Raw genomic sequence first — 71,139 nt, forward strand, 5'->3', positions numbered from 1 at the left:
CATGGCACGTTCTCATCTCACTGGCAAAACACAAAGGGTTAAATTCATCTTCAGAGCTGCTTCAGCACATTGGCACCAAAAGTGGTCCAGGCTGTCTTCCACACTGCCTTCCACCACCATAGCTGGGTGAGAAAATGAGGTTCCTCAAAGCCTGTAGGTGAAGGGGGATATTCCAGCCCCACTTAGCGAAATACTTAAACTTGTGCTTAATTTTCAAGTTCTTGCTTAGGGGTTTTGCTTCACAGGGCCCTAAACTGGTTTGGCAACTGGTTTGGATGACTTCACTTCTCCAGGCTGTAACAGTTTGTGTCATCACTGAACATAATCACAGAGCCACAGGATGGTTTGGGTTGGAAGGGATCTTCAAGCTCATCCAGTTCCAGCCCCTGCCATGAGCAGGGACACCTTCCATAGGCCAAGCTGCTCCAAGCCTTGTCCAACCTGGCTTTGAGCAAACCTGATCCTTCCTCCCAAACACGACTCTTGGATCCAGAAGCAGCTTGTAGGTCACAGCTGCTGTTGCCAGGTGGCTGGAAAATAACAGTTTTTCCATGGATGACACCCTGCAAGCAGTTATTTCAGTCAGAGGCTGGCAGAGATCTTTTTTACATCTCCGTGTCTTTTCTACCTAGAAGTTGCTGTTCCTTTTGTCCCCTCCTCCAGAGGAAAGCTCTTTGCTTTTAGTCAGAGACCAGTATTTCCATGGCAGCAGCCTCAGACCTTTAGAAAGTTGGGGTCAGGGCAAGCCATGAAGCTCTCCAGGCTGGAGGAACATTGCCCTGTGAACAGACATTTATCCAGTGGTCCCAACAGAGCCAGGATCAGGCCCTGAGACCCTGATAACACTGGGTTATCCTGCTGCTCCTCAGGTGGAGAAAAAAAAATAGAGATAGGTCAGGATCAGAGCTGGGATGAAGCTCATGCAGAACACTCCCATCATGTTTTTCCAGTGGCTGAAATGATGCTCTTTTTTCTACCTCTCATCCTCAAGGCTGAATCAATCAAAGCAATGCTTGGAAAATCCCTGTGTCTCCAAAACAGGGAGCACATGAAAAGCAAATCTCTATCCTCCACACTATTAGCTTTATTTATTTATTTTCCCATCTTCTCACAGTTAAAAAAAAAAAAAAAACAAGAAGAGAACAAATAAACAAATAAATAAATAAATAAAGAGGGAAGCAAAGATAAAAAATACTGACCTAAATCCACTAGCAAAGCAAAAAAAAAAAAAAAACACCCAAAAGAAAGAGGGAGGGCACCACAAGATGCATCCTGGTTCTGTGCTCACGCTCACAACAAGGGTCCTGCTCACCTCCCTGCTGCTCAGCCAGGTCTGTCTGTGCTCCCACCTCTTCCTGGCCCAGGAAAAGCAGGTTTAAGGCTGGTTTAGGGCATTCCATAGCAGGCAGGATTTTCTCTCACAAAGGAATTTGCCAGCTAGGCCCCAGAACGTGACCCGGGTAATGAGCTTTGTCATCTGCGGTGTCGCGTGCGGGAGCTATTTTGGGAGCCAAACCAAAAGCCTTTGTGCACTGCTGAAATGCTTTGAACTCAGAGGGGCTGTCTCAGGGATGCCTCAGACAGTGAGAGCCATAACACCCACCCTGACATATCTAGCACAGTTAGTGGGGGAAGCTTTCCCAGGAAAGGCTGGGATTTTCCAAGGGAACATCGATCTTTGGGTAGGATGGGAGATTCAGGCTCTCCAGGGAAGTGCTCCAGGCACCAAGTGAGCCAGAGTTCAGGGAGGATTTGGACAATGCTCTCAGGCACAGGGATTCTTGGGGCTGTGCAGGGCCAGGAGTTGGATTTGATGCTCCTTGTGGGTCCCTCCCAGTCCAGGGTATTCGTGATTCTCTGATCCTGCCCGTCCGGAGGCAGAGATGCTGGAGATGGGGCTGCCCGTGCTCGGCTGCAGCCTGGTGGGAAACCCGAGCACGAAGATGCTCTGCAGGAGAAAGAGCCTGGATTGTCCCATGGGAGCAGCAACCCTGGGAGGCCCCATGGTGGCCCTGGGGAGTTGTACCAGCAAAACAAATGGTTCAAAGAGAAACATTCATGGTTTACCCAGGAGGAGATAGACACAAACGCCCTCCTGAGCCCTGCATATCCCAACACACAGAACAACCTGACACAATTTTGGAATCCCACTCCTTGCTCTTTGTCCATGTCCAGGCCCTGAAGCTGACTGTTTGTCCTTCCCAGCCCTGTAACGGGGTCAAGTCACAGAATCCCAGAATGCTTTTGGTTGGAAAGAACCTTCAAGATCATCCAGTTCCAGCCCCCTGCCATGGGCAGGGACACTTCCACTATCCTAGGTTGCTCCAAACCCCATCCAGCCTGGCCTGGAACACTTCCAGGAATGGGCTACCACAGCTTTCCTGGGCAACCTTTTCCAGAGCCTCCCAGTCTGAGTCTCACTGGATGCCAGTGGAAGTTTTACTTCCATGAGAGGGAAAAGCAGCCCTTATCAGCCCAGGATCAGCCCCTGCCAGGAGCAGCACACACGTGTTGATAGACAGGATGGATTTTCGTGTCACAAGAGTGGTTTTGCTTATCTTCCACTGCACACAGATGAGCTTATTAAAGCAAAGTAGGTCAGGCACATGATATAACAGTGTGATCTATGTGAAAGGCACTGGGAGGTGTTCATTGTGCTGAGACACTCCACTCCTGATGGATTTATTCCACTTCACACAAAAAGACTCGGCCAGAGCCAAATCCCCCCAACAAAGCCAGGAGCAAGCTCCCCACTAACTTCAGTGAGGCCAAGATTTCAGCATCAGTCCCTGGTTTCTGCAGAGAATATTTAAAGGACTCCACAAAAGGAATTACTACCTCTGGATTCTATGGAAAATAAAAAGAAGGCTAATAAAATTAAAAATAAATAAAAGAGCACAGTGCTGACTTCAGAAGGAGGATGGCTTTACTTCTCCAGGCTGTAACAGTTTGTGTCATCACTGAACATAATCACAGAGTCACAGGATGGTTTGGGTTGGAAGGGACCTTCAAGCTCACCCAGTTCCAGCCCCTGCCATGGGCAGGGACACCTTCCATAGCCCAGGCTGCCTCAAACCCTATCTAACCTGGCTTTGAACACTTCTACCACACTTGTAGCTCTGCAGGAACATGAACAGCCACATCTGTGCCTTCATCCAGCTGAAAATTAACCAGGTTTTATCCTCCCTCATTCCCAGTTTTCTCCTCTCCCTGACCTGGCTGGCCACAGCACAAATGCTGATACAGGCCTGAAGGTTGGACTTGGCCCAGGACTTCATTTCACCTCCTAGACAGAAGATTATTCTCATTTAGGCATTAGCAAGCCCTGACTTCTGACTGGTGAGCAGCTGGAAGTGGTACCTCCTCCAAGAGGTGTCAGATCCAGCAGAAGATGCCTGCCCTGGGCTGGCAGAGATAATCTCTCCCTCCCTGGTGACAGGCACCATCCAACGTTATCAAATCAAGCTCGTGGCTCGTGCTCAATCAGCAGCTTATTTAAAAAAGTCAGTTTGCTAATTGAGAAAAGTTTAATGAATTTTTGGTGTACAGGAAAAAAAAAAAAGATTACTTTATATTACCGATGTGTTCATTTGAAAAATTCATTACATTTATGTATTGTGTTTTCATGTAAATACCTCAGCCAAAATGTATTAGCAAAGAATACAATATTATGGTTCATGGTTCATGTGGTATCTGAAAGGAATAATTGTATAACTAATCAGTGAAAACAAAGTAAATGTTCCTCTTGAGCTTGTACAATAAAAAACTAAATTAAAACTATTCAGGCTCAAAAATGCAAATATGCCATGTTTCCCATCAGCAAGAAAATAAAAAAAAAATATTTAGAAACCCACCTGCAATACTGAGTTCAGGTCTGAGGCCCCCAGCTCGAGAAGGATGTGGAGATACTGGAGTGAATCCAGAGGAGGCCACAAACATTCTCCAAGGGCTGGAGCCCCTCTGCTCTGGAGCCAGGCTGGGAGAGCTGGGGGTGTTCAGCTGGAGAAGAGAAACCTCCAGGGAGAACTCAGAGCCCCTTCCAGAGCCTAAAGAGGCTCCAGGAGAGCTGGAGAGGGACTTGGGACAAAGACATGGAATGACAGGACAAGAGGAAATGGCTTCAAATTGACAGAGACAGGGTTAAATGGGATATTGGGAAGAAATTCTTCCCTGTGAAGGAGGTGAGGCCCTGGCACAGAGTGCCCAGAGAAGCTGTGGCTGCCCCTGGATCCCTGGAAGTGTTCAAGACCAGGCTGGACAGGGCTTGGAGCAACCTGGGATAGTGGAAGGTGTCTCTGCCCATGGCAGGGAGTTGGAACTTGATGGACTTTAAGGTCCCTTTCCAAACCAAATCATTCTGGGGTTCTGGAATTCGGGGATCCAGCGTCTCTGGGATTTTCTGACAGTCTCATCACAAGGTGTTTGTTCAAACCACTTCTCTGTCCTACAGTCCCACCAAACAGTTCAGGCCTGGACTTGGGTAGCTCGGTTTGGGGGTATTTTTTAAATGCAACTTTCTGAAATGATCCCTCCATTTAGGGCAGAATGGGAACAAGGTGATTAATACAGGGGAACAAGGTGATTAATACACAGGAACAAGGTGATTAATACACAGGAACAAGCCCAGGGTCTCTCAGAGAACAGCCTGCTGTTGAAGTATGTATGTGGATGCATCCAAAGCAGACAACTGATGCTGGCATTTGTAATTCCACTTCAGTCCCAGTGATTTCCCACCCATTTCTCTCTTTTCATGTACATATGTAGCTCAGACTGGCAGCATGAGATAGCTTTTCTCAGGGATGTCTCAGGGCTCCCTGTCCTTACACAGCCTGCTCTGAAACCCACAGATCAGAGCTACACCGAGATGATTTTTGGGAAGCAGAGGGTCTGGATGAGCAGCAGAGCCCACGGAGCTGGTACAGCAGGGCCACAGCCTCTGTGTTTCCCAGAGGGCAGGGATATGCTGCAAGCAGGTGAGAAGGAGGCAAAAAACCAAGGGGACTCCTCTTGACTCTGAGCACTCCCAAAAATAGGGGAAAAAGAGGTTTTGCCCAGACTACGAAGAACTCAGTGGGGTCACTGGTGCTGTGTTTCTGTTGGACCCCAGGACCTCAGACAATGCACAGTGAAGCCTCCTGAATGGGATCTGCATGTCCTGATAGCAAAGGAAAAAAATTTTTAAAAGGGAAGGGAAAGGGAAAAAATCCACTTTCAGCACCACTTGGTGACATGGTGATTTTCACAGCCAGTTGCCAACAGCTTTTTCTTCACTCAGTACAAGCAGGGCTGATGAGCTTTCACCTAGGCTGCCAGCAAGGAAGGGTTTTGCTGCTCCTTCAGCAAAACCCCAAAGAGCAGAGGCAGAGGAGATCCAGCACCTGCAGCAGAGGGTGGGAGATGGAGAGCATCCAAAGCTGCTCCCCTGAGCAGGATGAGGAGGCATTCCCAGGATAAGTAAGAACCTCTCCCCAGGATCAATAAAATCATATAGGATGCCCTTTGTGGGGTGACATGAATCCCATAACTCTTAATGGATTGGGGACCCCAAACCCCAGCCGCAGCCCAGCAGCTGGGGTGTCCCTTTTCCCAGAAGCAGGCTCATTCCCGAGGCACAGCGTTAATATCCGCAGCGCTAAATTATTCACTGCCTCAGGGCACACACCCTGCTCTGAGCCTGGATGAAAGCGCTCAGGCAGGCTCTTACAGCATCCTTGGCGGCTGCCACAGCATCCTGGACCATTGTGGCTGCAATGAAGGAGCCGGTGCCTTCTCGGCGGGGCAGGAGGAGCTGCCAAGTCGCCTGGGCTCCTGCGAGAGCAGAGCTGGCCCCGAGCAGCGTGCACTGGCTCTGTGCAGCCACAAGAGTGTGCCTGCACCACAGCTTTGGGAAAATGAGCTGCGGTGATGTTAAAAACTCTCCTCCTCTGCAAGAGAAGGGCTCTGGCTCTGCCCTCCTACCCGCACGGGATCCCCCTCTGTGGATATTCTCAGTTCAGTCAGAGAGAAAAAGAGAAAGATTTCTGCCAGGCTAAGCCCGGGAATAAGTCCAAGAGGAATGTAAACAATCTATTATCTTGCTTTCCGTTCATGTTGTTTATAGATATGTTCTACCACACTGACCTAAGTCCAGTGTAACAATCAGGTGAAATGTTTTTACTTTAAGACCAATGGAATTAATGTTCACGATGTTCTCTATAAAAGAGAGAAGTGCTTTTGAATAAACGCTCTTTTGCCTTCTGAAATCATGCGAGTCATTTCGCCTGTCACCCCTCTCCTTAAGGACCAGCCAGGACTCTTGGCTGGAGGCAAAGATTAGGATTTTGGAGCAGGCAGTCTGCTGGGTCTCACTGCTTTTTTTCTGCCTCTGTCAAGGTCGGGACTGAAGCGCTCAAGACGATGTTTTGTGTTCAGACTCAGATGTTTATTATTTCTTATCTATGTTAAGTGTCACAAGCAGTGAGTTCTGCAGGATTCCACTAACAAGGTACAAAATGGCTAACCATCTTTCTTTACACGGTCTTTTAAGGCTAAACTATCCAATTAAGAATTTACACCTGAAATATTTTCACTTTTAACCCAATAACCAATCACTCAAAATCCACAGTGCAGACTTTTCTGTCCAATTACAAAATATCACCCCAACCCATGGAGAAGAAGGAAGAAGAAGGTAAAGAAGGACCAGTCTCTGCCCTAAAACCTTCATCTTGCTTTATATTTATTACTATATTCTAAAACCTTAAACTCTAAGTTTTCCACCCTGTGAAATTACACACTTCTAATCAAACTACACACCCGTAATCCCAGTGCTATCAATCAATTTTGGAAGCCTTCCTCATGGCCTCAGTCAAATGTAGTGTTTTCTTGAGGGTCTGTGCCTGTCAGCAGAAAGTTTAAAATTCTCAGCATCCAGGGTTCCAACAGCAGTCTTTTGTTGCATGTCTGGGTAGGCACTGTCTGCCTCAAGGATGCTTTTGTTTTCAGGCTCCTTAAAGCTGTAAACTCCAGAGATGGGTCCCTGTATCTGCAGGGTGAGGTTCTTCTCCCAGATCTTTAAGAGGTGTCCTAAATTCATCCTTGGCAGTGCTGCATTAATTGTTGGACTTGATGACCTTAGAGGCCTTTTTCAGCTGTAATGATTCTATATTTCCATGTTCTGAGCTGGTTACTCAGGCTCTTTACTATGAATATTCATCCCTAGGGCAAGACCATCCAAACTTCACCCAGTGACTGCAGGATGAACACAGAACTCAGGATTAAAAAGTGTCTTTCAGTGCATGTAAAGGGAGCCAAGGGTGTTTATTCCAGCTCTAGGGGTTGGTGACTATAGACATTGTGTTTGGCCAGCCAAACTGATCTAAACATTCACTCCTGTTGTCTGAAACCTGCTTTCACAAAATCACAAAATCATTAAAGTTGGAAAAGACTTGTAAGATCATTGAGGCCAGCCTTTGACTGGTCACCACTTTGTCAACCAGACCAAAGCCCTCAGTGCCACATCCCATCATTTCTTGAACACCTCCAGGGATGGGGACCCCATCACTTCCCTGAACAACCCATTCCAATGCTTGACGACCCTTCTGTGAAGAAATTCCTCCTGATGACCAACATGAAGCTCCTTTGATGCAGCTTGAGGCCATTTCCTCTTGTCCTGCCTCTTATTACTGAGAGAACAGCCCGACCCCCCCGGCTGTCCCCTCCTGTCAAGGAATTGTGCAGAGCCACAAGGTCCCCCCTGAGCCTCCTTTTCTCCAGGCTGAGCCCCTTCCCAGCTCCCCCAGCCCCTCCTGGTGCTCCTGACCCTTCCTCAGCTCTTTTCCCTTCTCTGGACATACTCCAGCCCCACAATGTCCTTCTTGTCCTGAGGGGCCCAGAACTGGGCACAGCACTAGAGGTGTGGCCTCAGCAGCACCCAGCACAGGGGAACAGTCACTGCCCTGGTCCTGTGGCCACACTATTCCCAATTCAAGCCAGGTGCCATTGGCCTCTTGTCCACATGGACACATCTGGACTCATGTTCAGCTGCTGTCACCAGCAGCACTGGGTCCTTGCTTGCTGGGCAGCTTTCCAGCCACTCTGCCCCAGCCTGGAGCACTCCATGGGGCTGTTCTGACCCATGGGCAGGACCCAGCCCTTGGCCTTGTTGAACCTCACATGTTGGTCTTGGCCCATGGATCCAGCCCGTGCAGATCCCTCTCAGAACCCTCCTGCCCTCCAGCAGATCAGCTCGCTGAGGGTACAGGGAGTCCATGCAGTGATTCCATGAGTCCACACAGGACCAGGGACACCACCTACCCACCTGGGAATGACTGCTCTGAGCATGGTTTGATGTCACATCCCTTCAACATCAACCCCCACCCCTCACTGCAAGTGCTCTGTTCTGCCAGGGTCCTTTGAGTCTGCTTGTGCCGGTTTCTGCCAAAAGCAGGAGGTGGTGGAGCAGTGAGTCAGTGCTGATGGCTTCTCCCTCTGCACAGATGGGCAGCCTTCTGCAGCCAGCACCAGCTGCAAGGCTCAACACAGAGGGTTTTGTGTGCAGGGGCTTGGGAGCAAAGCTCTGATCCTTTAAATTCACATCCAGACCAATATCAGTGACTGCTGACCTCCACAGGGCTGGGAATTCCCACAGCACCCAGCTCCATCAGGAGGGCTCCCAGCGAGGAGTCGAGGTCTGGTTTGGAGCTGAGCACTCCCACATCCCTGGGAATTTGGACAGAGCAGTTTGGGAGCCACTGAAGGAATCGAGTCGAGCTGCCAGGTCTTGGGCTTGGTGTGAAGCTGATCTCCCTCCCCAGCAAAGGTGATGGGGAAGATGGGTCAGGGCTGGCAGCAGATCCCTGTCACCTTCCATTTGTGAATGAAGACCTTACTCTGCCGGCAGGTGCCATCTGCACCAGCTTGGACACAGCCATGGCTCTGCACGGCCTCCAGGAAAAACAGGACAGCCAAGACAAACACTTGGTTCCAAAAGTGCTCACAGCTGACATATTGCTCATCTGAAGGCCAAGGAACCTGCTGGCCGCTGCTGACTGCTCCAAAACGGGACCAGTGACCAGCCCTATCTCTCCATTGCTCTTGACATCACGTTTTCTTGCACAAATACATGAGAGGTTGGTCATGTGAATGTTCATGCTATGAGAATATGAAAGCAGAGAACATCTTGGAAGCTACCTGGCTACTTAAAGGCTATTAGTAATTCTGATGGTATTTAAAAAAAAAAAAATTATTAAGGCACATATTTTTCCCTTCTCTGCCTGGTGGTTTATTTATCTTCTTGCATTTTGCAGGGAATTAAATTCTTGTCTCCATGGAGTTATCAATACTCCCACCCAGATTTCTTTCCTGAGCAGGTAATACCCACCAGAGTCTATGATTACATATATACGGTTAATTACTCTTTCCCATGTTTATTATTTGGAACTTACCAAGAGAGAATTTCCCCGGAGTTCACCCTACAGTCACCAGGAGTGGGGGTCCATTCTCTTCCCTTGACACAAATATTTAGGTTAAACCATCCCACGTAATTGTGTGATACCAGCAAGCCGTGGCACCTCAGAAATCCCCTTCTTTTCTGGGCAGTTCCTGAAGAGCTTATCTAGACCTTTAGGGGATCCTGCTTGATAACCCCTCTGCAGTGAAAAATGACCATTGTTTCTGTATTTTCTCTCCTTTCTTTAAACAATTAGAAATCCCTGACAGGGCTTTCATCTTACACCATAATAAAATAATTTCTTTTAAAAATGATTGCAATAAAATTGCTAAAAATCTTTCTGCAGTAACTGATCTTCCAGAGTCTCCAGTATATCCAAGTATCCCAGGGCATCCCTGCTAGTATGCCTGCTACAGAAAGAAGAGCTCCCAGGCTGTGGTTTCCAGGGCACCTCCTGCCTCTCCCAGCTCCACAACCACACTGATCCAGACTCATCCAACCCACACTCGATTTTTGTCTTGCCTCCAGCACTGGCCAAAGTGAACATCTAGGAGAAGTACAGGAGCAGGATGAGCATGAAGTGATGTTTCCTCTGATACTCTCTCAGACTCCAATAATTTTCCTCTTGGGAACTTCCTGAGCCAAGTACTTGCAGATAGTTGGATACCTTCAGTTGCTGCTTCCCTCTGGTTCTCTTGAACACACATAAACAGTTGTCATTCCCAATTCCACCTAATCTACAGCCTTTTGCCACCCCCCTGTTTGTATATATGTACATATACCCGCTCCACATCCACAAAGGAACCAAAACTAGGGTACCCAAGAAGGATTTATGAGTTATGGATTTCCATCATGACACAACAGTGTTAAAATCTGGTGCCACATTTACCACTTTCCATTCCTCTGCTAAGCATCAACCACATCCAGGAGAATTCTTGGTTACACTTCTGATGCTTATTTTTTTCTCTTTAAAAGATTCAAATTCAAGCAGTTTGACATTTTCTACCCTGAACATTTCAGAGGATGCTGGAAAGCATCCAGTACTCATTTTATCACTTTACTTTTTGGCCAGATTTCAGTGTAGCCTTTTTACTTTTGCACAGAATTAAAAGATCACACAACAGGTTAGTTTTCCATATGTTTCATTGTTTTAAATTTTTAGCTTAATTTAGGCTCCTTTGGTGTTCTCCTTTCACAGACTTTGCAATCAACATGTTTACTAGCAAGCGAAGACATCATGAATGTATGTGTGTATTAGAGGGTAAATGCAGAAATTACATTCTGAATTCACTGACACGAGCAGTCACCCCTACAACACGGTTTTGAGAGTTTAATGAAGAAACAAAAACTTGTGAGCCCAAACAAAACATCTTGACTTTCTCATTTCAATTGCTAAACACTCACCCAGGCTGCATGTGAATGAATTACCGATCCCGAAATTATGTGCATAAATTATTTGGCAAACAAGTCTGAGTAATGAACAAATGTGGGTGAATTGCTGTGTTGGGGAAGAGAAAGTGAGGCATGATTCATTCAATCACCCACTCGTTATGGCTGAGTCCCCAGGCTCAAATTAGGCAATAATCAAGGATCCTTCAGTGCAGGGGCTGGAGCGAGCTCAGCTGGGCTGTCAGCCTGCAGGCACAGGATTTGGGAATTCTGTGTGCTGCGGCCAGTGTCTGCAGCATCCAACACTCATCCACAATGCTGAAGTGCCCAGCCAGTCCTGATGCAGCCACTTGGACACCCCTCATGCATCAGGAAATTGCAATTCTTGATCTCACTGCAAAATCACACGTCTCTGGGCCAAATAATGGTCAATCCACGGCCTAAGCCAGACTGACTGTTCTCATGTAGTGTAAACAGGGTTCACACTGGCAGAGAGTAAGATTAGACTGTATATTTGGAAAAAAATCTTGGCTGTGAGGGCGAGGAGGCCCTGGCACAGGTTGCCCAGAGAAGCTGTGGCTGCCCCATTCCTGGCAGTGTTCCAGGCCAGGTTGGAGGGGGTTTGGAGCAACCTGGGATAGTGGAAGGTGTCCCTGCCCTTTGCAGGGGATTGAAACTGGATGGGCTTTAAGGTCCCTTCCAACCCAGGCCACTCTATGGTTCACAGGTGAGAAAAGCTCACCTTGTGCCATCCCTGATTTTCAGTACTTACACTGGATGCCACTAACTGAAAGTGTGGAAATGATGCCCAGACTGAATTGGATCCCAGCCTGTACTCCCATTTGTAATTGTAGGAGAGGTTTGAGTTCTCTGCCTCTTGAATTAGGCTGGCTTCTGACCATTTCTTCTTTTCCATTCACACTTATTACTCCTCTGGGTTTCGAGGTTTGCATGGGATATTTGTAAACCTTGTTCTTGATGAAGGATCTGACAAACTTGTGCCCAGTGTGACCAATATCCAACAGCTGCTGTCCATCCAAGCATGCCCTCAGCCCCATCTCCTGCCCTCTGAGCCAACAAAACACACAAAGTTCAGCTTCCCAACCTCCCAGCTGTCCTTTGCCCTCACCAGGCTCGTGTTCCAGACCTCTGATGTTTTGGGCAGAAGCACTGCACTGCCTGTGCTAGATGGTCACTCTGTGCATGCACAGAGCAAAACCAACGTCCAGAGATTATCCAGGAACCAAGGATCAACAAAACATCCTCTGTCCTGAAGCTTTGTGGTTAAAACTTCACCAGTCAGACTTTTGAAAGAAAGAACAGAGTAAAAGCATTCAGAGGAAAAAGTGCCTTGTTATTTTTCTGTGCCTTTGCTGAGCATCAAAACAAGTGCAAAGGTGACATTCCTGGGGAACTTTTATTCCAACCATCCTCCTTCATCCACTCCTGATTTCCAGAGTATCAGTAGCAGGTGGTGCAGAAGACACTGCCAAGGCTCACTTGGAGGATATTTTTGAAAGCATAAAAAAAATTCCCTTGAACTATTCTGAGCACTGCAGGCAGCTCTTTTCTGCCTCAGAAGGGAGTGTGGAAACTTGGGTTTCCTCCCCAAAAGCAAAATACCTCTGCTTATCTCTGGCCCTGCATGGGCCAACTGAGCCTCAGTGTAGAATAGGCACTACGAGCTGGATTCCTCCCCTGGGGAAACCAGAGCTGAGTTATTGTTCAGTGGCATCAGGAATTGATTCAGTGTGAATGGGAGAATAAAAAATCCAGGCAAAACTATGAGATCCCAGCCAGCAATACACTTAAACCCACATCTAAGCTTAAGGTCATGAACAGTGCCATGTAAAATATCAGGACTGGATGTACTGGCCTTAAGTGCATAAAAATGGGCTTATGCATGCACAGTAATAAATTTTAGCAAGGATGGTGTTTTCAGTTGCCTAATTCTCTGCAGCACTTTGGACTTTCTGTTTCTAGTTATCTCAAATATCTATGCCACAGTGAAGGGAGAGTGAGAGGCCCAGCACTGGTGCAGTGTGGTGTGGAGCAAACAGGAGTTTCACTTCCCAGGCCAGCTATTTTCCCTGTGCTCCCTAAGGGAATCCTGTTGAAAGGGGAACTTGTCATATAAGAGAAGAAAGCAACAGTTTTGTAACACCATTTTACACTGGAACACTGATTAATACTCAGGTAATGTAACTTTTACTAAATTAGGTTGGCAGTCACAAAATGCTTTGCTAATTCTGTTCTCAGTGCTTTGACAGTGACATTAATGAGAGTGATGTGGCCTGAGCTTCCTGTTGCACCTGTGATTCTGTGGTGTAAAATCCACTTCAGACAATCAAAGATTATTATATGGCTGGAGTTTTAATAGAAGCAGAGTACAAAAAGACCTCAAGAACCTTGTCTACTGTGTTCCTGTGTAACAGGGCAGGGATGAGCTGAGTGATTTTTGAGAGGTTTCCATGATAACCTCTCTAGGAGTTTATTACGGGACGTCACTGTTCATACAGGTCATATTTTTCAGAATTCACCTGGTCAGTGCACATCTCTTACAGCTTCCTGGTGAATCTCTGAAATACTTTGCACTCAGCTCTTTATAACTCCATATTTACAATATTTCCTTGTCTTGTTTATGTCTTTCCCAACAAAAGTCTAACTAATGTCAAGACTCACAACTTGAATGTTTCCCCCTCTGTCCCAAAGCCTGTTACTCTGCCATGGAAGGAAATGAGGTTGATTTGACATGATTTGTTCTTGACAAATCCATGTTGACTCCCTCTAATCTCCTTGTCCTCTCTTACATGCTTACAATTTGTTTGATTATTTGTTCCAGGATTTCTCAGGAAATTGAAGGTAAACTGATGTGTCTGTAATTCCCTAACTCCTTTCAACTCTCCCCTTTTTTACTGAATTTCCATCCTCACCTTCAGTTTTTAAGGTATTTACTCATAAAATATTTCACACCATAGAGAATCTATCAGCAAATCAGGAACTAGCAGAGGACATTCTAAAAAGATGATCATATTTTAATGACCTAAATTGCTACATGGTATTTTAATCAGCTTTAGGCAGATTATTATTGAGGTTTGGATTTGGTTTGCTTTCTTTCCAAAACACTACAGTTTTGGTCTGTCTCTATTGTACAGCTTTCAGCAAGCTCGCTTAGAGCATCACATGATTTTTTTAACATGTTGTAACTGTTCTCCTTGACAGCTATAAAGTAAACCCAGCCAAAGTGGTCAGACTGAGCCTGACACTGTTGATGGCTGTTACTACTGAATTTCCTGCCGCTGTGCTCCTTTCACACTGTGAAGTGGGATGGGTCAGAGTGTGTGGGTGAGCAGTTCATGCAAGGAGATCAACATATTGACTTGCCCAAGTGCAAATCCCTCCTTGTGCAACGCTGGGAGCAGGGAACAATGATGGATGAGAAAGGCAGACATGCCCAATTCTCACAGCACCATCCCTGCTGTGCCAGGGCTGCTCCCAGTGCAGCTGGGTCCAGCTGAGATCAGCTGCCAGCATCAGCTTTGCAGCCATACGCTGAGCTTTCCTGGAAGTCACACTTGCACCTTCCCCCAAACTCTTCCTTCTTTCCCTGTTCTCAGTTAAGGCTTGGGAAGAGGAGAGCTTTCTCCAGCTATTTACAGTGCAGCGCATCATTTGAAATTAATCATTGCCCATCAGCTTCCCAGGCCAAATGCCAGGCACAGTGGAGTCAATCCTCTTCCATGAAATCATCTCTGAAGCAGCATCTCTGCTCTTAAGTGCATTTTCACTGGGTTTCTAAGCACATATCAAACCTGGGTTCAACAGAAAGAGATTTTCTCTGCTCTTTGCATTGTTTTTCCAGTACTATTGAAGGGCACTGTGTCCTCAGGAGACAGGGAGAAGTAAAAGTAGTCTTGGCAGGGTAGCAGACAGAAGGAAACTTCCTGAAAAGCTTAAGAGCACCTTATCAGAAGGAGAATGGGGTTATGGACACACCTTTGCCTCCTGCTGAGTCACGATTTCTTCCCGCCACTGACAGTAGACAGGGAAAAAGCAGCCAGCTCCCAGTCAGTGATCAAAGACTCTCATGATTTCACTCATAGGATGAAAAAAGAGATAAGACCAAGAGATGAAATAAATATTGTCATGGCTGACTCATCCTTCACACATCTCTGGTTTGTATTCCTTTTTTTTAACCTGTCAAACCTCTCTCACTGTCGTTTCACACTTGGTTTCAACACAGCTACAGAGGTGGAGATGGCAATTCTCCTGCTTATTGATCTTGACATGACAAATCCTTGTCTCACACAGAGGAAAATGTTGCTGCTGTCAAAAGAGATGCAGGAGGTGACTTTTGTATCTTCCTCTGGAAAAATAAACTTGGATTATGGCACGGGGTCATTGCTGTGGGAATTGCAGATGCTGGAGTGCTGTACAACACTCCCCTCTTGTGATTTCTCTCGTTACAACACTTCCCAAACCGCAGCCTTTCCCCATTAACCTCTTTTACATGGCAGATTCCCTCCCTGAGCACCAGCCCTGCCCTCAAACAGCCACTTTCCTCAGCAGGAACCGAACAACACTATGTGAAGCACACACATACATTTTGGTTTTCCTGATTTCCTCCTTCCCTGTACCTGTAACCCTGGTTGCTTTTTATATGATTCTCTGTTTGCTGCTTCAGGAACTTGGACAGACCTGGTATTCCCACCTCTGCCAGCACACATTGCATTTCCTCTCTAAATGCAGAGTTCAGTGCAGAAATTTCAGACCTGCAGGTATCTTTGTATTTATTGGAGCTGCAGAGGACCAGAGCCAGGCCGCTTCAGTGGAATGACAGCATCTTTGCCCACACAGTGCCTGTCTCTAAACATTGAAAAAAAAAGAATCAGTGAATTCCTGCTCACCATGGTGAGGTGTGGGCTTGCTCTCAGGAAATGGCAGAGTTGGACTCTGCTCCAGAAGGGAAGGGAAGCTGGGGACTGAGCATGGCAGCGAGGTGGGATGGGTAGAACAGGTGAGGACACCAGGGTGGCCTGGCTGTCACAGGCACAGCCCAACACACCTGAGCAAAGCATGCAGAGACACCTTGGTGACAGTGACCAGACTCAGCTGAGCCCAGATGGCCCAACAAGTCCATGGGGAGCACTGGGTGAAGCAGGAATGTCATGCTGGACTTATCTTTATGCCTCAGGTTTTAGCTTTTATATTTTTCAGATTCTGTGCTGCTTTAGTGTGTACTTCTGAGCTTCATATTAGGGGATGGTGAGCTCTCTGCACAGAGCAGGGAGACAAAACAATTCCTTCTCCAGCTGGGCACCAAGGACAAATGATCCAAATCTCAGGCCCAAGAGCAGAAACAACGTGGGCTGGAGAGAGAAAAACAAGCAGGATGGGACTGAATGGGCTAAAGCTGGAATGAACTCCAATGTGCAAATGGAGCAGAACTTATAAAAGTGTGAGACCCCAGTTGTGCATTTTGTGACCATTTTGGTTCATCTTGGGTGTAGCTCTGGCTGGGCTCTTGTGCTGCCCAAGGTGGATCCATTGAGGCCTTTAATAAATCCCTGCTTTATTCTTTAACTCTGTCTAGTCTCTGTTCTAGGCCAGCCTGCACAAGGCATCAATCTCAAAGCTGACCTTGACCCCAGATGGGCAAACCCCTGTAAGGGGAACACCCTCAGGGCCATAGCACTGACAAGTCCCACAAAAAAACCTGTTATTTACCCATGTGAAAAAGCAGATTCCAAAACATATAATTTATTTTTGATCTGGACAGGTGGAAAGGAAAAATAGACTTAATTACTGCTTTGCTGGTGTCCTGAAAGCTCAGGTAATGCAGTCACCATTAGGAGTAACTTGTTAAAAGATTGTTTGTTAATAAGTGAAGAACAACAGAGAACTTTTCAGTTTTAGTTCCGTGTCACACATTCATGTCAAATTACTTCCCCTTCTTTGAGAAAAAAACTAACTTCTTTATAAAGCACTGACCTTCTCCTATATTTTATTGCCCAGACTAAGTACAGCTCAATATTTTGTCCCCAGTATCCTTATTTCTGGTGCAGCTGGGACGTCACTTTGTTACCACAGGGAACAAAGGCAAGTTTAGATGTCCATTTTCTACTATAATAATACCTTGAGAGCAACTGTGAAACTAAATCAAAGCGTAGGTACTTGCCTTAAGCAATGAAGAGGAAGGCCACCAGCAGCTCCTTTCTTCACACAGATATTGGAACTAAGTTTCCAAAGTTTTCTAAGTTGCTGTTTTTTAAAAAAAATTAACCATGGATACCTCCAACATCACAGAGTTACTGAACAAAGAATGATGAACAACAAGGCCTGTGTCTGAGCCCCATCCCTGCCTCAGAACATGTGGTTTGTGATGGGCAGTGTGCTCACAGCTGAGGGATGTTCCAAAAGCAGTGAGAGGAAAACTAAGGAGCAAAACGTACCTGGAATTAGGGGGAAGAATAAAAAGGTGTGGGTTCTGGCTGAGAACGTGCATTTTCAAAGCAGCTGTTTTCATAACAGAGAGGAGAATTAAGACAGCCTTAAGCATAGTAGGAACTTAGACTGAGCATATCTCAGCAGTAGCCACAGAATCATAGAACCATGGAATGGTTTGGGTCGGAAGGGGCCCTAAAGATCCTTTTATTCCAACCCCCATGCCATGGACAGGAACACCTTCCAGCAGAACAGGCTTTCATGATCATTTAGATCATCTGCACCCTCTCTAACAATGTTTCCTGGCCTGGATTGTCTTCTTCACACAGACATCACCCTAACACATGGCTCTGACTCGCCCAATCCCATAGCAGCTACATGGTAAGTGAGAGCAGAATTTGGGCCAGTCCTGCACTGACATTTGTTTGCTCTTTCTGTTTAAACTACCCCAGGCCAGTGAACTTGTGCCAGAGCAGCTCCATCGGGACCACAAGGGTCCTTTGGTGCCTGGTAACACACAGACAAAAATAAAAAGGAAACCTTTGAGCACAGTTTTGTATGTGAACACCTCTGTGGAGCAGAGAGAAGTGTTTAAAAACAGATCTGCAGAGCACAAAGACAACATGGAGAGAGATAAGATGAATTAACCTTTCTGAATCATAGAATAATCACAGAATGGTTTGGGTTGGAAGGGACCTTAAAAATAATTTTGTTCCAATGCCCTTGCCATTGACAGGGACACCTTCCACTATCCCAGGCTGCTCCAAACCCCATCCTGGCCTTGGACACTTCCAGGGATGGGGCAAAGGAGACTTGGAAAAGAATAAATAAATGTAAAAGGATTCAGATACCCATTTCTTTCTCAAAATTTCAGTATTTCTATAAGTAATTACTTTGAATAAAAGCATTTAATTCCCTTGATTTCCAACAGGTCTTCTACTCTTTTTCCACTTTACTTCAGCATTAAGCACTTAGTAAACAGGAGGCTGTAACCCCACACTATTTATTCTTCCTAATTAAAGAATCCTGTTAGGACATGTAGGGCAGTTCCTGGTTTTTTACTTTTAAGCCCAGACCTGTCGCTTCCTTGAAAAATAACTGTGGCAAACAAAAATGAGCAAGTCTTATGAGGGCCCTTGTGGTAAGCACAGGCCCTGCAAAGCTTCATGTGAGAAAAGGAAAAAAAACCCACAATTTCTCTGCATTTTGAGGGGCCTTGTGTGCACATTAGTATAATATTCACATCTAAAGGACTTGTTTGTTGCTGGGGTATCCAGTAGCACTCTTAAAAGAATTTATTTGAGGCAGAAGAGCAGCAGAGATGGCTTGAGAGTCTTTCAGCCTTGCTGAATTTCCACTGTTACCAGTCACACAATGCAGCCCAAGGCTTATCCAGGCAGGAATGACGTCCCTCATGCACTTTTGGAAGGAAAAGCAACAACTCCTGCGCTCTGATCTGCAACAGAGTGTCACCAGAACACCTCTGGCGCCTGTCCCCAGACCAAACACAGCTGGGAACATCCTTGTGGGCAGCGCCCGTGCCTGCTCAGGCTTGGGCTGATCAAACAAAACACAGAGCAGACAGTGGCTGTCCCTTGTGCTGGGCACTGCTGAGGCCGCGCTGCCAGCCCTGGGAAGGAAGGACATTTAGGGACTGGAACAAGTCCAGGGAAGGGAATGGAGCTGGGGAAGGGTCTGGAGCACAAGTTTGATGAGGAGCAGCTGAGGGGGCTCAGCCTGGAGAAAAGGAGGCTCGGGGGGGACCTTGTGGCTCTGCACAGCTCCTGACAGGAGGGGACAGCCCCAGGTCGGACTCTGCTCCCAGGGAACAGGGACAGGACAACAGGACATACTCCTCAGACGTGCCAGGTGATGGTTAGGTTGGATGTCAGGAAGAATTTCTTCACTGGAAGGGTGATTAGACATTGGAACGGACTGCCCAGGGGTGTGGTGGATTCACCATCCCTGGAGGTGTTGAAAGCTAAAGACACGAAACCATTCCAGAGGATCCAGAGGAGGCCACAGGGATGGTGACGGGACTGCAGGGGCCTCATGAGGAGCAGCTGAGGACACTTGGTCTGTCCAGCCCGGAGCAGAGGCCAGACCTCAGAGCAGCCAAAGCTTCCTCAGGAGAGCAGCGCAGGGGCAGGGTCTGATCTGGCCACTGTGGGTGACAGCAGCCGAGGGAACAGCAGGAAGCTGAGGCACGACAGGTTTAGGTTGGGCTATCAGGAAAGGTTCTTCCCCCAGAGGGTGCTGGGCACTGAACAGGCTCCCCGGGAATGGGCACGGCGCCAAGCCTGACAGAATTCGGAGCTGGGACGGCGCTCCCAGGCACAGGGTGGCATTGCTGGCGCGTCCCGTGCAGGGCCAGGCGGGGGACTCCATGATCCCTGCGGGTCCTGCCAGCTCAGGACCCTCCGAGTCCATGAAAGACCGGATGCGTTCAGTCATCGGCTGGGCTCAAGGGCCTCAGAGGGCTTTTCCAAGCCAGCTGGTTCCGCGCCCCTGTCCCGGTCCCTGTCCCGGTCCCTGTCCCGGTCCCTGTCCCTGTCCCGGTCCCTGTCCCTGTCCCGGTCCCTGCTCTCCCCGCACCGGCTCCCGTCTGAGGGCGCCGGCCCCGCCCCGCCGTCGCCAGGCGCCGCCGCCAAGGGAGGAAGTGTCGTAAGGGCCGACAGGAACTGGCCGCGGGTTTTACGGCCGCGGCGGCCGCGCTTGGCGGCGGCGGAGCGGGAGCTGCCCAGACGCGGCGGTGAGTGGCGGCGGCGGGGGGACCCCGGGCCCCGAGCGCTCCGGGAACGGCCCCGCCCGCGCCCGCGGGGGGAGCGGGGCAGCCGCCAGAGGGGGCGGCGGGGCGGCCAGGCGCGGCCCGGGCACCGTGCGTGCCTTTGTTCGCGCCCCCCCCCCCCCCCTCCGCTCCCCGCCGAGCGCGGCCCGTGAGGCCGCCGCGCCTCCCCCCCACCTTCCCGTCGCCCCCGTTGGGTTTGGCGCCCTCCTCCTCCTCCCCGGTGAGTTTGTGTCGGTCTCTCCCGTAGGATATGGCCGAGGTACCGCCGGGGCCTAGCAGCGTCCTGTCCCCGCAGGGGGACACGCTCTCCCCCTTCCCCGGAGGAGGAGGAGGAGGGGGGGGGGGCTGCTTCCTCCTCCTCCTCCTCTGCCACCTCCTATGCCGCCGCCGCCGCCGCCGCCTGCACCGGCGCCCTGGACGAGGAGGCCGAAGAGGAGGAGGAGGAAGAGGAGGGACCCGCGGGCGGACGGGAGCAGCAGCAGCAGCGAGGAGGAGGCAGCGAGGGCGGCAAGGGGGGCCCGCAGCACCGCCACCACCATCGCCACCGCCACCACCCCCCGCACCACAACCACCAGCTCAACGGCCTCATCAGCCCCGAGCTGCGGCACCTGCGGGCCTCCCTCAAGGGCAAGATCCTCGGCTCGGAGGCAGGGGCGGCCCCCGAGGGGCTGGAGAACAAGCGAGCCAGCAAAACAATGGGCTCCGGACAGCAGCAGTCGTCGCCCCCCACCGCAGCGCCCTGCTCGTCCCCCCACGCCAACCACCTCCCTCCCCAGGGAAGGACTGCACCCTCTCCTCCTCCTTCTCCCCCAGCTAAAGGGGACAGGAGCCAGCCTGCTGCCACCACCACGACTGCTGCTGCTAAGACTGCAGCCCGCAATGGGCTGGCAGGAGAGACTGGCTTGGAGGAGGAAGAGCAGGAGGAGGGGGATGAAGGAGGGGAGGAGGAGGAGGAGTCCCTGCAGCTACTCTCCGGGTCCTTAGCAGCAGCCTGCAGTTTGAAAGGCTCGGGAACGGACTGTCAGCCCGAGGAGGACCTAACGATACGATACGTCCAGTATGAGTCAGAGCTGCAGATGCCCGATATCATGAGACTGATCACCAAAGATCTGTCTGAACCCTACTCCATTTACACATACAGGTATTTTATCCACAACTGGCCACAACTTTGCTTTTTGGTAAGTGCCGGAGGGAGCAGGGAGGGCTGGAGGTGGGAGTGGTTTGGGGCTGGGGAGGAGAGGATGGAAGGGTTGGCGTTTGTGGAAATACTTCTAATAATCTTTTTGTGGGTAAGGCCAAGCTTTTTTTGGAAATACCTCTCCCTTTGTGACCCGTGCAGGTACAAGTAAAGCACGTGCCCGAAGTTCTACATTTGTTAACGCATGTTTTAAATTGTGTGGAAAGGGTTTGAGCACAGGGCTAGGATCCAGGAATTCAGGGCTTCTAATCTTGGTTTTGACATTGACTTTTGTGACCTTTGGTAGCTCATTTTATGATTCTGTCTCGGTTCCTGGGCTTGGATTTAAAAAAGAAAGTACTTAGTCCACTAATGCCTTGTAACTGCTTGCTAATTCTTGCACAATGGTTTTAAAACTGACTAAAGCAGGGCTGGCACATAAATGTTAAGTGATAGGTGGAGAGGCGCTGTGAAAGGTTTAGTAGACTTTTTGATCTGTGAGCTTACTTTGACAAAGACAAGTCCAGCTGTGTTGCTTTTACAGGTGTGAGAGAGCTTGCAGCATGAAGGAATTCTCACGTTGGCTCCCTGCACTAACAGTATTTAGTGTTGTATTCTTCTTACTGCACTATTGAAAGGCTGGTCTAGCTGCCCCCCTGCCTTCCTAAATGTTTAGCACTTTTTGTGTCTCAGTTGCACGCTTTTAGGATGACAGTGCATCCACAGGTAAATGAAACTGAGTTAGAAGTTGGCCTGAGGAGTGTATGTGCATAGCAAGAGCTTACTCTGCTTGATTTATTCACAGGAACACTCACAGCTGCAAAACAGAACGTTTAGGAGAGTGTGTGGCACTTCCTTGCTAAAGAAAACGATGAATTAGTCTCTCTTGATGTTTTAATTAAGGCTGGGCACCCTTCTGAGAGTTCTGATTTAGCCAGAGCTAAGACTCCCTTCAGTTCAGGGGTATCTCTGAAATGTTGATAGAATATGAGTACAAGAGGTGAGGCTAAGGGAGTCCATCTGGCCTTCAACTTCCTGAATGGTCCTGGTTTAGGATCTGCCAGAATTTATAGCAGGATTGATATGGTTTATAGGAGGATTTTCAGAACTGTGCCTCTTAAAGCCCTGCTGAGGTAGGACAGTAGGATTACAGGAAGTTGAGCAAAGTAAAATGTTGACCTTCTGGAACAAAACAGAATATGAAAACATTGGAGAGCATTGTTGGATGCAAAGTCATGTTTGCCATTACAAGGATCAGCATCCTTGTAATCAGGATCAGAACACAGTGATGTTCAAACACTGAGCTCTTCCTGTGACTGATTTACCTCACACTGAGAGTAAAATGCTCAAGAATTACTAAAGTCCATCCTTTGAGCATCAGGTGTAGCCCTGGTAATGCCAAGGCAATGTTGGATACTCTTAGATCACAATTTGTTTAGACTTTCAGTCATTATGGGTTTGGTTGGTTGTTTTTTCTTTTTTTGGTCAGGGAATAACTGGAGAATTTTGTTGTGAGAAGAGCAGTGACAAGTTGTTTGACAGAGAACTAAAACAGATGATTTCTAATAAGTGCATTTAAAGAGTAAGATATCACTCAAGGGAGAGAAAGCTTATTTTGTAGTGACAGCTTCATTTTTTGATAGCCCTGAAGAATCAACAAAACTTCTTGATATATTTGCCTTTTTTTTTTTGAAAGGTGAAACAATGTAAAGTACATAAAAGTATAGAGAATAATATATGGCTGTGAATGTCTAAAGCCAGAAAAATGTTATCTGCTCAATAATTTGAAGGTCTTTCAGCATGCTGAGTCAAATTCATGTGTGGGGGGTTGGGGTTTATTGTGACTGGTTTTAATATTTTTGAGGTTTGTTTCTTGGAGGTTGTCTTGAAAACTTTCTGTTCTATAAAATATAATTTGTTCCTGCATTTAATGGATTCCTGAACTCCTTCTCTCCAATAAATTACTTTAAAATATTTGTTTTCAGTCAGGGACTGCATATTTCAATTAGCAAGAAGTGTCAGGATGGTGAACATGAAGCCTAGTGCCTGATCTCATAGAATCATTTGATTTAATGCATTGTGGCCCCACACCCTTCTGGTTTCAGGTTTTGGCTGGGTTTTGAGTGTTTTGGGAAGAGGGGTTAGCCTGTGATTTGATTGTATTTGGAAAAAGATGTGTAAGGTTTCAGTCAATTCCTTTGCTGAATTTCACCATCACCATTTGAAAACTCTTCCAGAGCACATTCACCTGTCTTCCCTGTGCTGTCATGGCACCTTTCCTTCCTCTCCCTGTGAGGGGAAAGGACTGACACCACTGAAATTTAAGATGGGATGTGTATTTTCCCTAAACAATCAGCACTTGTCTCTTTCTGGTGGTTTATTTGGTGAACCATCTAAAACATAATTTCCCTATTCTGACAATGCAAAGCTAATTTCTGGGGACATTATTGACTTTATTGCATGGAACTGAAACTTGCTGAATTTTGGTTTGGCCTTCCCAAATTGCCCAGTTGCTCTAAGGGCTGGTGCAGCCCAAGCTGGTGCTTGTTTTTCCTTTCTCTTCAACTCCCTCTTCCTGCCTTGTGCCAGCCCCTGTGTTTCTGTGATTTTGGGAGCCAAGGTACCCCTCTGACCAGCATATACTTGTGAATGTGTATGTATTGAGCTGTTTTGGAGTGATGCTCTGTTGGTTTAGAGCTCCAAAGCTATTCCTGTAGGATGTCCCAGGCACTGCTGCAAGAGAAGAGGTGGGAATGCGCAGCTGGAGGGAAGGCAGAGACCAACCCTGACTGGTCAGCAGTGACCAGAGTTTTTCAGGCTCAGACCACTTCCTAACTGTACACTGAAAGAAGAAGTTCATATTCCACTTCAAAAGGACCTGGAGATACTGGAAGTCTTAAAACCCTGTTAAATTCAATATCTAATTTGTCCACATAACTGCTATCCTGACTTTAGGGGTATCAGCTTGGGAATACTGCTCAGTGTGTGTGGCACTGAGGTGTCCCACAGCAGCACTGTGTGGACTGTGGCAAGGCAATAACATTTTCCCCCATAAACTTCCAGTGGAAGGTGTCCCTGTCCATGGCAGGGGGTTGGAACTAGATGATCTTTAAGGTCTTTTCCAACCCAAACCATTCTGGGATTCTGTAAAACTCCCAACTGTCTGGTTCAACTCATGTTTTGCCTGTCTTCAGAAGAGCAGGTTTGCACTGTGTATGAGGTGTGGGTGCCCAGTAAATGCCTGGGTTTTATTTATTCTCAGAAGCTCTGTCAGCCCAGTTTCTCCTCAAATGATACCCACTCCTCTGTCAAAAAATGACAGGGGCAAGGGGCATCTTGTGTTTCATATGAAGTATTTTTAAGCTATGTTACATCTTTGTCCCCAGATGGATTGTAAATGCATTTTCAACGTTGTAGCTTTCTTTTAAAGTGGTTTTGTAGCTTCTAGTCTTAGCTGTGCTAAAGTTCTGGAGCTTTCATTTCAGACTGATAAATTAAATATTTCAGAAAATTGTTTTCAAAATCCTTTAGCGTGGGAGAGGTGAGCTTAGGAAACCTTGCTCTGTGCCAGAGTTTGGATAAGACAGAATGTAATAAAAGGCTGAGTGTTGTAACCTCTCCTGTAATTCACTGTACCACTCAGCTGCCTTTTAAGAAATATCTAGAAAATCTATGCTTTTATTGGGTTCTTAACTTTGCCATTAGCTATAGCAGCATTTATAATTTAAACTTTCACAAATTTAAAAATAACCTATTAATTCCATGTAAGTGGTTTTAAATGTGTTGTAAATCCTAAATGACTGCAGTTAAGTCTTGTTTTATACTAATGCTTTGCATTTTTTAAAATTGGATTAGATTCAAGAGTCTTGGTGTGTTGAAATTAAGACTCGTAAGACTTCATCCCTGTTCTTCAGTTGTGGAAAACCTGGGGCTTAAAGGGAGAACCAGAAAAGTTAGGAGGTTGTTTGAGAAGTCTTCCTTGCCTTGTGGCAGAGTAGGAAGAAGTAGCTTTGTAGGAGAATTTGCAAACTTTGTATTCCAGTTTGGTTTTAGGAGTGATCACGCTTTCAGACAGTCTCTCACTGTTGGTGGACCTGTGAAAACTGAAGTCCCTGCAGCACCTGAGCAGGTGACAACAGCCAGGGCAGTTATTCCAGGGGGTGTTCCTCACACAGGAGGGAATTGCTGCTGTCCAGGTTCATGGAGGGAAGCAGAGGGAGGTGGTGATTTGCCAGCTACTGGGGAGAGCTGTGGCTGAAGTGCCAGAGTGAGGTTAAAGCCATTACCCTGATTGTATCCTCTAATGGCATTCAGTAACTCGATCCTAAATGTGAGCCAGCTCCCACCCAGCTGTGCCTGGGATCCTTTGGGATGGACTTTGGTGCAGCTGTGAAAGGAAAAGTGCAGTGCAGCAGTGCAGGTTCTGCTGTGTTTGAATTGCAAAATATTTCCCTTTTGGGGCTTGTTGGCTGTTTAATCTCCTTTAAACAAAATTCACAGGATCTGGATATTAAATGCATACTCAGACTGTGGCTGACAGACATAATGCCATCTTTGATAATGAAATTAATACAAATTGATTAATTCTGTGAAAAGTAATGTTCTTGCTGATTTACAGACATTTCTCTACTAGCTCTTCCAGTATATTAAAATCTGGTTTGTTTTAAGCATTTAAACTTATTCATAGGAACAAAGATGATGCAAATATTGGATTTGGATTGATGCATGTTAATCCTGCTACTAATAACTTAGTATTTGAGTAAATCTTATAGTACTCTGTGGAGCTTATAGTACATAGTAGTGACTGAGGCTGAATTCTGTTTGTAGAAAATTGCATGTTTAGATGTACTCTGGTATACCTGAAAGGAAAATTTGGCCCATGATTATCTTTTCCTAAATGATGATGTGTGGGAGCTACTTTTCCTCCCTCCTCACAATTCTTTTTCAGTCTGGGTCTTTTTTATTCACACAGTTTAACTTTCTCCAGGAAATTGAACTGCAAGGTTTCACATCACGGTTTAGGTTCATTTCCAGCTTTAGATAAGGTTGGAAAGAAGGAGAAAGGAGAGGAAAGGCAACAAAAACCCCTCTAAATAAGGTGGAAATGCAGCACTCCCTTTGTGAGAGGAACAGCTGTAGATTAACTGCCAGACTTACCTGCCTAAAGAGAGAGAAATAGATTTAAGGGTTTGGAGAACTGGTAACAGAGTCATTCTTTATTCAGTTCTCTGGCAGCAGTGGTAAAACCAGTGGGTATTTGCTTCTTTGATCACTAAAACAAAATTCTTTGTTGTTCATTTAGCATTTTAAATATACGATTCATGAGTATAACTTTTCTGAAAAGTGCCCTGGACAAGAAAGAGCTCAGAGAGGAAGCATCTAGATTGTCACTACTCCGGAAGCATGTAAAAAAATTGAAAAAATATATATATGATAAAAATTCTCCACATAACTGTTAGGATCAACAGTTTGTACGTGTTCACTCCAGGGCAAAGCACAACTATAACATGCTAGTTTGTGGTGTGCTTTTTTTTTTTTTTTTAGTGAGGTATAAGATTACATCTAGGTAGTCTGCATAATTATAGCAATGTTCTGAGCAGTTTGTCTGATGATACTCTTTATTTAACTCCCTGCTTTTCTCAGGTCTGAGCTGAGATACAGAACTTGCCTTGAGCTAAAACTTTGCATACACTGCTTGATTATGGGCACAGCTCCTCTTTTCTGTGGAATAACCTGTGTTTTGGAACAAATGAAAGACTGCTTAGAGGCTCTGTGTTTCAGTCCAGTTAGATCATGCTGCAGTTTTTGTTTGTTATTTTAAAAACCACTCGTTAGATTGTTGAGGGTTGTTCTTGGATACTGCTGAAATGTATTTTCCTGCCAAATAAAAACTTAGCAATAGTTATATTTGCTTCAGCTACATTAGGAATGGGGTTATAATCATGCTTTATCATAGGGCTTTGGAACTGCAGCTTGTACTTTTTTTTGACTGCTTCATTTCACCTTTGCTGCAGCTCCTGGTTGACAGCTGACTTGGTTAATAACCCAGCATCCACGTGGAGATGCTCAAATATTTGATTCTTTTTGGGGTGAAGAGACTGTGCCTGCAGTATGACCTGCAGGAAGGAATCTTCTGTCCAGGAAACTTTAGCTACAAGCTGTGCACGAGGGTTCAGGCGGTTGAGTTTATAGCACAGACTTTGGAGCAGTGAGCTCTGGCTTCACAGGTGGCTGCTCTGAGGTCTGGCAGTGCTGGCTCTAGCAAGTCCTTTTCATTTGACATGACTTAGAGTTGTAAATTTGGATTATCCACAGCTCTTGTGCCAGCACATGCTTGTGCCAATCATGTGCTGTAGTCCTGGTTTAGCTGCTGCACTTGAGCCCAAGGCTGGTCCTCCCTGCAGGTCTGTCAAAGGCTGTGGATGCACTCACACACCCATATGTAAAATTATGAGGTTCTTTTTATCTCTGCCCATCTTTCCTGAGTGCACAGGAATTTGTTTTCCCCTTGGATGCTGTCCCACTCTGCAGCATTACTCAGTTCTGCTGCTGCAGGTTATAATGTCATTAATCCCTTGTGCTGCCTAATCCTTCAGTTAACATTACTTAGTTTTCCTTTCTCTCATGGTAAAATTTCGGTGAACACAGTGGGTATGCAAGTGGTTTGATGAGTGTTTGGGGAGGAGTTGAGTCTTTTCCTTTTTGGGGTTTTTCTTGTTCATATTTCAGAGTGCCTACATCTCCTTGACCACGGTTACTGTGACAATGCCACTGGGATTAACTGCCAGTGCAAAGCTCTTAACAAATGAAATCTCCCAATAGTTAAAATGTGTGAAATTAACTGTGCTTTTTTGTTTGTTCTCCGGGTGTCATATGACTGAAAACGACAGTGTCTAAAGATTAAATGCAGCAACGCTTTTCTCTGATCCTTTGTGGCCTTGACATTAAAACCAGACAAAAATTAAGCATGTTATTTAGCACAGCCCTTGTACAGGAAAATTCAGATCACTATAAAACAGGAATGGACATTTTTCCTCTGTAGAAGCCCATATGAAAGGGTAATTTATGCCTTAACCTGGTATTTTATTTTATTTATTTTCCCTTTTTAATCACACGTGTTCTTACCTGTAGACTTTGTGAAATGATAATGTGGTTCCTTCCAGGAATAATTTATTGGTTGTTAATTGTCCCGGAACTTTATTGGAATGTAATAAAGCAATTAAGTCTTTTAATCTTAGTAATACTTTTGGAGATGCTTTTAAAATTTACATCGTTACCTTTTCATAGCTTTATACAAATAAATTTTCTGTGGCTCTTTCACTTGAAAAATGAACTGGTTTACTGCTTTTGGTAGCACTGTGGATCCCAAACTGAGAATTCCATCCGTGTATGTTTGTCTTTAAGGCCATGGTAGGTGAGGAGTGTGTAGGTGCCATCGTCTGCAAGCTGGATATGCACAAAAAGATGTTCCGCAGAGGTTATATAGCCATGTTAGCAGTGGATTCCAAATACAGAAGAAAAGGAATTGGTAAGAATAGCCTTTTTTGTTCTTTCTTCCTTAAATCCTCTAGCTGGCATAACTGTAGCTGTCATAGAGATTTAAGCTGAACTGAACTTCAGGATGTGGTGCTTTGTGTGTCATCCTCGCCTTACTCAACCACATGAGCTCCCCAGTGGCTTTTCTGATTTTGTTAAAATAACCTGAAATGCCCTGTGAGATTCACACCTGGGATCTGATAAGGCTAAAAAGAAAGGCAGGCAATAGCCCCTTACCTCTGCCTCTACCACTACCAAATAACAGTGGGAACTGCTTTGTGGTTTTGTGTGTGCCCTCATCGCTGTATTTCCATGTTGTGTTCAGGCTCCTTTTTTACAGTGAACTTATTTCCTGACTTCCCCCTATAAATTATGCATATATTACCCATCAGGGAGAATGTATGGAGCTCATTATTGTATTAATCAGGGAAGAAAAATAGCTGTGTATTGTTACTTGAATGATTGAAATGGAGATCTGTTTTGTTGGGAAGGTACGTGGTAAAGAAATCACTCTTGGCACGGAGTTTGCCCTTTCTCATTAATCAGTTTTGCCCTGGTGAAGGGATTTTCATTCTAACTCCATTTAGCCAAGTTGGCTTAATTAAATATCTCTTCTTATGGAACTTAATTTTTTCATGCTGGTTATTGTGAAATTACATTATGTAAGGTATTTTTAACTAAATGTAGACGTCAGCTCCAAAGCTTAGAACTGTGCTTCACCACTCATCCACACTGAACAGCTCATGCTTCTGTGATTAAAGACAGCAAATTACTTGCAATCAAAAACTACAGTGATCCATTGCATTGTTTTTGCTTTCTTCCAGAAAAAACCCTCCAAAAAAACACATTACCATGACTGTTCAAGCATGTGCTGATATTTTCTTTCCCTAGTGCAATTCAAAAGCCATTGTTGGTTTCTGTAGTGGAGCAGAGGAAGAGGATACTGAGAAATCACTGTCTCTCCTTTCCTTTTAGCTGAGTCATGAAGGAGTCTGCCATAATTTAATTGCAGATGCTTGGATTCAGAAGTAAATAAGAGCTAATGCTGTTATTATGAAGATCACTGCAAGACCTTTCCCTCACTTTAGTCAGTTTGTTAAATTAGAATTACATACATAGAATTTATCTTTAAAGTCTTGCATACTTTAGCATTATATATATCGACTTTTTCCTATATTTGCCACCTTGCTGTTTCTCAGAGTGTGCTGTTAATCTGAAGATTTAAATGTAGAACAGTTTTATCATCACATTCAATGAAAATCTTAATTGATTAAAGTTTTGAGAATATTTTAAAACATTCTGTAGATTCCTTGGGGTTTTTTTTCCTTTTCCATAGCCTTCTTATGGAAGTGAGATTTATGCAATTTCACTGAACAGCAGTTTTTTCCACTAATAACTTTGAAATCAACTTTCAATTTCACCCCAATTCTACAGACAGGTAGGGATATTACATTTGTAGAACTGTTGTGAAATAGATGAAAAATAATGATTAAAAAATTAAACTAATGCTTGACTGAGGGGAAGGGATGGGCTTCAAGAATATTATTAGATACTAGCAAACCCAAATGGGAGTGAGCCATAAAAACAGTGGTTTCATAAGTTCTGTTACTAATACAAGTATTTGTTTTAGTAAGAGGAAATTCCCATGGAAGATGAATGTCCTTCAAGTACATGCCAGCAGATTTTGACTTTAAATGCAACAAAAAGGAATGAATCACATCTTGGAAGGCTATATTTAACACCATGTTGAGCATAGCAGCCAGTTTCTAATATCCTTGTGTTGCAAGAATCTTGCACTTCAGCTGAGTCTCTGGATAACTTCACAGATTATTTTAGTGTTCAAACTTGAGACTGCAGCTTGACTGCAACTCCTTGTTTTTCTTTCCTCCCTGCTTTCCCCAGGTGTCATGTCATGTAGGTAGCACACATTAGTCATATATAAACTGGCATTTTTGTTTTGCACTACAACTCTGACACTTACTGAAATCTGTGTTTCAGGTACAAACTTGGTTAAGAAAGCTATTTATGCTATGGTTGAAGGAGATTGTGATGAGGTAAGATTTTATAATCAAAACTTTCATAATATAAATGGTTTGCACTCTCTTGTATGTGGATTCATTTCACAGGTTTTTCTTCTACAGGACTTTTTTTAAGTGGGAAATAAGTTGGTAAGAATCTCCTTTATAATAAAAGGGAAAACAACCTCTAAAAAAAAGTATGGCACAAATAGGAGATGAACTTTCTAAATTTGTCCTAAGTGGTGAAATTCAGCAATTTACCTTGTGAAGCTTCCTCAGCCTTCACTCAGGCCCTTTTTTTGCAAGAGTCCCAGTCTGAGGTGCAGCTGAGCAGTGGGATGAGCATGTCCTGTGTGGCCCTGCCATCCCTTCAGAGTACACCCAGGCACAGAACAATGTGTGCTGTGCTGCTGCAGAATGTGGATTTATCACAGCCACTCATCAGGCTGTTGTGACACTGCACAGAACAGGGGCTGCAGTGGGTTAGCACAGCAACACAGACGTGCAGGGGGAGTGACTGAACCACTGGCAAACTTCCCTGCCCTACAAGTTGTTACTCTTTCACCAGATTCCATTTCCTGCTTTGCTTTTTTTAAAATATAAATATATACATAAAGCAATTCCATTGTTATGTGCCTTGTTTAACTTGTGAGGAACTCTCCCTGCATCCATCCATCCATCCATCCATCCATCCATCCATCCATCCATCCATCCATCCATCCTCCTTAACCAGGTTATCTGTCCCTTTAACTTCCAGCTCCTTGGCACAGTGCAGTCGTTCCTGATAGGTGAGCACTGTCATTTCAGTGTGTCATAGTTAATGAGCCTTTGATCTCTCTGTTATCTCACTTCAGCTGCTCCCTCAATTGTCCCACTGCTCCCTCAGTTGTCCCACTGCCGGGGAAGTTTCTTATGCAAAGCTACAATTGGTGTCACAGGACTTCTGGCACACACTCCAGTTTATTTTTCCACTTGTTGTGTTTCTCTTCCTGCAGCATCCCTGCCTGTGCTCTGGCTTTGTTCACTGGGAGATTTATTCATCCCCTCAGATCCCTTCATGCCTCTGCTTGCTGGTGTCTTCTTCCCCTTCACCTTCTAATTTATGTTGTGGTTGGGCAGTACAGTGCAGTCTGTAATTCTTTTAAGTTCTTTATTTTGACTTCTTGCTTCTATCCTGGTTTCTAAAATGCTTTCCTCTAATCAAGAAGAGGTTGGTTGGTTTGTTCTCCCCACTATGGTTTTGAGTTGATTTCCCATTTCTAGACTAGATAAGATTTTGAAAGTTTGGTAAATACTTCAGGATCAGGTTTACAGTGTTTACACCACAGCTGCAGAAGTGAGATGCAGAGAAGGGAAGTGAATTGCTCACTGTTATTAGAGAGTCAGGAGCAGAACTGGATGTTCCTACTCCAGCTCTGAGTTGCAGTAATTACTGTATAATTTCTGAATGTCTGTGTGCTACTCCTCATGTAAATTCATTTCTACATTGGACTATCTAACAGGTCACCTCTAACAGTAACCTTTTCCGTGTCTGTCTTTTTCTTCTACCACTGTCATATTAATCCAAGATCCCTTTTTTCTGTTTTTTTAATCTCCATAAACATGCAATAAATGTGATAAGGGTTGCAGGTCTGCAGTGAGGTCTCATTAAGTCTTAGTCACAGATTTTCCTCTCTGGTGCTGTATAAATGCTTTGGACCAGGGGCAGAGGGCATTTCTCAGATTCTGTCTCTTTATTCAAAGGCACTACAGTTCAGACTCCTTGAATTGTGTGCTGGATGGGGGCAGCCATGGTTTTGGAACTGCTGTTTGTAGAATGATGATTCCAAACTCATCCCCTGCTTTTTGGGGGCTTTGCACCAGCTGAGTCTTGGGCTGGCACTAAATTTTGAACTGGGAGCCCTTTAGGGAGCATGGAATAGAAGCAGAGTATTTTACTGATTATTTTTCTGCACCATCAACTGAGGCACACCCACACTTATTTTTATTTATGTTGTTCTTTAACACATACAGGTTATCTACAACCAAACAGCCAATGTTTTCATGTTTGTTTTTTTTTTTTCCTTTGCCACCAAGTAGGCTTCTTCCACATACCCAAAATGGTGTAAAATAAGGATGTTGGTTACTTGTACTATGTGGTGGAGTGCTGACTTTTCAGTCAGACCAGAATCTGAGAAATCTAACTAGGCACCCATGGAAAGCTCTCCCCAACTCTTGGGTCTCACCAGTTTTCACAGCAGTTGTCAGGAGATCAGTTTCTGGTTAATTGGTGCTTAAAGCTCATCAAACACAAAGTAGTGCATCACAATAATTTGGCTGTGTGAGGCACAGAAATAGTTTAATCATCCCTGCAGCTTTTAAGGTATTTTTCTATATCTTTTAATAAAACCAGAATCCTGATGAAAATAAAAATATACTGGTTTTTGAGATAAGATGGAGTGAAATTAAAAACAAAATGCTATTTTCTGAAACTTGCTTGGAATAGGATTAAAAACATGAATATGCAGCTGTGGGTGTCGTGAAAAATTTCCAAAGGCTGCTTGGAAACTCTTCCCTTCAGTCTAATTATGGAATAGATGCAGTAAATAGACTTAATTTTAATAATTTGTGGCATAGAATCTGATAAATGCCTCACTCTGTGTTGCTTTTCAAAGTATTACAGATTTGGCTTTGGAGGTACCAGCGTTGAGTCCTGAAAAACAAAGGATTTATACAACACCGCAGATGAAAATCTTGACAAATCACAGCTGATAGGTGGCATTTCAAAGCCTGCTGCAATGTTCTGGTGTTTAAGGACATTTTTTCCCCCTGTAGGCTGTTTTAGTGGGAATAAACCAAGGCAAGCCTATGGAATGAGTGGCCTACAGTGGTCAGCACCCTGCCTGAGAGGCAGCTTGTGCTGGGTGCAGTCTTCCTCAGGGGTGTGGAAGATTTTCTCTGGGAAAGCTGTGGAGTGAGTAAGTGAGGAGGTGAATTGAGTGGAATGGAATCTGTGTGCAGGGGAGGAGCTGGCCATGGAGCTGGCCATGGCCTACATTGGAATAGAAACCAGGGAAGTGATCTGCTGTTGGGGGTGGGTGCTTGAGCTAGAAATAACCTTCAGGCTTGGAGAAAGTACTCACACAGCAGCTTCCAGCTGGAGTGCCTGCATATAACATTACAAAACTTGGGCATCTCTGATTTCTATTTTTTTTTTTTTTTTTTTACCTTTGTGACTTTCTCAGATATTTGATCATGAATTTGGATATTTGGGGTAGTGAACTGTACTGGGCTGAGTTTGCAGTGGATCACAGTGATTTAGGATAACTGTGGGCTGGTTGCATAGAAGAGGTGAACTATGGAAATAAATCAGGTGAAGGTGAATAGTTCTACTTTCAGCTCCAAAGTTTTGGAAGTATTTTTCTTCCAGTTTAAAAAAGAAAAGCATGTGCTGACTGCAGCAAGGTGGGAGGCTGGCTGCTTTTTGCACTGTTTTTGCTGGCAAGCAGTTTCCCAAAACTCTGTAGCTGAAGACCATCCTGTGGAACTGTTACATCCCTTAATTAGAGTTAGAAAGGAGGAGTTGTTCATATGCAGGTTTTCCATCTGTAACAAATGACTGAGGAATCTGCATACAATCTATTCACTTCATATTACCGAAATAATATTTCAGTAATATGAAGTGAATGAATTGGTAACTAATGAAAATAAGACTCCAGTAAGTGGGACTTGAAAAACCTTTTTTAAGCAAAAATGTAGAACATGAAAGGGAACCACAGATTCTCATGGGACTTCCCAATGGAACTTCAGGGTGATTTAGAGTGGGGTTTTTGACCACACTAGTAGGTGTGTCATTTTAATTCAGCACCACACTAGTAAAAATGAAATGTGTATTTTTATGGAATCCTATTTGAAATCATTACATTACTGCTATTTTTAGTTTCTTCTTAGTCTACAAAACATAAAAAGTATGAACTTTAGATTTCGGGTAGTGCCTATCTTTAAAAGTTAAGGCAGTTAAATTGATTAAGGACACTGGGCAAGCCCTCATAACTTGAGTCTGATGATCTGTCAGACTTAAAAGTAAGAATAGCAACCTCCTCTGAGTGCTGAGAGGACTTTCTTCATTTGATTTGGCTGTATCCATTCTATGACTTGGGTTTTAAACTTGAGTTCCTTCAGAGTTTGAGTTGAAGAAGCAAGAAGGCTTGACCACTCCAGTTGGCTTCAGTTCAGGAATAAATTAAAGGTGTGAAAATGTAGCAACAAGGAACATTGCACTCCGCTCTTAATATAGAAATCTTTTTGCTTCTAAACCCAGTTAATATTAGAGTTGAGCTAAAATGTTCAGTTTATTAAATTTTAGATAACAGAGAATGTCACAACCTTCAGAAAGTTGCAGCTTGAGCAGCAAATGCTGTTAAATCTCATCAGAGCTTTGCTGCCCTTCTGGGGGGGGGTGTTGCTGTGTTATCAGAGGATTTAACAGGCATATGTGTACCACAAAATCGACCCACAGAGCAGAAATAAATGTAACAATTGAAAGTTTGGAGCTTGATTGAAAATCTCACACAGGAAGAGATACATTCTTCACCAAAGGAAGCTAATGATATCTGAATAAAATTTGCCCCTGATTCCTTTTCAGATAACAGAAACATGTCTTCAGCTGCAGTATGTTGAGATCAGGGAATTCCTTTTCATTGTGCTGAGACTTCCTTAGAAATACCAGAGCAAATCTCTTGCATTTGCTTTCAAGATGAGCATGCACTCAGGTAGTGGGATTCCAACAAACCTGTATTTCTACATTTAACCACTCCCTTCAGCTCAATCACCTGCAGTGCTGGAAGTGTTTTAGCATTGCCAGGTGTTGGTGCTTGCAGTTGAATAGAGAGTTGTTACATCACTCTGCCAGGTTACTGAACCATTGAGAGAGTGAATGCCCTTGGTAGTTGGGAGTTCAAATAAATAATCCTCTGCACAGGTCAGATTCCTTCTTTGGCTTCAGTGTTTTGTTTAAATTGGAGTTAAGGAGTTGTACAATGTGTAGAAAATAGCCCTCTCCAGCAAAATGATGGTGCTTCCATAATTTCTTACAGAGTAATGGTTATCCATTTTAATGGATGAAGGATGTTAGGAGTACTCCATCAGCCCACAGGACTTGCTAGTAATGTTCTGGGAAGTGCCAAACAGAGAAATTCTATCTCTCATTCTTGTCACAAAACTGAGAATTGAATTAGGTTGTCTTAAGTGTGCAGCTACAAAACTGCCCTGCTGTAATTTAAAACTCTGATGATTAATATTTCAATGTGTGACTCTGTTTCTTTTTGTAAAACTGTTTCCAAGTCTTATATTGTTCATTGGGTTGTTATCCCCAGCTTCATTGTTCTTTTAACATCCCTACACTGACAAACACAGGTGGAATTGCCCATTGGAATGTGGCAGCCCGTGGTTAGACTGGTCACCTCCAATAAGATTTAAAAATCCTTTTAATGTATATATTTGACTTAAGTTTCAGGCCACTCTAACCACTGGCTGCCTCCCCCTTTCACACTGGCCTAGCCACTCCTCAGACTGCAGAAAACAAACCCTGTGGAGAGAAAAAGGAAACATTTTCTGCCAGGTGGCTTTGGAAGGAGCTCAGGAACCAGCCTTGAGAGCTGGCAGGAGAGGCCAGGGAAAAGGGAGTGGGAATGTGTGCCTGAAGGAAGGGAAGCCACAGAAGGCATAAAGTAGATGGACTTTCCTGTTCGGCAAATCCAGGCTGATATTTTGGTCCAGTATTTTCATTCTATGGTCTTTCTGCAGTGACCATCAGCTCCTGTTTAATATGTGGATGTTCACTGTCAGGGGGTGTGTAGAGACCAAGCCTTCTTAGTTCAGCCTGTGTTCTTGCTAATAGCAGAACCTTAAATAATTGAGTTGGACACCAGACAAGAGGCAGAATTAGTTTTTATTATGTGGAAGTGATGCAGGGCTTGTCAGTTATGGCAGAGCTCTGGTCAGTGCATGTGGAGAAAAGAGAGAAACAATTCTGAAAAATTCTGCAGTTTTGTGATTAATGTCTTGTTAAGGCCAGCATACTTTTTTTTGCCTGTGCTTGACAATTCTGAGACAATTTTGACTCTTAATTTGGACCACTCTTGGACTTGGGTTTGGTCTGACTTATTTCTGACAGGTCTTTCTGCAACTGGGATCTTACCAACAAAGGGGGGAAAATACAGAAAACTCTCCTTGTTCTTCTGGTGTGCACTGTGATTTGGGTTTAGGCTATTTGCTGGTACCCAAGTTGGATCAGGCTTGGAACAACCTGGGATATTGGAAAGTGTCCCTCCGTGGCAGGGGGGTGGAACTGGATGCTGTTGAAGGTGCCTTCCAGCCCAGACCACTCTGTGATTCTTGTGTTGAGCACAAACATTCACTGCAAATGTTGAGTCTGGTGTCAATTCAAAGCTTTTATCTACATCTAACTGCAAGGAATCAGGGGTCAAAGATATTAAATCATTAAATCCTCATGTGCCAAGTTCTTGTGACATGCAGAAGTTCAGTTACTCATTCGAAGTATATTTTGGACCCTAACCTGTTTGGTAGCTTGGGTTTTGGGGGAGGATGTTGGGAGACAGAGGATGTTTGGGATTTGTTCGTTGATGTGGTTTTTACCCTTGTTATGAGGTGGTGAACTGAAATACTGTTTACAGCCAAGATCTAAAATCTTGAATGTTGTTTACAATTACAGTTGTGGATGAACTGCTATATTATATTTTTAATGTGGGAATGGATGCTTAATGTGGAAATACCGCTTAATTAAGTAAAGATAAGAAGAAATGAATTCCATTCATTGCTAACAAGCATACCTTTAAATAAAACCTTGGGAATTGGTTCAGCAATCACATACTTGCAACTGCCGACTAACACGACGCGCTTTTTTTTCTTTCTTATTTCTTTTCTCCCTTAAAGGTTGTATTGGAAACAGAAATCACAAATAAGTCTGCTTTGAAACTTTATGAAAACCTTGGTTTTGTGCGAGACAAGAGGCTGTTCAGATACTATTTAAATGGAGTGGATGCACTGCGTCTGAAACTATGGCTGCGTTAGGAGACCCCATCCCGGCCAGCAAGCGACGTCCCAGCAGCGCAGAGTTGTCCTTTGCATGCAATGCAATTTGTCCCAAATTGCTTTGCAAGGTGGACTTAATAATTTCCATGCAGCTCTTAAACCTGTCAGTGTCCCATTGAGTGTCGCACACATTCGTTGCACTTTGGCATGGCGCGTTTGTTCCGAATTAAAGCCGATTGTCTCAGACTCCGAGTCCTTTTGGTACCAGCCAGATGTGCCAGGTGATGATAGCCAAGATATGTTCATTCATTTGCAAGTCTGCTGACTCTTTAGGACATCCACACAGTTGAACGTTCGATCAGAGAAAACCTGGATGGGAACGCCGCTTTTAGTTCCCGAAAATTCAAAATAAAGCCAATGTAGATTGTAAAATTCTATAAGTATACTAACATTTCATACAAAAAATTGCCATAGTTTTCTGGGGAAAAAGAAAAAGGAAAAAAAGGCTTCAATTTTAGGTTTTATTTTTCAATATTGAATTTTTCCATTCTTAAATATTGGTACCTCAGTGATTAGTGAATGAAAAAATGTATTGTAGGGTGGGGTGTGTGTTACAACGAGTAACCATTAAATTGCGTCTGCCAGTGCCTGTATAGATATTTGTCTTCACCTCTAAGTTTGGAGTGCATGCTTTTATTCTTTTACTTTCTTCAGTTGTCTTTGCAAAGAAAAAAAAAATCTGCTTTTATTTAAATTCTGGATTTGATAATAAATTACTTCAGATTTTTATAATTCGGATACTTCTCCCAAACAAGGGTTTGGAAGGCCCTTCTTACAGCAAGAAGTGTAAGCTATTTTTGAAAACCTTGAGTAGCTGCTAAAAGAACCTGGTGGCACCAGTGACTCTCTGCTGGGTTTGGATGCACTTTTGTCATTAAAAGAGTGAGGGACTTCTTTTGAAAGAAGATATAGAGAATTAATGTAAATTGGTATGATTTTTATTTAATCAAAATTATTGCTAGAAGCTCTGAGAAACAGCTATTTTAAGATAGTTGGAACAATTTTTTTTTTTTCAGATTCAGATTGCTTTGCTTCAGTGTTCTTAAATGCTTCAATCTTTGGTTCTTGGTCTTGGAAGTGAATTTCAAGGTGTATCATATTCATTTTCAGCTGCTCTCATTTTCTTAACTTACATGAGCTAAATTATTGGGGGATTTTTTCCCCTCTAAAATCAAAGCAGTGGGGAAGGAATTCTGTCTCTTTTTCTTGCATTCACTCTTGCTCTGTTTTTCTTTAATTTTTTTTTCTTTCTTTATTTGGGCTTACATAGGTTTTACCAATACCCATCAATTTTTTCAGTAAATGACAGCATCGAGGCTTTCTTGTTCCGTGTGATTCCATAGCCCGGGTCTATGAATCAATTGGGTTGGGTTTTTCTGTGGTTGTTTTTTTTTTTTTTTTGTTTGGTGGTTTTTTTTTTGTTTTGTGGGGGTTTTTGGGGTTTGTTTTGTTTTGGTTTTTTTGGGGGGGGGGGTGGTTTTGGGTTTTTTTTTGTTTGTTTGTTTGTTTTTTGAAAGACAGAAATAAAGGTATTAGGTGACTTGTGGAAGCACCTCTGTAATCAGAGATCTCAAAATATTCGGAGTTGGAAGGGACCCACCAGGATCAAGTCCAGCTCTGAGGTGAATGGTCCTTACAGGGATCAAAAGGATGAACTCTCAGTGAATCCACTCTCATGGAATCAAGCGAATTCTCCAGATTTGCCTTACTGCACTTTTTTTTTTTTTTTTTTTTTTTTTTTTTTTTTTTTTTTTTTTAGGGTTTGGTTTGAGTTGTGGGGTTGGTTTTGGGGGGTTTTTGTTTGTTCGTTTTCATTTTTACTAATTACTGTACACTAAAAACCAACAAAACCCCTACCTCCAGTATCATTTGGAAAAGATCCCTGTGCAGGAAAACTGGATTTGAGCAAAGCCGCCTTTTGCACAGACCAATCGCACATGGTGATGGAGTTTCTTACCATGTACAAATCATGAGTTGTATTTGAAAATAAAGATTTTTAATGGAAGTTGGCCCTGCTGAGTTTTCTGCTTGCAGAGACACCATCTGTGCTGTCGAGGGGGTCTGTTCCCCTCAGTAAAGAAAACTCATCTTTAAAAGGGTGCCCAAGACAAAGTGTTGTAAGTGGGGTCTGTTACTCCCAGGACATGCTGGAGCTCAGCCTAAAGCCTGTGTGTAGCCGCTGCTGCCTTGTGACACCATAAAACCTCTTGCTACCCTACTCCCTCAGGGCTGCCAGATTTTCTGGGTGGCTTTTCAGCAGTTTTGGTCAGTGTTGGTAGCCAATCCCTTGAGTCATGTTTCCCTCAGCTGTGGTCCAGGACGTAGGGACTGCCCTGGAGCTGGATCAGGGAGGTTTCAGACCTTGCAAGCAGCTTCTGGGCTTGATTCACAAATTGCAAACTGGGCTGCCTTGTGTGTCTTGCTGGGGTTTCAGTCTGCAAAGCCAGACAGGCAAGTTTTCTATTGGTTAATATTTAAGCCGTGGGTGTCTTCAGATTCAAAAGCCGACTGGCAAGTGAGCTGAAATCCCTCCTCACTGCCAAAAAACATCCCTCTGGAGCAAACTTCAAATACAGTTCTGGTTGGTTTTTGTAAGAAGTGGTTGCTGCCATGCCTGTGTTGAAAATACTGGGCAAAATAGGTGTAGATCTCTCTTTTTTTGTTTTTCAAAGATCAAGTGGCCTGAAAGGTTCTGCCATGGCTGCTGTGTCACAGAGTTCACTGCAGGAGACACTGAGCTGCATGTGCTGGGTCCTATCAAACAGATTTCTTCTCTGAGCTGCTTGGGATTAGGAAATCAGGTGGGAAGCCTTGAATTTGCATAGGTTTTCAAAAGGAATCTAGCAAGGAAAAGTTGGTTATTTCTCCTGTCTGTTGCTAAACACAGTTCTCTCCCCCTTGCCTTTTTGCATTGACAAATCTAACTAAGGAGTTGATTGCTTTTATATTTAAATTTGCCCAAATGTTGCTACTGGCTGACATGTCGGTCTGGATGTTTGCATTCATTATGTTGTTTTTTAAGAAACGATCAGGTTCATCACCTTCAAGGCATCATCAGATTGGTGTTGCAGAGTATGTCCCAAACTATTTTTCAGGGCACTGCGAGACATTGCTACAACTCAGTGCTGTGTTGAAAAAACTTCAGGTCTTGTATAAACATTGCAACCTATGTTGGAGTTCAGGTATCAGGTGGGCATCTAAGAAAATAGCAAGTGTATCTCAAAATACCAGGCTGCTGTTTTGAGTGGATTATATTCTTCTGTCCCTTTTTCCTTTTTGATGAGAACAAAACCAGTGGGGTTACGAAATGTACCAGTTGTCTAAATACAATGCAGTCAAATAAATGGTTACGTTGTTTATCTATTTCCTTTTCAACGGGACTGTTCTAATGATTGTTTTGCTTTGTCTACAAAATACAAATACACGCTTGCTCAAGGCCAGGCTGGATGGGGCTTGGAGCGACCTGGGCCAGTGGAAGGTGCCTCTGCCCATGGCAGGGGGTGGTCTTGAAGGTCCCTTCCAACCCAAGCCATTCTGGGATTCTCTGAAAAAGAAATGGTGGGAAAAATTTTACAAGATAAAACTGTCTCATGCCTGTGTCAGGGGCATCTTGAACATCATTTATCTGAGCAGTGTCACAGCTGAACTGAAATGGGTCCTTTTTTATGGCTGTTAAGTCATGACTAACACAGACACTCTGGATTTTCCTGGGAGGCAAGGAGGGGGGTTTATTATTTTGGTTGCAAGTAAGCAAGAATGGAGAACTGCTTGCAGCCCTTGCAATGCTGACAACCTTTAAAGCATACAGAGGAGCCCTGTGTGTACTTAGAAAAAATGTGCTTTTAAAATCCTCTCAAAGTACTTTCCATGTACTTGGAGCTTTATTGCCTTTACCATTTTGTGCAGGCTCCTAAAAGCCTGGGAATTTGCCAGCAGTTGTGGCTGTGTGTGGTGTGCAGGTGACTGAGGGCTGTAACCAACCTGCCAGAGACTGCTGCTCATCTGCCAGCAGCTCCAGGGCTTTTCTCCTTCCAGTTTCTTTTATGATTCCTTTACAGCTCCCAGTACCTGAAGAGGAGTTTTTTTTACAAGGACATGGAGTGACAGGACAAGGGGCAACGGCTTCAAACTGACCGAGGGTGGATTTAGGTTGGAGATGAGGAAGACATTCTTGACTCTGAGGGTGGTGAGGCCCTGGCACAGGTTCCTCAGAGCAGCTGTGGCTGCCCCTGGATCCCTGGCAGTGTCCAAGGTGAGGCTGGACAGGGCTTGGAGCAGCCTGGGACAGTGGAAGGTGTCCCTGCCATGGCAGGGGATGGAAAGAGGTGGTCCCTTCCAACCCAAACCCTTCCGTGATTCTGTTATTCCAGTGAACGATTCTCCAGCCCTTGCAGGTGGCTGCACTATGTAACCTCCAGGTGGGAGACCCAGATTGAAATTCCAGCTCTGCATCCACCACAGGTTCCATCCTGGATTTAAGAAATTATCTGTCACAATCAAAACTGAACCCTGAGAGCATCAGCAAAAAATGTCCTAAACAGCTTCTTAACTTCTCTGAGAGGTGTTTTTTCCTATTTTCTGCACCAGCTATTGCCTTGATTTGGGGCATTTAAAAACAAACAAACAAACCACAAACAAACAAAAAAACCCAACAAAACAAACAAAAAAACCAGGAAAGGAAAATTACTTTCTGCTGAAGTGAATGCTTCTCTCCAGGTGTCAAAGACTGAGAGTAGCTGACAAAGAGGAGGTAGTGCCCAAAGATTGAATACAGGAGCTTAATAACAACTGGTTTTCTACTTTCTATCTGTAACAAGATGCCACCTGCTGCTCTCTTTTTTTAATTTTTTTTTTTGTTTGTAAAATACCGGTTAAGAAGAAGGTTGAAAAAGTAGGTGACCGAGCAGCTTTGGTAAAGCAAGAAAGATTTATGCAAAGCTGAAGTTATTACTTATATATAATAATAATCATATAGACTCATAGAATAACCTGAGTTGGAAGGGACCCGTAAAGATTATTGTAGCCCTGCTCCTGGAAAAAATATATAGATAATATAATATAATATAATATAATATAATATAATATAATATAATATAATATTAATATAAAATATATTGTATAATAGATTATATTGTATATCTTATATTATACATTATATTATATATATTTTTATATATACAATATATTATATATACAATATATTGTATATATAAATATTATGCAATATGTATAGTATATTACATATATATATTATATATATATGTAATGTATTAATACATTATATATAGTATAATATATATACAATATAAATATTGTAATTATATTATATTATATTAGATATATTAGATATTATATATTGTAGTATATATTGTATAATATATAGTATAATAATACATATTATTATATTATGCATATATTCTATTCTATTCTATTCTATTCTATTCTATTTTTAATTATATTTATTATATTATATTTATTATATTAGCTATGCAACTCCTTCCAGACAGTACCCTGAAAATCCCTGCCCTGTCCACATGAACACACTCCTTTCCATGAGTAATTTAGAGCACACAGTTAATTGAATGCTCTGATGTTGCCACGGCTCCCTCCCAAGGGATGGAAAAGGCTCTTAGTCTAAATCAAAATTAGTCTTTAATATCAGCAAGAACAAACAAAGGAGCCCTCGGAGTTGGATGCAATTGATGAAGGGGGTTGATGTGTCACTCCTCAATTGGGCTAAGTGTGCTCCAACCCCATTGACTCCGAGCAGGAGGCTTTGCTGGAGGAGATAATTATATGAAGAAGAAAAGCAGCTGCTCTCCAGACAAATTAAGGATGTCCTTCTCCCTCATCTCCCCTCTCCATGCTGATCTGGGAGTCCTGCAGCTCTCCAGGAATGACAAGCACTTTCTGGATCAGCTAATGAAGGGCTTGCACCATCTTGCAGCTCCTGCTGCTGCTCAGTGATAGAATTCAGCACAAAATGGGAATTTTTTTTTCTTTTCCACCCATTTTTTTTTTTTTTACTCAGGTGTCTTGATCCAAAAGCCTTTTGTTGTCCTTAGGTCCGAAGTCTCTCCTGTGGCTGGCACAGGGCTGTGTTTCTTGCAGCAATAAACTGAGCTTCTTAGGGATGAGTGAGCTGGGCTGCCTGAAAATGTAAACAGCCTCAGAAAGTAAATAAATTGGGAAGTGGTTCAAGCCACAAATGGCAGTCGGAGCCTTTTCCTGCAAATAGCAGAGATTTTTATCTCTCTATCTGAAAGTGACATTCAAAGAATTGCTCTCTTGGGATTGGAAAAGAAGTTCTTCATTACAGGAAACAGGTCTGGATATGATTAAAAAGTTAAAGTGTTCTCCTTGGGTGTTTTTTTGTTTTGTTTTATTGAAGGGAAATTGAAAATCTGGCGATCTCCAGGCTGTCAATGAAGCAGAGATTACTCCAGTGGCTCAATTTATAAACTGACCAATGGAATATGGAGCAGACATTCACAGAGGTGCTGCCTTGCATTGGGCTCTATAATCTCAGTCCTTCGTACTGTGTCAAAACAGGCCAAAAAATACATTTATTGAAATGTCAAACTTCAGTGTTCTGGCTCTGCCCGTTTGGATAGAAAATAACTTTTCTATCCAACAGGAATTTTGTAGTTCTCTGTGAGATTGTTTTGCAGTTTACTGTGTGTTCTTGGAAAGTCCTTTGGAAGAAGTGCTTTTGGAAAACTCTGAGCCTCAAAATCCCAGGAACATTTTGAATCTACAGAAAGAGCCCTTTTTTTTCTTTCTCACATATCCTGAGAGTGACTTCTCCTGTTCTTTCCTCACCAGCTGAAGAGCCTAATCCAAGCGTGGAAATAAAAATCAAATTCCGGAAAAACATTTTAAAATATCTTCTTAATGATCTTTTGCCAGCTTCATCCCTCTTCCCCTCCTTGAGCTCTGCAAACTTTTAGTTTCAAGCTGTTCTAACACTCAAAGGATGGATTACTGTGGGTAAGTTTTCCTTGGTAAATAGTTTCCAGGGAGATTTAGATTTCTTTAAGCTGCAAATTTGTGCTCCTTGAAATGCAAAGATAATTTTCTGGGGTTTCTTTTGGTTGTATCCAGCCTCAAAACTCCTTTCTGTCAGCGTGCATTGGATGCATTGTCAGTCAGCTCTGGGCAAACTGGCTCAGGACAGGCTGGGGAGGAGCTGCAGCCCTCAGAGGGAGGAAGAAGGGGAAACTGAGGCAGGAGAGGCTGGGTGTGCTGGGATCCTTTGGATTCATGAATTCTGGAAATCAGAACTGCTGCTTCTTCAGAGGCAAGTGCTGTCATCATGCCTTGGAGTACATGGATTGTCCAAACCTTGTACAGATGGGAGGGATGTGCTGGAGGGGTGTCCTTAGGAAATCTGCTCATCCTCCACCCTTTTCTTCTCTCTGTGCAAACAAGAACAGACTGAGCAAGCATTATCCTGCTTAAAACACCAGATCACATGGCAGGGGAAAGGCACAGAAAAGGGCAAAGCGAGGATTTGGTTTGGGAGTTACCATTTGTCAGCACTTGGTTGTTACAGGAGCCCAATCTCATGGACTTGAGCCAGAGAAGTTTTTGCTGGGGACTTTCTGCAGCCACAGGGGTTAATCCTTAAAGCTGGGCCTGACACAGGATGGAGCCTCTGACTCCTGTGACTCAGATGAGGCTCGAGGCTTAGTCCGCCTCGCTTCGCCAAACAGAAACGGAATTTTTCCTTAAAATTAGGACTTGAGGGGGAAATGGTGAACCACAGTAGGTTACAGCTAACAAAACAGTAATAAAGCAAACCACCTCCTAAAACAGCAGCTACACCAGAAGCTGTCTCAGCTGGGGCAGCTCTCTAAAACCTCTCTGGAACAGGCAATAGCTTTTAATTGGCACTTCTAAATCCCTGCTGCCATCACAGCCATCCTGCCTTGGGACACGGCTCCCCTTCTCCAGCAGTGAGAGCAGGATGACCCCCTAGCCATGGAATTACAGCCACAGTCATATCCCCGTGTGTCCTGGACATTTCCCACATTTCTGCTTGTTTAGCAGCAAGAATTGCACCCATTTGCCTGCAGACAGCGAAGGCATCGATGGGGTTGTCATCAGTTTGGCTGGGAACACGTGGGTGCAGGGATGGGGGCTTTGATTCATCCTGGTCTCATCTCCCAGTTCACAAGGGACAGGACAAGAGGAAATAACCCCAAGTTGTGCCAGGGGAGGTGTGGATTGAATACAGGTGAAAAGTTCTTCACTGAAAAGGTTGTCAAGTCCAGGGAAGTGATGGAGTCCCCATCCCTGGAGGGATTTCAAAGCCACTTGGGGACATGGGTTTGTGGTGGCTTTGGCAGTGCTGGGGGAACTGGGTGATCTTAGAGAGCTTTTCCAACCTAAATGATTCCATAATTCTCCACATTGGTGCTCTGAGTACATGGTATTCACTCAGAAATCTCAAGATACAGACTCTACACAAAAGATTAGTCTCTTCAAGAGAAACCTTGCATCCAGAGCAAGGTGGAGCCACAAGATGTGGAGCCACTTTTTGCTCCATGTGACCACCTGGGCACCTTTGGAAGTCAAAATTTACAGCAAGACTTTTCTCCTTCTGAAAGGTTCTGTAAATCTTCCAGCTGCTTTTCCAGTCCTCTGGCTCCTACAGCTGTGCCCCACAGTGCTCTTTATGTGGCTCAACAAGTATCACCAGGCTGCTTCCTGGAGATCTGGAGTATCTGCATCCCATCTGGATTCTGCTGGGAGCCTGCTCCACCACTGCCTGGGTGATCCTGCTCGTCTGCGTTGGGTGAATCAGCAGCAGCAGCAGCAGCAGCAGCAGCAGCAGCTCGGGTTTGCTGCTAAGAGCTGTACATAGAAATGAGGCAAGAGAAGGTTGGGATGCACAGGTCCAATCTCTGCACTTGGTTTTTAATAGGAAATATGGGGGGAAGCAGGGAGGCAAGGCTGTGCTGATGGATGAAGCAGGGCAGAGGGCACAGAACTCCCATATTTTTATATTTATTATAATATATAATATATTATATATTTATATTATATATTATATGCCGTATATTATATATTATATACTGTATATTATATATTATATATTATAAATAATATATAACATTTTATATTTATATTTATATCGTATAAATATTTATATAATATAAATAATAGGAATAATTTATATAAAATATATGTGTTTTAATATATATATATATATATGTATGTATAAAAATATTTTTTTTTAATATTTTTATATATATATATAAGCTTTACACACACTTGGGGCAAACCAAGCCTGGTGAAACAGATTCTTCCTCGATGGTAAGTGCCTCAGATAGGATGGGGTAACAGAGGACAGGAGGGATAGGAGCAGAGGAAAGTGCCAGGGATGAGGAATCAGAGGTGTGAAGCTCATGAACTGTCCCCAGTGTCTCCTGCATGCATGGAGATGGGCACTCTGGGGGCTGGGAGGGGGATTTCACAGATTATTTGGGGCTGCAAAGCACAACAACAACAACGTGATGCCTCTTGCAGAGGGATCGGGAGGGTCTGCTCTAAAAGGGCAGCACCTCATTCAGCTCTGAGCAGCTCTGAGATGCCTGAACGGGTTGAGAGGTAGTGAAAAAAATGAACTCCTGGTGCAGAACGGGCTACCAGAGCCCACAGAAAGGCAGAAACTGGGTGGAAGATCAGCCCTGGCATGTGCCCTCCTCTGAGAGGATTGTGTCCCTCAGCAGAAATACACATCTGGTGATGTGCTCCTGCCGGGGTGACAAACTGAGGCAGCCCCCAGAAGGGTTCAGCTAGCAGAGGAAAGGCTGGGAACAAGGGCAGGGAGAGGAGGACCTTGGTATTTTGGCTGTGAGAGCAGCTCAGCCACCGTAAGTGACCTGTTCCAGCGCCCAGCTGAACGCTGGCAGTGCTGGCTGCCTTCCCTGGGTGCTCCCCCATGGAGCAGCTTCCAACTCAGTTATAAAATAACCCAGACTGAGCCCTGCTCTTGTGTCCATCTCCTCCAGGAGCACAATCACCTGCCCTTCAGCCTCTGGCTTTCCAGCCCTCTCTGATTAATTTTTCTTCCTCCAGGCTGGTGTGGGAGCGAGGGCTCTCCCAGAGGAGCAGGAAAGCAGAGGGACTTCTCCGGAAGCTGCTCCCAGCTTCTGTGTCCACCAAACCCCTGATGCCTTAAGTTCTAGCTTTCACATTTTCCAGATTCTGGACTGCCTTAGTGTGTGACTCTGACCTTCACATGAAGTGTCAGCAAGTTCTCCTCACAGCTTAGTCAGACAAAACAATCCTTTTCCAGCCCCAGAACCAAGGACACCGCTGCAGCTTCAGCCCCAAGAAGTGCAAACAACAGGGAATTGAGGAGAGCACTCTGGGAGGATGGGACTGCACAGCCTGGAGCTGTAACTGGACAATTAACCCCAATATGGAAATGGACCAAAAGTTATAAAAGTGTGAAAACTCCCGACCCAGGGTCCATCTTGGTCCACCTTGGGTGTAGCCACAGCTGGGCTCTTGCACTGCCCAAGGTGTATCCCTCGAAGGCCTTTTAATAAATCCCTCCTTTATTCCTTAACTCTGCCCAGCCTCTGTTCCCCTCTAGGCATCACCCCTGACATGCATGTGGCCATGTGGCCAGGGAAGGATCTCCTCCTCGCCCAGGGGTGCTCAGCAGCATTTTATGATGCCCTCAGAGAGCTGAGCCTCCACTGGGAGGGTGCAAGCAGGCAGATAAATGTTCTCATGTTTAAGAGAAGGGAATGAATCACGTCTCCCAAATCCACCTTGGTAAACAAGCTTAAGCTTTACCTGGGAAACATGAAATGATAAATCCTACTTTTCCATTTGCAAACTCCTTTGTTTTCTCTCAGTTAAGCTTTCTACGTCCTTAGAAAGCTTTTTGGGGTTATTGTCTGTTTCTGGCCAGGCACTGAGAGGGGAACAAAGAGTGAAAATTTGTGCCAAAGCCTTTTCTTCTGGAGGCCAGAGGTGTGGGCTGCATCCCTCTGAGCCACCTCTGTCCACTCTGAAGGACATCAGGGAGATGGATAGTTGTCGATTTCTCGGGGTTTTGAATGTTAGGGTGACTTTGAGATTGTAAAGAGTCTTTTCTCTGTAGCCTGCAGAGCTAAAGAAGGAGCTTGGAATGTGTCTAATTGCTTTTTAAAGGTTGTTTACTTTTTCTTACCTAAATATTATTTTTTTGACTTGCTGAGCTCTGGCTAGCAAGGAGGCCGTGGCCATCTGCTCTTGAGCTTTGGGCTGCTTTATACTTTATATACTTGAAACAACGTGTCTATGCTTATATATTTATTATTGTTTATATATTTATATTTGTTATTTAGATTTAATAAATAAATAAATGAAATATGTATATTAAATATTTATATATTATCTATTTATAATGTTTATATATTTATTTCTAATACACATTACTCATGTTAGACTGTGAATCTCTACTTTGAACTAATAGAAAAGTGTCACCATTACACTAAGACATGGAGGACAAGATGAAGGAGAAGAAGGCTAGGGCATGCTTAAATTCCTTCACTTTGACCTCTTGAATAATATTCTAAAAATGCTAAAATTTTACTTTTTTTGCCTCGTGTTAGTTTAACTATTACACTACTAAAACTTTTGCGGCTTGTAATTTTTCATACAAAATTGACAGCTTTTTTTTTTACAGGCTAAAATCGAAGCTACAGATGTTTTTGATTTCATGCCGGGGTCTCGAGACAGCCAGGGCAGCCAGAGGGATGTCCTGGACTCCGACAGATGCTCAGGGATCCCTCAGAGCCTTCACCATGGCCACAGCTTCATCCTGGAGCTGAACCCCGACCCATGCACTTCCCTGACAAAACACTGTGGGGAGAGATGCTGCAAAGGACCAAGGGGCTGCAATCCATCAGCCTTTGGGGAAAGTTTCACTGCAACAGGAGGTGTGGCAAGCTAGGCACCTGCTCGGGGCTGAGAAGGTCACCTCGGAGGATGGGAAGAGACGCCAGGCTGTTCTCTGAGAGCAGGCTCTGCTGTCCCCATGTCCCAGCACACTTAACCCCAGATCTCTGTCTGGGGTGAAAGGCTGGGTTTCACGTCTACAGGCTTTAACTGTGTGGGGAATGTGCTGCTTCTCCAGGTGTTGGGTTACTGCCCGGCCTCTGAAAGCAGGGGCATTTCCTCAAGGTCAGGGGCTTGGTGTGCATTTATTTGGTCACCAAAGTAACACCTTCCTTCTCCTGGCAGAGGAAGGTGGTGGTGAGAAAAACCATCTGCAGAAAAGCCAAGCTGATGTTGTTCACACGTTTGGGGGCGGCTGTTTGCTTTGTTTTTTTTTATGTCTGAGGTCTTTCTTTGTCTTTTTTTTTTTTTTTTTTCTTTTTTTCTTAAATCATCTTTCTTGGGCTCTTTGAAATGTGCCAAGAGGATGATTAATTGCAGGAAGCATCCAGGCTTCGGGCGTGATTTGCGCGTTAATCAGTGCAGTCAGCACCGCTGAACCCTGTCACACCTGGCCATCAAAGCAGGCCAGAAGGGAAGGGGTGGAAGATGATAGCCATGGGCCAGGAGCTGGAGGGGCTGCAGGCAGCCCTGCAGGACAGGGAAGGCTCGATTTTACACCTGACTCATCGCTGCGCTCCATCAGGGGATTCTGCTTATGGCTGGCAAAATGTGGCACTGAAGGGAGGTGACTTCAGGGAAAACGTTGTCCTAAAAGCATTTCATTATTTCTCTCCTGACAGAAGCTGTCTGATGGGAAGTGCTTCGGGACGTGGAGCCAAATTTTATGATGTCCTCAGAGATTTTGTGAAATCTTTGTTGCAGAAGAGCCACACTTTCAAAAGCAGCCCTCAGTGACCATCGGTCCCTTGAACCCCAAAGGCAAAGGGGTCACAGGATTGTTTGGGTTGGAAGGGACATTAAAGATCCCAAATCCCTGCTGTGGGGACACCTCCCATCCCAAGCCCTGTCCAACCTGGCCTTGGACACTTCCAGGGATCCAGGGGCAGCCACAGCTTCTCTTGGCACCCTGTGCCAGGGCCTCACCACCCTCACAGCCAGGAATTCCCAGTTCCCAGTCCCCCATCCATCCCTGCCCTCTGGCAGTGGAAGCCATTCCCTGTGTCCCATCCCTCCATCCCTTGTCCCCATTCCCTCTCCAGCTCTCCTGGAGCCCCTTCAGGCCCTGCAAGGGGCTCTGAGCTCTCTCTGGAGCCTTCTCCTCTCCAGAGGAACACCCCCAGCTCTCCCAGCCTGGCTCCAGTGCCTTCTCTCCAGAACCAAACTGGAAGCGTGGCCTCAGGCAGGTGTTATTTTCCTGAAGCTGGACACACCTGGGCTAAGAGCAGTGATTTTCTGTGGAGGTTTTTCTTCTCACAGGTTCACTCCCTGCTCCAGATCTCAGTGCCCCTCTCCAATTCCTGGTGTGAGCACAAAGCCAGGTCTCATTGTGCTTAACTAGAACATCAGGTGCAGAATCTGAGTACTCAAGAGCTGGGAAATGAAGAGGTGAGAACTCACTCATTTTAACTATTTCCACAGCATAACCACTTACATGACTTTTCTTTCTGAGGGAAAAAAAAAAAAAAAAAGCCTTTTACCTCTCTGCAGCTGCCTAATTCCAGCTCAGATATTTCTCTGTATTTTTGTTGGGGTTTTTAAAATCATTTTAGTGTTTTGTAATTTTTTTTTTTTCTTCTTACACGGATGAAGACTGGACTCCTGTCATTTAAACACCTGGATCAGAAAACTCTTCAGTGTGTTGCATCCAAAGAGGAAAAAATTAGGGTTAATCTTGTATAATGTGCTACCCAATATCTGTGTTTCCGTGGTAGGAGAAGATCCCAGGAACAAGGCAGCCACAGCTTCTCTGGGCACCCTGTGCCAGGGCCTCAGCACCCTCCAGGGAAGAATTTCTTCCCAGTATCCCATCTAAACCTGCCCTATGTCAATTCAAAGCCATTTCCCCTTGTCAAGTTCCCCTCTAATTCTTCTGGGGGCCCCTTTAGGTTCTGGAAGGTGCTTTAGCCCAGCTGTGGATTCACTCCTGGATTTTTCCTGTCAGCTGAGAGGGAGGGAAACCTCAAGCTTTAAACACCAAAGATTGGGATCTCAGGCAGGGGCTCTTGCCATGTGATGGAAGAAGGGAAGAGAATGGGCAGAGCTGGGACAATAAAGTCAGAGCAGTGACCATCAGCTGCTGAGGCAAAAGTTGGCACTGACTCCAGCCCCATAAACCCTAATTTTTGTCCCATCTGGCTGGGCAAGACTCCAGCACCAGCAGGACCAGGACTTTAACTCCCCACCACACTCTTTCTCCAGGAGATGGATGATTTTGTTTATGCCTGAAGCCACCCCTGGATATAACTGAGGCTTAGCCAGGCTGGGGGTGGTTTCTTCTTCTCTGGAACAAGTGACAGGACAAGAGGAAATCACCTCAAGTTGCACCAGGGGAGGTTTATTAGGAAGATATTAGGGCAAATTGAAATAAAAGTTGAAAGCAAAGGTTGCTGCAGAGAGAAGGGCTTCTCTTTTTTTTTTTTTTTTTTTCCTTCTTTCCTGCTTTAGCACTTTTCTGCCACATTTTTGTGATTACTTTTAGTAATTTCTTGCCAGGTCATTGTTACAAATCATCTTTACAAAAATAGCAGCAGTAGCTTCTTGTGGCTGAAAAGTGGGATTTCAATAAATGAAAACCAGAGAAAAATCCCAAACCAAACCCCTGCTCTTAACCTCAGTGGCTTTGTGTTTATTTGTTTTTTAAGAGTGGGAGATTCTCAGGGAGAAGCAGAATTTCTAAAATACACTTTGCAAAGACCTGCAGACACATTTTGCAGAAAATTAGGTGTCTTATTTTATCAATCCCCACCCCAGGGCAGCAGCAATGGCCTCACAGTCCCTGTGTAGTGCAATGTAGCCAAATAGAGCTTCAAAAGCTTTTTCCTAAGGAGAAAACTGGGGGGGAGAAAAAAAAAAAACAAATCAGCTCCAGCCACTCTCAAAGGCATCTTTGTGTGGCAAAAAGCTGTATTTTTAGGTCAGCTTGGCTAAATTGAAGGAGGTGGTTTGTGTGTTAAGTAATGCCTGGTTTTTAAGCTCAGCCTGAATTTGTAGAAGTCCCAAGACATGCTGGTTGTTCTGGATGCTGTTTGGAACTGGGGACGAGTGGCCACCAGTGAGAGACAACTGCTTGGGCCCAAGTATTTAATTAGAAATGTGTATCTGCAAGGGGTGACTGCAAAACTGTTCCTTTTTGTCCCTCTTTTCTCACGGAACAGTGATTGTTTAATATTTTAATCGAGTAAAATGGACTGTTTTGGATGTTAAATCCCAGCTGCAGGGGCCAGCAGTTCATGCCAGGGTGGGTATCAGCTGTGTGTCACGGGGAAGAGGGGAATTGGGGGCTGCATCAGGAACACAGCAGGGTTTGCACTGCCCCATCCCCGAGGGGGAGCATCAGCGTTGATGGGAGTGGACAAAAGCATGGAGCAAAACATGGGAGAAGCTCAGGGCAGATGGAGGATCCCCCAGATTTACAGCTCCCCTGGCCTGACACACAGATCTCCTGTGGGGACACTTTGTAAAGGCTCATGCCACGGAATCCCAGAATCCCAGAATGGTTTGGGTTGGAAGGGACATTAAAGACCATCTTTAATTCCAACCCTCTGCCACAGGCAGGGACACCTCCCACTAAACCAGGTTGCTCCAAGCCCCATCCAGCCTGGCCAGAAAGGGAATTTAGGGGGAGAGAAAGGGGAAAAAAAAAATAAATGAACTGAGGCAAGGGGAAGAAAGTAAGGCATGGTTTTGCCAGCAGGAAAAATGATTTCTCACATGTTGCTCTTCTCTGGAATGATGAAATGAGGTGCTCAAAGGCTGAGACTAAGAGGGAATTACAGTGAGGACCAATCAAATATTGGGCCTAAGGACTTGCAGCTGTGTCAGTGGGGGTTAGGTTGGATATTAGGAAAATGTTCTTCTCCCAGGGAGTGGCTGGGCACTACCCAGGCTCGCCGGGGAATGGGCACAGCCCCAGGGCTGCCAGAGCTCCAGGGGTGTTTGGACAACACTCCCAGGCACAGGGGGGGATTGTTTGGGGGTCCAGGAGCTGGATTTGATGATGCTTGAGACTCCCTTCGAGGCCAGGATGTTCTAAGATTCTGTGGGCTAAGTGCTGCTCTCACCAAGTGCCCTGTTCACTCCTGGTTTTATTTTCGTGTCCCTCTCAGCCAGGGCAGCACTGAGCCTTCCTGCAGGAATTTCTGGGTGAGCTGTTCCCACAACGTGTCAGTAGGTGGCAAAAAGCTACAGCCCTTGTGCGAAGCAAGAAATAAATATTTTTCCCTCCCTCTTTCAAGAGCAGGATGGATCTGTGGGCAGCCCTGTGGCATCAGTGGAGTGGATTGTGTTCCCAATGGGACAGAGATCCCTGCACCAGCACTGCTGCCAGGGAGAGCCATCTCAGAATCCAGGAGCAGAGCAGGTAAAGAGACTCAAACAGGAGCTGCCTCCTTCCTCTTAATTCACCAGAGGACCCTTGTGCCATGGCTTGACCTTTCTCAGGAATTATTTGAAGGAAGCTGGAAGCTGTAGGGGCGTGGGAAAACAGCGCGATTGGCACAGCAGTCTGAGGATACCTGGTGAGGCAAACAAAAACCTGCCACGCTTGGTATTTTTTCAAGCTGGTGATAAGACTTTAATCTTCGTGTACAGCCTGAAACGGAGCTGCTCAAGTCGCTGTTCCTGGGGGCTTTTGTCTGCAGCTTTGTGTAAGCAGATTGCAGCAATCCCAGTCGCCTGCCACACACCTTCCAGGGAAGCAGGGCAGATAAAGGGTTAAATGAGTGTGAAAAACACCAATCACTTGTTTTTAGAATTTTTAAAAGTTTAATAATAATAAAATGGTTATAAAAATAGTAATTCAATTAGAGAAATAAAAATTTAGAGTTAGGACAATTGCAAGACAATAAAAAGCAAAGAATTACGGACGTCAGGATGTTTTTGGGCACTGAGCTGCCAAAAAGCTGCCTTGTGAACAAAGGAATGACCCTTACAAGCAATAGCCTGGTGCATATTCATATATCTCATACATGATGCATAAACTCCTTGCAAATGAAGGGTTTTTCTGGTTTTTGTCAACTTCTTCCCCTTAAGCCTGGTGGTTCCATAAAGACGGAGAGAAGTTGGAAGAATGTTTGTCTTTTCTGGTAAGGAGGCAGTAACTCTTTGTGTGCCCTGTCGCTGTTATCTCTGTGCAAAGAGTTTCTTGATTATCTCATCTCTTTCTTGAGCTAGTAAAAAAGTATCTTACATAGCATAGTTTCTATTTTAACATTGTGTTATAACCTAAAAATACATTTAACACACTACTTAAGAGAATTAACACAGCATACCTTTCTAACATTACACACATAATATTCATTGTAATATTTGCAAAAAGCCAATCATAAAAAAATGCATTTTTCCCAGTAAGGGTGCTGGATGTATCCCAGTGGCTCAGATGGTGGGGTTTTCCCTGCTTTTGAAAGCCTGTGTGCATCGGGGAAGGAGGATGTTATGTGATGCTGGAGACTCGCATTCCTGAGGAGGTCAAATGCTCTGAGCACCAGGTGGGACTGAGCCCAGGGAGGTTAGAAAATCCCATTAATCCAGACTAGCCAGTGAGATCCAGTTACAGTGTGGCTTTGTTCAGCTTTATTTACCTAACACCTCTCTTTGCTAAATGTAATTAATTTTTTTTTCTCAAGAACAGTAACAGAGGTGTTACAGCAACCCCAGCTCCTTTTTTAAATACAGCAGCGCAGTTCATTGACATTTCCTCTTATAAATTGTACATTTAATTGCTAATGATTTTGCCAGGCTGGTGCTAACTTCAGGCTGAGCATTATCATTTTGATTTAACATTTCAGCAAAACCAGTTCAGCCAATCCTGAGCTGGAAGAACTTGGCTTTCTCTGGCCATGTTTGACAAAAACATCCTATAACCATTTCCCTGGGGAGATCTAATGTCCTTTGGGGCAGGGATCTATCTGCCCTACATCTCCTGGGCTCTACCATGTGCTGCTATACATACCCACATCATCAACAGTGTTAAAATCTCCATTCTTTGCCATTTTGGTGAAAAATTATAATCTGAATTCTTTTAAGGCGCTGAATCTGGGCTCAGCAGGTACCCCAGCACTGCTCCTCTGTGGAGACTCCTCTAACATGCAGGAAGGGTCCAGCCTTGCCTTAAAGCTTTGGGTAATGTGGCATAGCCACAGAAACACATTTTTAGCCTGGGGAGCACAGTGGGGTGAGGGGCTGTGCTGAACAGAGACTCTGGTTTCTGTGGGGTGTGACTGGGGTTTCTGTGGGGTGTGACTGGCTCACCATATCTGAGCACGCATAGCTCTGTGTGCTTTGATATGGTGAGTGGCAAATTGTGTCCTCTCCAGAGCTGGCTGTACTGGCTCAGCCTTCAAACGATTCCAGTATTCGGAGCTGGGAGCTGAAAGCCTCTCTCTAAAGTCTCCATTGCTGACTTGCAGGACGCACTGTGTGGGAGCTTGGTTGGGGTTTTTCCCCTTGGTTGGGGTTTTTCCCCTTGGTTGGGGTTTTTCCCTTCTGCAGTTTTTAGAAAAGTCTGTGTTTCGCCTTTAGTAATGAAGAAAATGTTTTCATTTCTAGTGTCTGGAAGGATGTTAGAAAACACGAACAGAGGATGAGATGCCTCTCTACAGGTTGTGATGAATTAACACAATCAAGAACAGCACAGTCAAACAGTTTTGAGCACCAGAAGTATTTCACAGACTGAATCATTTGGGTTGGAAGGGACCCTGAAGCTCATCCAGATCCCCCCCCTGCCACGGGCAGGGACACATTCCACTGTCCCAGGTTGCTTCAAGCCCTGTCCAACCTGGCCTTGGGCACTGCCAAGGATCCAGGGACAGCCACAGCTTCTCTGGGCACCCTGTGCCAGGGCCTCCCCCCTCCTCAGAGTCAGGAATTCTTCCCTAATCCCATCTCACCCTGCCCTCTGCCAGTGGGAAGCCATTCCCCCTGTGATGGGAGCAGCTTTGCTGATTTTATCCCTTCCACAAGAGCAGATTCTGCACACTGTAGATTGATAAATTAATGCTCAGAGAGTCTCTCTGCACAGGCTCTGATATGGATCGAGTGGTCCACAGACACTTCTCCGTGGGCAGCACTCTTCCCCAAGGCTGGCAACACCATTATTGGAAAACTAATCAGCTCTATCTGAGATAAATTGCATTTCCACCAATTATAGCTTAATTGTTGACAGATGGGAACACAGAAGGACGATGTGTCACATCATTAAGAGAACAGGTGTATAGACAAGTGCCAGATTAATTGTTCCAGCCCATTAAATCATTGACCTTTTCAGCACACCCTCAACACTGAGTTCGAAGCTCTCACGGTGTTTCCAGCTCACACAGACTGACTGTGTTTATCAGCAAAGTTCCCGGGGCATTTTTAAAACACACAGGCTCCAGACATGGACTCATTAGCCATGAGCAGCTCTCCTTCTCATTAGAATGATTCCTCTTCTTCTTCCTTCCCTGTGCTGGGGTTTGTTTTTGTGTTTTTCTGGTGAAATCCCACATGGTGTGTGGGCTTTCTCCAAAGTGCAGTTTTCCCCACGGAGCATGAAGACATTCTGTAATGGGCCATACATTTAGGAATGTCAAAAGGAGGTGAAATCAGGACAGAGCAGCTCAGTCCTGGGCAGCGTGGCTGGAGGCTTCAGCTTGATTTAGGACTTTGACTGTGATTTCCAGCTCCTGCTCTGCCTGGGATTTTCAATAAAGATAAACACTGCTGAAAGTGAGTCAGCCATGGGTGTCCCATTCCCTTAAATAAGTGTAAAAATGTGTCTCCTGCTCTTTTCCTGGCTGTGGGAATCAGGAATCTGAGGGTGCAGTGCAGACACACCACAGCAGCTTTGTGGGAGGGAGCACAGGTTTGGGACAGGGATGCAGCACAAACTTCTGTCCTGAGCTGCCCAAGCCCTGCTCATCCTGGGTAACCCAGAACTGACTCTAGATCTTGTTATTCTGGCTTGGAAAATGAAAGGATCAGGTTTCCAGCTGAAAGTGGCTGTGATGGTGATGATATTTTTCCTTCCCTGCAGCAAGGAGCTGATCTGAAGATGCTTTGCCCCCTGGTAGTTCTAGAAAGACCAAGTGGCAAGGGAGGGAGACAAGCAGGAGGCACAAGGGAGAGTTAATGCCCTTTGTCAGCTCTGCAGCTGCAAACAGAGGCAAAACTGGTGCTGGCAGTCAGAGCTGTCTGTTCCCCAGGGCCAGGGCTGGTGGGGAAATCTCTCCCTCCCTTGTGTTTCACCAGTCCCCTACTTATCCAGTTTGCCACGTTAAAATAACTGTGATATTTAACCGAAATCTCCTTTTATAGAAGTGCTGTGAATCCACAAACTTGGTGGCCTTTATGGTCCTCCAGGGACAACCAGATAGGATACAGGAGAATTGGGTGAAGTTCCCTCTCAGGTAACAAATTATTTTGTAAGGAAAATGAGATCATTTAATAAAAAAATTCAGTTTATGTGAGATGGAAACTGCAAGAGCATTTTTGATAGATCAGACACCTTCATATAATCATCTTTTCCAATATACTTGGAAATGTCAGATTGCAACAGGGCAGCTTGTTAAAATCCCTGGTAGGTGCTGCAGCCTTGATCAGCATCCCTGGGAGAGTGTCTGCAGGAAAAGATGGAGATTTCTCCATTTCCATCAGTCACTCTCCAGCACTGAATCCCTGAACAGGGAAAAAAGTGAACCAAAGCCACATTTTTCAAATTATATATAAATCTGGATGTTAGTTCTGAAGCAAGTATATATATTTCTGTGTCCAGGACAGGGGAGGAGAGACAATTAAAAAAAAAAAAAAAGCCACAAAAACAAAACAAAACAAAACAAACAAAAAAAAAAAACAACAACCCCCCCAAAAAAGCCACAAAAGTCAAAGAGGAATTTTAGAAATGTGAAAAAATGTCATTTAAAGACTTTCTAAACTAATCATTTTACCTTGCATTTTGAACTGGGGTTTGTGGTTTAGAAAAGGTTAACTCCAATTTAAACAGGAAGATTGAGTAACTCAAAGGCAAGTGAAACATTTCATTTCAGTTGAAATTTGATATTTGGGGTTAACCCAGAACTTTCCCCAGCCCCCTCCTCCTCTCTCTACCCCCATTTCACTGTTGCTCCATCCAAGGCTTTCTTCCCCAGATATTTTGATTCAGCCACACAACCCAGAGGGTTTTTATTCACCCCACATCAGTGAGCTCCTCATTTCCACATGTCCTTTCCACTGGCCCGTACTCACAGAAGTTCCACTTACAGCCAGCAGTGCCTCCAACCTCAGCCCATCCATCTGGGGGGATTCCAGCCCCTCCAGAGCTGGGGCTTGTTCCTTTGGCACACCCCCAGCCATGCCACTAGAAATCCCTGTCAAAGAAGTCATCAAAGAGGGAAACTCTCTCTGTCTTGGTCCTCACGAGCGTGGGTTTGTGGTGAATCTTCTCTTCCCTCTCCCACTCCTCTGACCCTGTGCTGGAGGAGTCCCAGAACAGATCCCTCGTCCGTGGCTCCCTGCAGAGCCACAGGTCAACCTTCCCCCTCCTGTCTGGAGAGAGTTCAGCCCTGCCAGGCTGCCTGGAGAGGCCTCCACCCCACGTGGTTCCTGGGGGAGAGAAAAAAAATAAAATATCAGGGGTTTGCAGAGCTTCTCAGTCACCTGGGGTTGAGCTGGGAATGGCTATGGACAGCTGGAGGCATGTAAGGAAAATCCTGAGAGCTCCCTGTAAGACCAGACTCCATGGCAGGGGCAGGGGGAGGTGTAACACACTTGGGATTACATTTGGTGAAATTATAGATTCTGGCAATATGGCTTTATCCCCAAGGGGAAGAGAGCTGAGGTGAAGAGCCACAAGGGAATAGGAAGCCAGGTTTGTTCCCCTTCCTCCTGGTGAAAGTTCACCTTCAGGTTAGCTTTTCACTGATTTAAGCACTTCCAGCCTTGGTGGAACATTCCCAGCCCGTGCCAAAGGTTGTCACGTGCAGGCAAAGCAGGAAAGGGCCCCTGCCTTGCACAGGTCAGGATGAAGAGGTGGCTGAGATCCACTTCTGTAGGGACAGTGGGAAAAAAACCCTAAACCCAGAAGTGATCAGCCTCAGTGAGTGTCACATTTATCCCAGAGAACCCTCTGAAGCATTCCAGTGCTTTGTCCTACAAACACAGGACAAAAAGCTTTGTCCTTTTCCCCCCTGAACCTGCTTCTCATCACTGCATGGAGATGGAGCAGTGGAAACATCTTCCACAGGGAAACATCTCTGATGACATTTAGGAGGGCTGGTGAGTTTTACAGCGCCTTGGAAAGTTTTCCACTTACCAGGGTGGTCTTCAGGAAAACGCTGATTGTGCTCAGCGGGGATGGGGTCTGGGCTTCTGGTGCTGTCACCTCTCTGGGGAGTGTCAAGGACATCCTTGGGGCTGAATTCCTTGATGTTTTGCTTATTGATTTTCACCTCCCTGTGGAGATTCCTCTTCAGCTCCGCCTGGGTTTGCAAATGAGTTGTCAACACAAGCAGCAGAGGTGCAAACGTGTTTTAATAGCTCGACTGGCACAGCATTAGGGGGGTGGCCCTGGAAATAATTGCACAGTCGAGTAGTTTAACCCCAGCAAATGGAATCTGCCAGATTGGGTACATGACAGAACACGACTGGGACAGGGAATTTTGGTTTCTCCGTGAGTCATGGCCAAATGAGGGCAAAGTGTTGGAAAAATCACAGGTAATTGCTGATCACAGGGGCCCTGGGGATGCTCCCCACCATCCCTCTGCCTAAGACTCAGGGAAAGCTTCCTTTCACCTTCCCAGCAAGAGGTCTGAAGCCTCCTGGTCCGTGGGAGAGATACCTCCATCCCCTCCCCAAATCCACCTTGGCATTACCTCTCGTCGCTTGCGGGTCAAGTCCAGCATCTGAAGCTTGTGCAAGTGCTGCCTCCTGCCAGGGAGGGGATTCAGGCTTTGCCCCCTCTTCTCCAGCACCTACGAGGTATTTAAGGATGCAACTAAATACACCTGTACTTTCTGAAAGAGAAAGGAAGAGCCACCAGCTCACAAACCCCTCGGGCACTCCCAGATAAAGGCAGCAAGCCTCTCCCGGTGTGGGCACCTTGCAGGAATTCAGCACAGATTTCCACTGTGCTTGCAGTTTATCCCACAGCTCAGGGGCAGGAGGGGAAAAAACTTCATTAAAACATTGTATTCGTGCTTCTGACCCCCGAGGTGTTTCTGCATTGAGTTGGTTCTGCAAGATAATCTCATGATCCAAAGGGAAGAACGGCTTTTGCATTTTTGGGGCTGCAGGGGGTGTTTGTGGCACACAGTGTTTGCAGCCTTTAAATCACACTTCACAGAATCGTGAAGGTTGGAAAAAGTATCTAAGATCATGGAGTCCAACCGTCCCCCCAGCACTGCCAAGGCCAGCACTCACCCATGTCCCCAAGTGCCCCATCCACGTGGCTTTGAAATCCCTCCAGGGATGGTGGCTCCATCACTGCCCTGGGCAGCCTGTTCTAATGCCTACAATGCTTTCAGTGAAGGAATTTTCCCTAAAATCCAATCTAAACCTCTCGTGGCACAAGTTGAGGCCACTTCCTCTTGTCCCTTGTCCCCTGGGAGCAGAGCCTGAGCCCCACCTGGCTCCTAATTCCTGTCAGGGAGAGCGAGGAGGTCTCTCCCTTCTCCCCACCAACTGCAAGTGATGGGTGCTCAAATAAATAATTTAAAAATGTACCTCTCATACTTTCAGCCTCTAAAATATTAAATATCATGGCTCAGCAGGTCCATCTCATCAAGGGAAGTGTCATGCTGGAGATTAGGAAGCTTTCCCCATATTTTGGATCCTCTCAGCCACACGCCAGCACTTCAGCTCAGTGTCCTGGGCTCAGCCAGGGACAGGAGCACAGCCAGGGGTTCAATACCAACTACTGCCCTTCACGGTGCCCAAAGTGGGAGGGAAAGAGCCTGCAGCCAGGAATGGCTTGTGGAAGGGCACAGACTCATGCACTTACCTTTGGTTTTGGGCTTGCAGCCACTTCTGGCTGACTCCAGGGCTTCACAGGAGTGATTGCTTGTGGAAGGATGGCAGGTTCAAGCCTCTGCAAATCCAGTATTTATAATATTTAGCATTGCTCGTTCTACAGGATCATAAAACTGGATATGAAACTGCCTTGTAATTTAAAGACTTTCTAAATTTTTCCAGCTCCAATTCTGGCCCAGCTGCTTGGGATACAGGAAGGAGTTTGGCATCTCAGGGAGATGAGGATCTTTTGGTCCTTCAGGAGTGGCCAAAACTGGGGAAATCTTTTGCATTACAGCACAGGCAGCAAAGCCCCAGTTTGACAGTAATTCCATCCCTGCAGGTATTTCTCTTTGAGCCCCAAAAGCACCCAAAGCTCCATCCAAGACCAGAGTGAAGCCAAACCACAGCTCAGATTGCTTCATGGCAAAACTGGAGTGTGTCTAATTTAATCTTAAGAATCCTATCAGGTCATCAAAGGACAGATCCCAATTAGAGGAGGCCTAGAGCACCATTCCCTCTGTCCAGCCTGTCTTTACATTGGCCTAAATAAGACCTCTCTCTGCAAAACTGTGCATGGTACAAAGTGCCTTTTCTGGTGGCTGGTGAAAATAGGCAGAGACTTGCTCTACAGGCTGCTCTGAGCATGGATTTTTATCTTAAGGAGCAAAGATGCCTCCTTAAATCACGCCAAGCTCTGAGGTGTTGCCAGGTCATTCTATGGCTTGGATTCCATAGAATCAGCAGGTTGGAGAAGACCCCTCAGACCATCAAGCCCAACCATTATCCCAGCACTGCCAGGTCCATCACTAAACCGTGTCCCTCAGTGCCACATCTACACAATTTTTGAGCACTTCCAGGGGTGGTGATTCCGCCTAGAGTTCCCTCCTAGGAGGTGAGCTCAGTACAGCTTCCATAAAAATTAAAGAGCAGACCATAAAGGACTTTGTAACACCTGACTTATACTTTATTTGGGACACCATTAACTCCTTGATTATGAACAAGTGCCCAATAAATGGGGACATGTTGGAACCCTGGTTACTGAGAATTTTAGACTTTGCTGTGCTGACAGGCACTGGCCCCCAAAGGAACACTGCATTTGTGTTGCCCTGATTTTTAAAAGTGTTAGGTTTTCTTTTATAGTTCTTTTGAAAGTTTTAAAGTTCTCATGAAACTTCTTTAGCCTTCTGATAATGTTTACATATTTCTACTGGAGTTCTCACGCACTGTTCATGTAAATAATGATTGTTTTGCATTCTTCTTTGTGAGAAGAGAGAATTGATGGACTGTTGGTTTGACCAGTGTGGTTGGAGAGGTGGCAATTTCATCCTCCAATCCTCTGTCACTTTTAGAATTCTATATACTTTGAGATTAGAAATAAAATTAGCTCTTTTTCTCTCTTGAACTCACCAAACTTCTGTGTACTCATTTAATGTCCAATAGCGACATATTTGACCTGAGGCTGTAGAGAAGACTTCCAAAATTAAATAAAAGAACTAAGATTATGAGTATATAGTTTAAATAAAAGTATATAATATCACATATTAGAAAACTTAATGTTTTGAAATATAATAATGTATATAAAACAAGATAAATTTTTTAAAACAAAGACTAGTCCTTCTTCTTCACCTTCTTCTTCATAAGTTTAATATTATATAATTAAATTTAAAAGTCCACATTAGAAACCACAAATAATTAGTTATTAGGTTAAAAATAAAAATAATTTAGGTGTAATTTCTTAATTAAACAATTTATCCTTAAAAAACCTTATAAAAAAAGAGATACAACTCCATTAAAAAAATTATTAAAATAAAATACTATAAACCTCACAATTTGTAAAACTACAGTATAAATAAAAACGAATAAACATCTAAATCCAAACAAAAAATACCATCTCACACATTTAATACCAACCCCAACAAAAAAAAGTTAAGACTCAATAGGGACATGTCTCTGACTGTCTGCACTGAGCAGCTGCTGAATCCTGAGCTGTCATTTTGGATCCGTGTGAAAATGCAGGAGGGAAAATCAGCGTCATGTAAAAGGGAGAATTCCCCACTAGTCCCCAACGCCAAGTGCACATCTCTTAGCATCACAAAAAAAAAAACCCACAAAGCCAAATATGAAACTGAAAAATTGCACTAGATGGCAGCATGTGCCACCACAAGCTGTGGTCCAGGCTGGCGTCGCTCCAGGAAGGCACCGAGGCCACCAGCACAGGGTGGATGAAGGCAGAAAACCTCCCACACCCCTCAGCTCATCGTCCTGCCCTGCTGAGGAAGCCGAGCTTCAGGCTTTTGGGTAAAGCTCTGTCTGTCCCAGGCTGGAAAATTGACTTTTCCTTTTAGTTTTTGTGAATGTCACAGGTTTTTGTCTGGAAATACTCCCTGACCAAGATCCTCGAAGTCCTTGAGAAGGCCACATCAGCCTGCTCTGCTGCCTTTGAGAGTATTCCCACAGGAAAAAGGCTTTTGCTGGAGCTGTGAGCACTCCCAAAGAGCAACAGCAGCAGAACAGGGTAGGATTAACAGAGTCTTTGTCCTGAAGTGAGTGTTTACAAGGAGTGTCTCAATAATACACGAGTACAGCCGTGATGGAAATGAAACCCGTAATTAAAAAAATCCGTGCTGGTCAGAGGTTTCTGAAGGAAACTGTGATTCCATATGACAGTTGTCAGGGTGTAGGTGGGCTCAATTCAGATGCCACTGTTGCATCATGCCACCAAACCCAGGGACAAGTTATTCCATAGCTGGTGGCCACCTCTGAGCTCTGAAGCCACCAGTGTCACCCAGAGCCACAGCCCTGAGGGGAGTGGGTTTAAGTGACCCCATTTGGTGGCTCTTCCATTCTTTATTATATTTAAAAGATCATAATTGTGAGTTTGCTGGCCCCAAGTTGGGCAAATCCCTGGGGGCTCCCCTGACAGGGGAGACCCTCCTGGAGCAGATCTGTGTCAGGAACAAGAGACACGTTGGACTTATCGGTCTTCAGCTTCTGTTTATTGTTATCTTATCAGAACTTCAGCACGCCATCTGCACCAGACTCTGCGTGCAGGAAAAACAGCACAAAAATGGCAAACGACCTCGTGCAGCAAGGCCTTTTAAGTCTAATCAAAAACTGAGCTACCCAATTAAGAAGTGACACCTAGATTATTTTCCTTTCTAACCCAATAACTGACACCTTAAATCCCGCAATGCGGATTTTTCTACAATTACAAGATACCACCTAAACCCAAGAAGAAAGAGGAAGAAGAAGAAAGAAGAAAGGAACTCGAGACAACACCCTATACCCTCCATCTTGAACCCATCTATAACATACTAAAAATCCTAAAACCTAAATTTCTCACCCATGTGACACACTACACTACTCTCTACAATCCCTACAATCTATTTCACACTTTTTTGGTTTCTAGTTTACTTTGAGGCTTAGGAGGCCTTCTCCATAAATGAGGGTCAAAGTCAGTGTTTTCCTGGGAGTCAGAGAACCGCGGGGCAGACAGGGGGATATTCCCCTTGCCCTGGGTTCCCACAATAATCACAGCAAGGAGATCTCCTGTTCCAGTGGATTTCCTGTTCACAGAATCATGGAAACCTGAAATTTTTGGGTTGGGAAGGACTTTAAGGACCAACCCGGTATCATGAGCAGGGACACCTTTCACTAGACCAGGTTGCTCTAAGCAGATTCAGGTTGGATATTGGGAAGAAATGCCCATAAATGAACACTGGATTTGAGCTGTGGCCTCACCAGTGCCAAGTACGGGGGGGGCAGAAATAAAGATTTGAAGATATTTCTGAGCTTTAGTTATGTAAGAGTAGCCCTTGTGTGGAGGCAAATCTTGGCTGTTAGGCCAGGTAGAGTCATGGGGTTTGGGTTTTGGGGAGGAATGGATCTGGGAAGTGCAGGATGGGGAAATTGAGGGAGTTTGGGCAGGTACAGGGCATAAACAGCAATTCCTGAAACCCAGAATAATTGCTGTCTTTCACCGTCCCCTCGTGCACAGCAGGTCTGTCTGCTTCACCATCTCTGCTCCGAAGCCGCTGCCTTTCCCTGAAGAGCCAAAACCGGCCCCACATGATGCAAGTTGGATCCTTTCTGCAAAGGGCTCTGTCTTGGCCACACTGTCCCCATGGGAGCACCAGGATTTGCCTGCAGGTACCCAGACCCCCCCAAGGACAGTGGGACATCCCAGCAGAGGTGGCCCCATGTGCTACACTGGGACATGTGTCCTTGCTGGGTGTCTCCAGAGCACGCAAGCTCGTGATCACCCAAAAGTAGGACTTCCCTCTTGTGCTGCTGTAGGGTATTTGCTTCCCCCACCATGGTGCTGAGACAAAGTAAAAATTTAACAGGGTAGAAATCCATTTGGATTTAGGTGAAATGTGCCTCTTTGAGCTTGCTAACATAAGTCAAATATGCTGTTTAGTCTGGTAACTGCAGCACTAGCAAAACTGCCCCAGCTAAGGAGAAAGAACACAAATTTCCAAGCTAAAGAGATAAGAAAGACTCCTCGGACCTTAGTGCAGGGTGACCCAGGAGTTCTCTCTGTACTTTCTGACGAAGCCTGAGTACAAGTGTAACTAGCTGTAAGTGTAACGTAAAATCAGAAGAATGAATATGCATGAACCTATTGTGAAATTCTATGAATATATAAATTAGCTAGAGTAATAAAAAAGGATCGGCAGTTTTCAGGGGCGCACATGCCCTTTGAAGGGAAAGAAAAGACCCCTCACATGCGTCCAGCGCTGAAATAAACATACTGTGCCTTACAAATCTATCAGAATTGTAAGGTTTTGATATTTCACTGCAATTCAGTGCTGTGACACGTGGCCCTGTCCCCAAAAAAGCCCACGAGGAGGGGTCAATCAGAGCAGCTCCCAGGGAGCTTCCACACTCGCCTTACCTGAGGCCTTCGAGGTGGGTGCTGCTTGATGATGCTGGTCCCATCCTTTCCTGGCAAGGAGTTCCAAGAGAGGGGCCCTTAAAGGTTAAAGAAATGGATCAAGTTACTTTTGGGTGATCAGGTGCACTCAGCAATAGCTTTGTGCCCTGTTTTTTGGTTGGCTTCAGCGTCCCACTGAAGTCCCTGGCTGTGTATTCCAGTAACACATGGAATATTCTATTGGCTGCAGGAGTAAAGTGGGTGTGCCTGTGATTTCCAACAAATACCTCTCCAGTTTCCCTCTACAACCACTCCTCAGGCTTCTAAATATGACCATCACCATCCTTGTGTCTCCTGTGGCCACTCCCAGGGATTTGGGTGGGCAAGGGACTCTTCTGATACCATGCCCTGTAACCATCAGGTGGCCAAGAAATCCTTGATCTCTGCTGCCTTCCCAGTGTTAAAGTCAGGCCCAGGAAGCAGTTTGGGTCTTTCCCTGCTGCTCAGCCCCTGAGACTTGGTTATTGTTATTTTTTAGTGGGAGTGAGTGTGACATTCACATCCTCTGGACAGAGAGACAGAATTCTGTCTCTCAGGATTTCTTGGAGAAGCACAGAGAGAAGAAGAGAAAACAATCTTTATCTCTGTTCCTTTCTTTTCCCCATGTGGAATGTGGTGTGGAGATTGTTTACCTGCAGTGATTGCTGGGTTGGATTCTGGTGAAGGTTGTTTGGGGTCAGTGACCAATGGGATCCAGCTGTGGCTCGGGCTCTCAGCAGAGTCACGAGTTTGTGAGTTAGTTAGACAGGTAAGTAAGAAGTAAGTATGTAGAACAGGATAGTATCTCTTTAAATAGTATATTAATGCAATGTAGTATAGTGTTAATAAAGCAGATCCTTCAGCCTTCTGATCTGGAAAGGAAAAATAGACAGTAAGCACTGAGAAGCTTGGGAGGGAATCAGGGTGTTGATTTTACATTTTCATTTGAAAAGAAGAAGAAAAAAAAAATACAGGCCAGGCTGCTCTGCTCCCCCATGCCCTGGGAAAAGCAAAGTCATGGGAGATGTTGGTGCTTTGTGGCTGAAAACATGAACTGGTTGGGATTTCCATAATTTCTTTCTTTCCATAATTTCTTCCCTGAGCCGGGGTTTGCTGCATTTTACTATAACTGAGCAGTACCTCTGCTGATTTACTGACTGTGGCAGAGCTGGGCTGCAGCAGCAGCAGGAGTGAAAGGGCTGGGTGTACTCCCAGACCCCGGAAATCAGCCCAGAAGAACGTGTCACACACCAGTGATCCCCTGTTGGTTATTAGGGCAGAGCTTTCTCTGAGGCCTGGATGGGATCTGGGCTCAGGTCTGTTCTGTGCTGGTGCTCTCAGGTGGGCACCACTGCCCCTTTTGTTCTTTTCTTGCACAAATAAATATTTGCATGTGCAGGAAGTAATTCTTTCATACAACATTTTATCTGTTTATCCCACCTGTTCACCCCAAAAGAGTGTCCTGGTGCATTCAAATGACATTTTGTACGTGGGGCTCACTGAGGTGTGGCTGAGCAGCTGCTGAGGAGGTAACAGGGGAGGGGAGGGCAGGAAGAGCATTACAGCTGATGCCAAATTTCATAGTCATATTTAACAAGAAAAGCAGTAATTTGGAGGTCAGTTTATGGGGGACTTCTTGAACCTCATGGAAGATCACCGGGCTGGGCTCTTGGGGAAGAGAGAGAAGACAATCACAGAGTCATGGAGTGGTTTGGGCTGGAAGTGATATCGGATAAGCAACCCCCAATGCCTGGGGAGAAGGAAGTCTGAACTCAAATGATTTCAGAAAGCTAATTAATTACTTTATTAAACTATATTATACTATAACTATATTTCACTCACAAGAACTATCACTAACTAGCTAACTCGAAAACCCATCACTCTCTCCTGAGAGTCCCAGCACACACGTGGATCCAACTGGTCAACGAATCCAAACACCACCACCAGAATCCAATCAAGTAATCACCTTGGGTAAACAATCTCCAGAACACATTCCACATGGGCACAAACAGCAAATGAGATAAGAATTGTTGTGATTCTCTTTTCTCTGCTTCTCTCACAGCTTCTCTCAGGAGAAATCCTGAGAAAGCTAAGTCTCTGTTCAGAGGGTATGTGAATGCCACAAAGTGACCATAAAGATCTATTTTTTTTTCCACCCCCTGCCATGGGCAGGGTCACTTTCCACTATCCCAGGTTGCTCCAAGCCCCATCCTTGGAACACTTGGACACTTCCAGGGATGGGGCAGCCACAGCTTCTCTGGGCACCCTCTGCCAGGGCCTCGCCACCCTCACAGGGAGGAATTTCTTCTTCCTGTGAGGCTACTGGGATATGGGAGATGGTGACTCCATCAGGTAAATGTTTTGCAGAGCCCTGGCAATGTTTAACCACTGAGTGAAGCTGTGGCTGCTCCACACATGCAGGAATGGGAGCCTGAGGGGAAAATTTCCAGCACAGGGGGGTCCTCTGGAGACAAACCTCATCTGCAGGGAACACGTGGTGGAATAGCAGCTCGTTAGTGCAAAAGAGGCTTGTGGAGTATCTGCAGGCAAGGGGGTGCATAGGGAATTTCTGAGGGCAAAGGAAAAGGGAAGGAGGTGGCCCATGGAGGTGGGAACAGGGACACGACACAGGGAAGTGGCCGTGACTTAGGAGAAGCTTGTCCTGGTGAAGGGTATGGCTTAGAGGAAGTTTTTTCTCCCTTAGGAGGTTTGATGGTTTGTGTTTAGGGTTGTTTTGAATTTTTCCCTCCTATCCTATCCATGCATGGGGCTTGTAGGACATTTGCCCTTACCCTCTGCAGATACAGAACTGAGGGCTGGCTGTCCCCAAATCACCAAGCCCCAGCTCAAGGCGTCCTTGTGGCTCCTGTTCTGTTTTTCACCCTTGCACTTCAGCAGCAGCAGATCCTCCCCTCTGGAGGAATCTGGATTTAAAATAAGCCAAGCTGAACCCTCATAAACCAAACAAAACCTATTCTCTGGGAGGCTTTGCTTATTTAGACAGCAGCTCGAGCTCATACTTCACTCAAGTCCTCCTGAGCATACTCATCTTGTTTCTCAAAATCTGAAGTAATGGAAGATTGCATTTATTAATTTTTTTTTAATAAAATACACTTTTTTTAAACAAGCATTTGTTAAATGCTCAGTGATAATTTTCCAGAACAGGAACATTTGGTTGTTCTTGCTCTCATGGAGTACATAAAACCTGCTCTTCTACAGCAAGATCTGATCTGTATTCTCCCCAAAATCTCAGTTCTGGGAATGTCACTGCTATCACTCCAGACGTTTATTTGCTTTCACCGCTTCCTGATGCCACCTGATGAATGATCCTGGAAGAAACATCCAGCCTCTGGTGAAGCAGCAGTGTTTAACACCGCTTGGTGTGAGTCAAAAATTGATTTTTGGGAGTGGAAGAGCAGAGAAGGGAGTGCTGGGGGTGCACCTCCTCCCTCTGCCTCGCCCTTCCCCATACCCTGCTGTTTTCCATGGATGTTTCTCCCCACATTCCCCTGAGAGCTGTGGGAGGCATTTGTCAGCATCCAGCTCATTGTGGAGAGCTGCACCTCCTCTTCCAGATGGATGCAGAGCTCTGGGAAGGATTTGGGTATGGATGGAGTTTAGAGGCTGCTTGTGGGGAAGCACACACAGCCAGGCTCTCTGCCTTCCCCTGCCCCTGGAAATTTGTCATTGATTCCAGTGCTGAGATTTACCTGCCCAGAATCTGATGCTGATCGGGGCAGAGATGTGCCTGGCAGGGGCAGGCGAGCAGGACAGGGCTGTGATGGGGTCACAGGGGGGGTGCACAAGGGCTTGCCTGGACACAGGTGGGTGCCAGGGTGGCGCTGGGCTGTTGCCAGGGGGGTGCCTGATGGGAGCGCAGAGCTGGGATCTGGTGAGTGAGACACTTTCCAAAACAGTGGAAGGGGGGAAAATGAGTTCTCCCAAAGCTAAAACATCCTGGAAATGGCAAAAATGGCGCAAAGCTGCTGATGCAGGACAGCACAGCCCTGCACCCACCCCAGAGTGCAGCCAGCAAAACCCACAGCCCCAGTGACCCCAGGTTCACAATGTCCCAGCAGTGACACCCTCACCTGCAGAGGCTCTCCCGTACCAGGTCTCCCGCAGAGGAGGAAGTTCCAGGTGGAAGATGGGCTTTCCCCAGGGTGTGGGCTGGCCTGGCTCTCTGGGCAGCCCCTGCAGGGCAGCCAGAGCGGGCACATCCCCCTGGGTGGGCACCGGGGCCAC

General features: G+C 45.1%; 2 protein-coding genes across 4 annotated transcripts in view; one reads left to right on the forward strand and one right to left on the reverse strand.

Moving 5' to 3' along the window:
• The first annotated feature begins 20,244 nt into the window (after positions 1–20,244).
• Positions 20,245–41,234, forward strand: NAA30 (N-alpha-acetyltransferase 30, NatC catalytic subunit). Its single transcript, XM_068192085.1, is given in 5 exon segments — positions 20,245–20,376; positions 20,378–21,226; positions 28,630–28,753; positions 30,760–30,815; positions 37,713–41,234. Coding segments are annotated over 5 exon segments (1,245 nt in total). The 5' UTR covers positions 20,245–20,298; the 3' UTR covers positions 37,851–41,234.
• Positions 41,235–59,243: 18,009 nt separating this feature from the next.
• Positions 59,244–71,139, reverse strand: part of CCDC198 (coiled-coil domain containing 198) — an 11,966-nt gene continuing 70 nt past the window's right edge. The window contains exons 1-6 of one of the 3 annotated variants that reach the window (XM_068192087.1): positions 70,986–71,139; positions 66,877–66,953; positions 61,969–62,055; positions 60,842–60,940; positions 60,283–60,448; positions 59,244–59,573 (exon numbers count right to left, since the gene is read on the reverse strand). The exon at positions 70,986–71,139 is cut by the window's right edge and continues 69 nt beyond it. In XM_068192087.1, the coding sequence (XP_068048188.1) occupies positions 59,329–59,573; positions 60,283–60,448; positions 60,842–60,940; positions 61,969–62,055; positions 66,877–66,953; positions 70,986–71,139 (828 nt within the window). In that variant the 3' untranslated portion in view covers positions 59,244–59,328. Of the gene's footprint in view, positions 59,574–60,282; positions 60,449–60,841; positions 60,941–61,968; positions 62,056–66,876; positions 66,954–69,280; positions 69,406–70,985 lie in introns of those variants that run through there. The other 2 variants (XM_068192089.1, XM_068192088.1) reach the window with 2 other exon arrangements.

The sequence above is a fragment of the Anomalospiza imberbis genome, chromosome 6, assembly GCF_031753505.1.
Source record: "Anomalospiza imberbis isolate Cuckoo-Finch-1a 21T00152 chromosome 6, ASM3175350v1, whole genome shotgun sequence".
In the NCBI taxonomy this organism is placed as follows: domain Eukaryota; kingdom Metazoa; phylum Chordata; class Aves; order Passeriformes; family Viduidae; genus Anomalospiza; species Anomalospiza imberbis.